Raw genomic sequence first — 72089 nt, 5'->3', positions numbered from 1 at the left:
AATATTTTAATAGTGAAGATATTAAATTAGTTCAAAATATAAAGGAAGAAATTACTCAACTTAAGCTATTAACATTACCATTAAATGATAGTTACAAAATAGTTGAAACAAATGCTTCATCATTAGGATAAGCAGGTATACTATATCAGAAAAGCATAAGGAGTCACCAAAGTCTGACGAACAAGTTTGTAGATATTCATCAGGAAAATTTAGTGATGTACAATCAAAATTACCATCAATAGATTTAGAAATTTTGGGAATAATTAACTCACTTGAGGGATTTTCTTTATTTTTACATAATGAAGTATTTACAATTAGAACAGATTGTCAAAATATAGTTTCTCATTATAATAAGGTACATGCTAATAAACAGGCAGCCCGAACATGGGTTAATTTTATTAATATATTACAGGAAATGGTTTTAAACTAATTTTTGAACATATAAAAGGTAGTGACAATATATTAGCTGATATCTTATCAAAATTAATTCATTGAACAGAAATGGAATATCGTGGACCATCATCCTCAAATAGCACAAGACGACAAGGCAGAAGAGTACCTTTCAATAGCATAATGACGCACCATGGACCTCCATCATTCAATGGATTCCAAAATAGCATAAGCAGACCAGCATCACCACTAGCACCCACTTTCAACTTTAATGGCACTCTTGTTGAAGGAATCAGAAATCCAACTTTGATGTATAGGTTAAGGGTACCAAAACTCTCTGATAGGCAACAAGTTCTTTTAGATAATTTTTGGAATATCCAAATCAAATAGCCAAGTATGAGATTAGGTCATGAAAAACGAATTAGAACCTTAGAACAAGAGTTTGATGGCTTTAATTTTAATTTTCATCAAAAAAGCCAACATCATATCCATCAAAGTCATTTCTAGAGACCATGAGTCATTACTTAGTAAGTTTACCAAAATGAACCAAGAACTTCAATCTCTTATAATGCAGCAAAAGGCAAGTGACACCTTGAAAAAAGAATTGAAAATAGGTTTGGAAACTGATCAGTATAAGAATAAAGAAAAAGAGGTTATTGAACTCATAGAACAAGAGACTAATGAGCCCATAGAAGAGATTAAGATTGAGCTCTTAGGAGAAGAAAGCAGCATCAAAATAATGAGCAGCATCAACATCTAAGTTAGACCTGGCATTCGTGTCGTGTTGCCCGTGTTCATGTCGTTTTCGTGTCATACCCGATATCTTAACGGGTCGTGTCGTGTAACACCCGTTAAAATAAACGGGTAAAATGACCCGACCCGAAATCGACGCGATAATATTAACGGGTAATATGACCCGACCCGTTACCTGTTAAGAAAAATATATTTTAAACTAATAAATAATTAAATAAAAAAACATAATACTTTTTTGCGTGAAAAAAAGGTTGCACGCCCAAACTAATAACCCTAAACCTAAACCGATTTGGGTCACTAGAGAAAGGGATTAGATTTATTATTTAGGGCTGCTGGGCATTTGCATTTGGTCAGTGGGCTGGCAGCCTGGGCCCTGGGCTCTCAAAGTCAGTGGGCTGGCTTTGTTAGTGGCTTTTATTTATTTATTTATTTTTTTTGTTTGAAGTCTTTAATAGTTTTTTAATTAATGTAGAAGTATAAAAAATATAGAAAAAATATATAAACGCTCGTAATAACAAGATTTACAACTTTCGTGAAGAGCTTAACTTTGAAATTCGCCACTATAATCATATAAATCATAGATTAAAATTTAACCGTTGATTGTTGTTTACATTTACGCTTTATTTTTCTCATCAAATTTTGTTTTTTCAGATTTTTTTTTTTTTTGAAAACATGATCTATTAGAGGATGCCAAAAGATGAAGGGTTTGGATCGTTGATATTATGTTCAGAGTTTTATGGTTAGTGAAAATATTGCTTGATGTTTATAAAGTTTCTACAAACTATATGACATCAACTCATATTTCAATTAACCGTAAATATCAAAACATGATATTAAAGATCTAAACCGCTCATCTTCTTACATCCGCCAGATGATCATGTTTTCAAAAAAGAAAATTTAAAAAATGAAATTCAGTAACAAGAATAAGGCGTAAATGACAATCAACGGTTAAATAAAAATTTAAGGTTTATGGATTATAGTGTTGGATTTCGAAGCTGACCCCTTCATGAAAGTTGTAAAGCTTGTCATTATGAGTGATTGTATATTTTTTTTACATTTTTTACACTTCTACAATAATTATTATTAACTTTATTAATTTTTCCCTCAAATAAAAAACATTATTTATGAGGATTTGGGTCACTAGAGAAAGGGATTAGATTTATTATTTAGGGCTGCTGGGCATTTGCATTTGGGCAGTGGGCTGGCAGCCTGGGCCCTGGGCTCTCAAAGTCAGTGGGCTGGCTTTGTTAGTGGCTTTTATTTATTTATTTATTTTTTGTTTGAAGTCTTTAATAGTTTTTTAATTAATGTAGAAGTATAAAAAATATAGAAAAAATATATAAACGCTCGTAATAACAAGCTTTTCAACTTTCGTGAAGAGCTTAACTTTAAAATTCGCCACTATAATCATATAAATCATAGATTAAAATTTAACCGTTGATTGTTGTTTACATTTACGCTTCATTTTTCTCATCAAATTTTGTTTTTTCAGATTTTTTTTTTTTGAAAACATGATCTATTAGAGGATGCCAAAAGATGAACGGTTTGGATCGTTGATATTATGTTCAGAGTTTTATGGTTAGTGAAAATATTGCTTGATGTTTATAAAGTTTCTACAAACTATATGACATCGACTCATATTTCAATTAAACGTAAATATCAAAACATGATATTAAAGATCTAAACCGCTCATCTTCTTACATCCGCCAGATGATCATGTTTTCAAAAAAGAAAATTTTAAAAATGAAATTCAGTAACAAGAATAAGGCGTAAATGACAATCAACGGTTAAATATAAATTTAAGGTTTATGGATTATAGTGTTGGATTTTGAAGCTGACCCCTTCATGAAAGTTGTAAAGCTTGTCATTATGAGTGATTGTATATTTTTTTTACATTTTTTACACTTCTACAATAATTATTATTAACTTTATTAATTTTTCCCTCAAATAAAAAACATTATTTATGAGGATTTGGGTCACTAGAGAAAGGGATTAGATTTATTATTTAGGGCTGCTGGGCATTTGCATTTGGGCAGTGGGCTGGCAGCCCTGGGCTCTCAAAGTCAGTGGGCTGGCTTTGTTAGTGGCTTTTATTTATTTATTTATTTTTTGTTTGAAGTCTTTAATAGTTTTTTAATTAATGTAGAAGTATAAAAAATATAGAAAAAAATATATAAACGCTCGTAATAACAAGTTTTACAACTTTCGTGAAGAGCTTAACTTTGAAATTCGCCACTATAATCATATAAATCATAGATTAAAATTTAACCGTTGATTGTTGTTTACATTTACGCTTCATTTTTCTCATCAAATTTTGTTTTTTTCAGATTTTTTTTTTTTTTTGAAAACATGATCTATTAGAGGATGCCAAAAGATGAACGGTTTGGATCGTTGATATTATGTTCAGAGTTTTATGGTTAGTGAAAATATTGCTTGATGTTTATAAAGTTTCTACAAACTATATGACATCGACTCATATTTCAATTAACCGTAAATATCGAAACATGATATTAAAGATCTAAACCGCTCATCTTCTTACATCCGCCAGATGATCATGTTTTCAAAAAAGAAAATTTAAAAATGAAATTCAGTACAAGAATAAGGCGTAAATGACAATCAACGGTTAAATATAAATTTAAGGTTTATGGATTATAGTGTTGGATTTCGAAGCTGACCCCTTCATGAAAGTTGTAAAGCTTGTCATTATGAGTGATTGTATATTTTTTTTACATTTTTTACACTTCTACAATAATTATTATTAACTTTATTAATTTTTCCCTCAAATAAAAAACATTATTTATGAGGATTTGGAGGATTTTAAAAATCTAAACGATAATGTAAGTGTAACCATTATATACTGGTAGAGGAATAATGATGAATCACAAGTGTTTATATATTCTTTGACATTTTTCATACTTGTATGTATGTCTTCTTAGTTTATTTTAATTTTGGACAACAACATATTAAATAAAATTTATTATCCTAAACTTTTCAAGGGTATTGACTATTGAGGTGGGCCTGGCTCACGTTTTCCTTCTGGTAGCATGGTTTAAGGCTTTAAGCCTTTTAGGGAAGCATATTTGATTTTATAAGTTGGACTCTCTCTCTCTCTCTCTCTCTCCCTAAAATCAAATGTGCATGGTTTTATAAAATCAAATGAAGCAGCATGACTCCTAAGTCCTAACCCCTTGGCCTTTGCTTGACAACCTATGGGTCAGAATTTCCTCCTTCAAGGAAGGAGAGCTCCCATATGATATCCTAGTATTGATAATAAGGAACTCTCATAATAAAAATAAATAATGACAAAATTTTTGTTTTTTTTAACTTATATAGAATAGTAATACAAAACTATATATTTAATATAGAATATATTGTACATATAATATATTAATAGGGCTATTGTATTTTATAATAAATCTTTTAGTAATTAAACTTTAAAATTATCAAAATCATTTTTTTCTTAACGGGTCGAAACAGGTTACCCACGTGTTACCCGCGTGTATACCCGTTAACAACCCGTTATTAACGGGTTCTTAACGGGTCACCCGATAATGACCCGATAAGTTATCATGTTGACCCGAAACCCGTTATTTTCGTGTCGTGTCATCGTGTCGTGTCAGAAACTGCCGGGTCTAATCTAAGTGAGAAAGAAAAGTAAGAAAAATATGAAAGTTTTCTTAGGAATATATCTTTAGACTTAATAATGAATGATATCCTATTAGAAGAAATTTCAAAACAAAATTAAGAATAATGCCACCAGATATGCAAAATGAGATCCTGAGTAAAGCATCACAGTCCATGAAAGAGTAACAATTACAATTATAATGTGCTTTGTATCAGTCCATCTTTGATCCAAAACTAGGGACGGATATTATTACGAAGATGTATCCACCATGTCTTTGTGATAGTACAGAGAGTTGTATTTGTAAATCAAAGGTTAGCATAACTGTAGTCAGGATTAACATGAGAGATTTTAAACCATGATATTTTAGTTATGAGCATCATAAAAAGCATAATGTAATAGAAGTTATCCCGACCTTACTATTAGAGTTTGGCTATCTTAATAAAATCTTTATTAACCATATTTCCCAACTAGAATCATTTCTTGAAAAGCTTATAAAAGTAGTAGAAGATTATCTAGAACCGTGGAAAGAAATTTGCATAAGTTTTATCAGTAGTCCTCCAGATTTCTATGCACATATGCATAAGGAGAAAGCTAGGCATATAGCCATGATTAATGAAGAGTCCCTTAGACTATCCTCTATCTCCCCCACACAGGTGGACTCTTTCATACAAAAATAGTCTAAGATTTCAAGGGATCCAAGTGCTAGCCTATATGAGTTTGAAAATTTTAGGTATGATATGTTACTAGTAGCTGAAGAACAAGAAGAAATGTATATTTGCAGTAGGACAAGAATCAATCATCAGCCCTACTGGAAGTCTCAAAATTTCAAAGGAGAAACAGCAGATATGTATTACAAAGTAAAAGAAGATAGAGACAGAGATGCAGAGCTAGTAGAAGGCGATAAACAGTACTGGAACAATTTGACAGAAAAAGAGTTGCATAACATCGACAATATGATGGAAGCATGAAGAACTGGCAGCAAATTAGCATAAGTTGAATAGCATCATATAAAATAATATATTTCTATACAGAAATGTCAACATCATTGTGGACCCCGTTACAATAATGAAATAATGGCATAAGAGTAAATAAAGAAATGAGCTTGACCTATTATGGACTTTTCATACACAAAATATCATTTTGATTAAGAATGCATAGTGGAAATCCCTTTCCATTAAGACTCCATATTAGGAGTGCTAGTTGCAACAACTTTGCAGCAAATTTTGGTACATAGGCATATGTCCCACTAGCTTATTTACATATTGGTTGATTTTTTTTCGACGCCCGTGGATAAAATCCTCTCCCACTGTATGCATAATATGCATATCATTATCATACGTGAATTTTCTAAGTATGATGTTCATAGTTGAGCTCACATGTATTTCTAAAGTTACGAAGTTGATTAATCCTTGGATCCCAAGATTACTAAAGCTCTAGTAAAGTTTACTTGCTTCCACACACTAACTTGCTCTATAAGGAACAGACATGCTTTTTCCAGCAAACATGGTATTCTTCTATATTTATTTATTTTTTTGGTGAGATGGTGTTCTTCTATATATCTTGCACAAATTAATATACCCATCAAATGGTTAGACACATATCAAGTAAAAAGCACCATGCATTTTCCATCAAGTATGAGATACACCAATGCACAAAAAGTATAGCAGACATTTGAACTGAATCTGTACTGCTTGAGTATGCATATGCATGCATATATTGAAGGTTGCCGGTGAAGCATGAGCTGGAGCCCTTGCATATTTTCTCACAAATTACACAGCAATCTAAAGAAATTAACTAATTAAGCTCTGGATGGAAACAGCGATAATCGGAACTCCTGTTGTAGAAATTGAGTGTATAAAAAGAAAAAGACAAAAAGAAAAAACAGATTGAGAGATCTTAATTAGGTCTATATCTATACTGGTCATCACAATTTTCCAAAATTAGCTAGTGGAGAGAGGCATAGTGGACTAACATATATGCGTAACTTATTTTATTTAAACTAAGTTGTCATAAGGAGTTCCAATAAGCTAGGGCCTTCCACCTAATTTTCCTGCTACACTTTTTTATTTTATACACATGATATTAAGGGAGAGGAGAATCAAACTCGAGACTTCGGTTTCAAAAATGAATACTCTTAACAAACTGAGTACAAGTCTCTTGCTCCTGCCACTCCTTTTTGAAACAAGCACCTCTCCAAAAAATTTAACCAATTTATATGACTAACGTGTATATGCACTTACAATAACCACGCTAGCACAACGAAGAACTATAAAGAAAACAAGTAATAAACACAGAATTAAATCGCATACATTCTGTTTTCTGATCATACCTTTCGTATGGAACACCGTCTTTGTACCTTCAGGTGAACACATTAATTAATTAAGCAAAAGCAGTCGTAGGGCAACTCTCCTTTGGCAGGTCATAACTCATGAAAGAACACAAAAATCCATGCTTCCATGATTCATGACCATTAATATTTCCTGCCATCGGAGAGAAGCCCTACAACTAATTCGCTCATGTTTTCACAATCTATGACTACATATCATATCATCGATCTCTTCACTTGTTAAGGTTAAACCACCGCACTGACTTGTGACGATCGAGCTGAGACTAGTTGCTTTATATACAGCATGTTCTTGTAATTTTCAGGCTCAGGCAAACGAATAAGAAAAAAATCTAGCATATGCGATGGATATCCTCATGTGTGCCTTCTTTCTACGCATTCCCAAGCAGTACTGCGCTTCCTTTTATCTGAAATGTGCTCTAGCTAGATTCTGGTTGCCCCTCTCTCTCTCTCTCTCGCGTCTCTTTCTCTCAATTATTTTCATGTTTTGGAGATGGAAAGATGGAGAGATGGAGAGAGATGAGAGAAAGAAAAAGAAGGGTCATCGAGAGATGCCTTCTTTTTTGTTTGTTAGGAGGCAGCAAAACCTGGTAAGTGAGGTATATCCCATGTCATATTCTTACGGTATACTTGATTTTCTTTTGTAATTTTTTTTTTTTTTTTTTAGGTTTTTCTTTTAAATCTATTGAAAGAAATCATGCCAACCCATGAATGGAAATTTCATAAGTTGGTGCAAGAGAATAATTTCTAATAACTTATATTATCTGATTGATAAAGAATTTTTTTTTAAATGTTATCTACATATAATTTATTTGGTTATTTTTATCATAAGCAATAAGGAGATGAGAGATACAATCATAAGATATATCCTAATTGAGTATAGAAAAATACCACAAAATCACTAATCAAACACGAACTCATTCCCTCAAAAAAAAAAACAAAAAAAAAAGGGTTAACCGGATCATCTAGGTGAGAAGGTTTTGTGATCGGAGTGAGATAGAAGTAGGTGAATTTTGAGAAATTTGTAAAATCAATCATCCTTTTAGAATTAAGAAAACTAGCCTATTTTGTAAGGATATTGAAAACACAATCGGCTGTAACACGAAGCCTAAAGAGGGGGTGAATAAATCCAATTTTCAAAAACAATAGTTTTTTATCACGTTGATTGAGTATGTAGCGGAAGAGGTTGTGATTAGTAAGTGCAATGAGCGAATGCAAATAATAATCAGACAACAGGATTGAAAGTGGATATTGATTACACAAATCTTGTTGTCTGATTATTATTTGCATTTGCTCATTGCACTTATTAATCTAACAAATTAGATAAATCGAACCAACTTAAACTCGCTAGTGCACAAGATCAAAGACAATATAACTAAGGCAAGTACAATGTTGATCCCATAAGAATTGATTGTAATATTAATTTAACCAACTAATTACGCAAAACTTAACTTAAAAATGAATGATTGATTGATTATAAAACTTAATTAAAACTACAACTTATATGAAAATCAGGAAGACTAATAAAAACAAGCAGGGAATGAAAGTTTTAACAAATTAAAATGATGAAAGCCTAAGGTCATGAATCTACCAATAACAATCCTATTTCTTTTCTTCAAGCCGACTACTATCCAATTATCATGCCAATGTTGAAGGTCGTTCTTTCTAAGTTATGAATTAATCTGTGGTTAGGCATCAACTGTGTATCTATATGTGACAACTATATCCTATTGATTAGGCATACAATTAAACACACAAAAACTAATTAAGCATAGAATAATTATGTCAACCAAGTAGGACTATCTTGATATTGGTCATCCTCACTAGTTTTTCTACTCTTCTTAATAATTATTCGGATAAACCTAATTGATTGGTCATCCTCTTAGATTTATCTAAGTATCTAGCAACAAGTTCACAATGATGGCCAGCCACAAGAACATTCGAAACTAGAATAAATTGTGCACAAAGATTAAAAATTAAGCATCGCATTAATCAAATAATAATGAACAAAATACTTCAAAAATAATCATGTCATGGCTTCATCATAAACCTTTAAAAAATAGTTTAGTTACATATAGTCAAAATAAATATTACAAAGAAGTCCTGGAAGAAGATAAAACTCATAAAAGAATGATAAAATGTGCCTCAGCTTATCTCCTTCACTTTGGACTAATTTTGTGCATAATAAGGTGGTGTTTTGAGAGAGCCTAGGGCATTATCTTTATACTAGAAAAACCCTAAAAGGTCTAGTAAAAACTCTTGTAAAACAAAACAAATTCCTAAATAATTAATGACACTAACTAGGAAACAATCTTTCTCAGCATGGGAAACACGTCATCTTACTTGCACGCCAAATTTGGGGTCGTTCCACCTTCTGCAAAATTTGGTAAAAATAGTAGACTTGCAACTCTATCTCTTATCTTTCTAAGAATATATCTCACATCATTTGGAAAAATTGAAAAAGGCTTCAAATCATCATTCTCCCACAATTGCGCAATTTTGATGAGAATGCAACTTCTGCAATGATCTTCAGTCTCTTAGCTTTCTCCTTCAATTGGCCTTATGTCATTCTCCCACAGTTGCGCAGTTTTGACGAAAATGCAACTTAAAAAATTGGTCCATGAAAAATTATGAAAGTTCGACACAACAATCTTTAGTCTCTTAGCATTCTCTTTCAATTGGCCTTACGTTAGAACTCCTTCGAAGAGTCGATTTATTACAAAAAAGGTCCTTAAGTGCGCAGATTGGCTAAGATTTGGAAAAGGAAAGTAATAAGGCTCTTTTAAGATCAACTCCTGCACTTATCATATATCAATCATGTTATGCAGATAAATAAAGTGCAGAAAACTAAATCCCAGTACATAACGATTTAGCAAGATAAAACTTCAGCACATGGAAAAACTCCTCAGGTACATAGCTAGTTAAACAAATCCACTATGAGAAAAGTATCTTTACAAGACTCACCCAATGATCTTATGCTAGCACCATAAAAAGCAACATTAACCATATAATTGAAATGACACTTCAATTCTAAAAACACAAAAAAAAAAAAAAAAAAAAAAAGCATTTGTATGCATCTAAACTACCTAAAAATGCATGTAGATCTCTAAGTCTCACTTATCATGATTAAAGAATTATCTCTAACGACTTCATCACATGTGATTTATGTGTATACATATTTATATAAAGGAAATCAGGTTGCAGATGTTTTAACTTCATTTAAGGTAGATAGTTATGCTTATTACTGACAGTCTATGGTTCCAGATTTTCTAGCCTTTCCACGCTCATGACATTTCATTTCGTCCTTATTATTGTTTGCGTTGATCTTTTTTTCTTTACGGGTCTTGGCATAATTTCCTTTTCATTTACTTTCATCTATTATCAATGAAAATGATGGAGGAATGACAAGTGGGGGCTTTCTGTCTATAATTGTGGTAACGAAAAATCGAACGTCTTCAATCTTGACAAATTTGTACCTGCAAAACAATAAACACATTTGAGCAATGACCAAAGCCACGCACCTACGGAGGGGGATGTTGGCCAATAGTTCTCAAATGCTTAAGTCAGTTTCACATAAAAAAGAGAGAGTTTAAGGCTTGATTGCGTAAGCTGAACAAAAGAGTACGCAACAAACAAGCGAACTACCTAAATAAAAAACTTCATTAACTGCAATTGCCAAGATGGCTACATGAACCGAAGAGGCTACATATTAACTGAATTCTTCACAAGTGAATGCCAAGCATCATATTTATAATAAACTAAACTTTAACCTCTAAACAAAAGCCTAGTTCTAACGAGGTAGGCCCAAATCCTGAACTTATTATTTTCCAACATCCCCCTTTAAACTTATGGCTGTAAAAACACATGAGTTTTCCAACAAGCTGATATGGATCCAGACTTCGTTAGTCGAATAGGCAGGCAGGCTCTGTTACAAGGACAAATAGACAGGTAGGCGAGCTCTGCTACACGGACATACAAACAAATAGGTAGGCTCCACTACTCGGATAGAAAAACAAACAAGCATGCTCCGCTACGTGAACAGGTCGGCAAGCAGGCTCCAACAAGCAGACAAACAGGTAAGCAGGTAGGCAAATGGCAGATGGATATAGATTCAAATGGCGAATGACAGATAGATTCAAGTAGACAGATTTTTTTAGGTGGACAAACCCTTATGCAAACAAATTCCATTCCAATAGACAGATGTTGGGAGTCGGACCTCGTCACTAAACGAACGAGATTCCTATATCCTAACTACAACAACAAAAAACAGACAATTCCAATTTATCAACAAGTCAAAGTCACTCGAGTGGTCACCATTCCAAACACTTGAGTGACATTAATAAAACAAAACAAAAAAAAAACAAAAAAAAAAAAACTTCTATAAAGGCCACCAATACTTATAGGCCTAAAAAATACTTAACCAAATTGTTTCCCTTGCCCTTATGGGCCTAAAACAAAGAAGCAATTTTTTGTTATTTTCTTGTTGTTGTTGCAATCTTATTAGATTAGGAATGTGATTGTGTAAATCCTAACATATCTAGGATATCCCTATAGGGTTCTACCATATCTCTTAGACTATTATCTTATTAGAGTTGTAATCCTATGGGGTAAGGAATTTACCTTCCTACTACTATAAATAAAGACACAATGGGGTGGCATAACACTCACCTCACAACTACACATCTCTCTCTTTGCGCCGCACCCATGATATATGAACCCCCTATATTTATATTTTCATTCCGATATATATATATATATATATATATATATATATATATATATTGTATATGTTCATATATTTGTCAATATGCATATACGTTCATGCAATACGCAATTATGCTCTATGAAATTTGTGAGTCAAATCATCGAAATTTCAATTAGGGTTTTCAAACCCTAGATGTTGAAAAAAACATTGGGATTTTTGCGGCATGAGCCGCAGCTCCTTGCCACGCTGAGCCACGCTAGTTGGGTTGTACGTTGAGCAGCCACCTGGATGACATCGTTTAACGTTTGGACCAAGGCAGTAGCCCTTTGGGCTTGCTGCGTGCAAGATTACCCAGGCCTCTGGCATGAGAAGGTTTTTTTGTTGGGCCTGCAACCCCAGCCCACCTCCAGCACAGCCTGCAGCCGTATGCTAGGCTCTGGACTTATGCCCCTGGCCCAAACCAGCAAGCCTGCTACTTGCTAGGGTTGTCCCCGTATAACCTGGCCCACCTGCAGCAGTCCATGTGCTGCTAGGCATGCCCCTGCGTCTCAGCCCACCTGCAGCAACCCCCTTCGTTGTTGGGCTTGCCATGCGGTGGCCCAAAATCGAAGCCAACTTTTAGCTAGGCTTTGTCGCACACCAACCCGAGCCAGAACAAACCGGGCTTGCTATCCACGCGCCTTTCGGCCCAATTAGAACAACCTCTATTGCTGGACTCGTCCCATAACCACAGCCCAAGGCCTATAGCCCTTCCTCATGCCGCAAGGTCTACCCGTGTACTACAACCAGCCTAACCGAGCTGGGTTACATGTTTTTTCGACCCAATGCTATATTTTGGCATTCCCGCTTCCTAACTATATCCATATAATTTTTGGGATGTATTTGATTAATGCTCATTAAGCTATAATTTTATTGTCGCTTGGCTTGAAGCCAATTAAAGCTAATATGACCCCGAATGTCATTATTTTGCTCCTACAATCAAACCTGGATGGTTACGATCTATTGAATTAATTAAAGTGACCAACAGTCCATTAATCTGACAAGACATCCAAAATTATTAGCATGAAGCGCGTTGTTTGTCAATTAACAATTCAATAAATTATTTCCTCTTTAAACCGTTGACTATCTTTTGTAGTCCCGATGCACTCACACTTGAGTTCCTAATGCAAACTTCAAATGTACTACATTTAATTGTATATTGTATTATATGTTCTTGCAGGTACCTTTTTTACGAATTGGAAGTTCATAACTAAATCGAACCTGTAGTTTCGAATTTAGTGCCTTTGAAACCCGAAGTGTTCATTCAAAACTTACACCATGAAACTCGAAGATTTCATGTTTAAATTAAACCTATACATATCTATAGAACCCGAATGTTCTAAATTGTATGACAAAGGCTTCCCATATAACTAACTTGACACACCCCAGTCGAGACCAGGGCATGTTGGCCGTCACGTGGAAGTGACGTAGCCATGTGCACAGTGCGGAAGCTAATAAAATGGTAATGTAAATAATACGAATAATAAAAACTAGCATACAAAACGTAATAGAAACAAGTGCTAGCGTAAGTGTGACACAAGTTCAGAGCATAAGCCTAAAGCAGTCCAAATAAAAATGATGCGACAACAGTACACCCGCAGGTGACCCTACGATGGTGATCGTTTGTCAGAAATGCCGGGAAGCCCTCTGGGAAACCACCGAACCCGCTACTCAACTAGAACCTGGAGGGGCGCAAAACAAAAGCGTGAGTGGGCAAAAACAAAGCTTTTCGAAAACCATTTAATAAATACGTTCTAACCCCACGCCGTAAAACCTGTATACTTCCCAGAAAAATAGATATACGTATATATGTATATGCCAATCATGCTCAAGACTATGCCATGCCAAAACCTCAAATGAAATGCAAGTGCTCAGGTGTAAATCATATCAATATCATATAATCTGGCAGCCGGAGTCACCTAACGTGACCTGTACGGCTACATCTAGAGCTCAAATCTCAATCTCACTAGCTGGACCTGCACACGAGTCGGAACCACCTAAAGTGGTCTGTACGACAGGCTTGGGTGTAATACATATATACGCTCTAGTGCTACGATCACGTGAAGGCTGGGCGAATAATCGCGGGTCACCTACGAGTCGGAACCACCTAAAGTGGTCTGTACGACAGGATTGTGCACCTAACTTGGATCCAAGCTGAGCGTGTGGTGCGGGAGGTGAACATCACGTGAAGGACTGTGCCCTACTCTGGGCAGGAGCACTAACACCGGGGGTGCAGGTTATGAGCTCTCTATACATCTCAAAACACTACTGAACATAAACGTGAATAATACTTACCTAGCACTTACCTGTGCGTCCACAGCACCATATATGCATATAAATATGTATACGATTAATAATGCAACTAACGATGCACAACCAACAATAAAATAATGCATGGCATATGGCAATTAACAATTCAACTCAATTTTTGGGAAAATATATGTATATAGGTATATACGGAAAACCAAAAGCCCACTCACTGATATGTGGAAGGGTCGTAGCCCCCCTGGCTCGAGTGACCACGCTCGTCCTCGGGATAGGTATCACCTATATGCGAAACAACTACAAAAACGTCAATTTTAAAGCACATAACCAAGCTTTAGAAATAACTTCTCATACAATGCTCAAATGGGGTATATGAATATACCAACGTGATCTACTCAACCTCAGGAACATCCCCATATTTTTAAAATAATTTTTCACTATCGCACACGCCCCCACGCGCCGGCCAAGGCACGGCCACACGCACCGGCCATGCGCAGGCACGTGCCTGGCACGCTGACGGCGCCAGTTGACGCCGTTATGAATATTCCATCAGTTTTAACAGATTCCGTTAACGGCGTCAAGAATATTCCGTCAGACTTGACGGAATATTCCATCATCTTCTCCGGCGAGCCTCCGGCGCTAGAAAATCGGGAAATTTTCAAACTTCGATATCTTCTTCGTTTTTCATCCAAATTTCACAAAATTGGTACCAAAATGAAGCTTAGAACTAGAGGAACACATTCATACTACTTTCAAGGACCAAAAACCACGAAATCTCACCTGCAAAAACACCCCAATTCCGGCCAACCTCGAAACTCGTGATCCCGACGTCCAAAACCTTCAAACGAACCACCCCGAGCCTCCTAGGGACCTCACCAAGCTTCCTACAAGCTTGAAATTCCCTAAAACGTGAGAAATCACGTGTGCATGAACAATACTCGAAATTGGACATTGTGGATTCGACGTGAAAACGAAGGTGTTCTTACCTGAAAATGGTATGGTTGGACTCCTACAAGCCTCACGAGTCTGAATGTGGTCTTGGTTTCCTCGATCTGTGAAGGTTTAATGGGATTTGGGTGTGTGTCCGTACGTATATGGTGAATGGGATGGAAGAAAGGACTCGGGACAGATGCAGGGAAATAGGAGGAAAGGTTGGGGGTGTGTGGGAAGGTGTCTGTGGCTCCAAACGTGCCAACCAAACTCACAACAACAATTGAACGTAAAGAAATCGAACTAGGGGCAATTTCGTCATTTCACGCGTACGTTTTTAAATATTTCTGGGACGGGCTGTCACAACCTACCCACCTTACAAGAATTTCGTCCCGAAATTCAAAACAACCAAATAACAACCCCTAGTGATCAAAGAACAACCGAGGATACAAGTCCCTCATCCGATCTTCTGACTCCCACGTAGCTTCCTCGACTGAATGATTCCGCCACAAAACTTTTACTAAGTTCACCGTCTTGTTCCTCATAACTTTTTCTTTCCAATCTAATATCTTCACTGGCTCCTCATCATAAGTTAAATCTGGATTAATTTCCAAGGGTTGAGGAGGTATCACGTGAGACGGATCAGCAACATAATGTCGAAGCATAGACACGTGGAACACGTTATGCACTCTAGCCAACTCCGGAGGCAACTCTAACCTGTAAGCTACCTCACCAACTCGCTCTGTGACCATGTATGGTGCAATATACCTGGGACTCAACTTACCCTTCTTTCCAAACCGTACAACTCCTCTCCACGGTGAGAGCTTCAGAAATACCCAATCTTCAACTTCATACACTCTGTCTGTAGCATGCCGATCTGCTAAACTCTTCTGCCTGCCCTGGGCTGCCTTCAGGTTAGACTTAATCACCTGAACATTCTGAGTAGTCTCCTCAACAATCTCTGGACCCACTAAAACTCTTTCTCCGACCTCTGACCAACACAACGGTGTGCGACAAGATCTACCATACAATGCCTCAAATGGCGCCATGCCGATACTCGGATGAAAGCTGTTGTTGTAGGCAAATTCCATTAAATCTAACCACTGGTGCCAAGCATCACCAAACTGTAGCACCGAAGCTCGCAACATATCCTCCAAGGTCTGAATAGTTCTCTCTGACTGTCCGTCCGTCTGAGGATGATACGTTGTACTATAAAGTAGTCTCGTACCCAAAGCTTCCTGAAAAGCCATGGTATTTCACAATCTTCGAGATAAACAACTCCGCTAAACGGCCCAAATAATACTTCTCCCTCACAGGAATAAAATGTGCTGACTTAGTAAGCCGATCAACGATCACCCAAATGTCATCAAAACCATTATGTGTACGCGGAAGCTTGTACACGAAATCCATGGTGATATTTTCCTATTTCCACTCTGGAACGGGAAGCGGCTGCAACAACCCAAATGGCTTCTTCCTTTCCGCCTTAACTTGCTGACAAACAGCACACCTACTCACATACTCAGCTATCTCCCTCTTCATACCCCGCCAAAAATAAAATGGTCGAATGGTATGATACATTTTAAACGCTCCTGGATGCATGGCGTAAGCCGAGATATGTGCTTCATCGAGAATTTCCTTCTTCAAATCCAAATTATTAGGCACAAACATTCTACCCTCCTGCATTAACATGCCATCCGATTCACGAACTCTGAGGTCTCTCCTCCTTCCTCGATCTCGAGCTTAGATTAGTTCTTGAGTCTCCCGATCAGCTACTTGAGCTTCAAGCACACGATCAACCAAAATTGGCCTAACTTGAAAATTAGCAAGTAAAGCCACATCTCGATCTTCTGCTTCCAACCTCACTCCTGTAGAACGTAAATCTGCTAGAAGAGGAATACGACTCGCATACAACGCATTAATGCGGCCCTGAGACTTCCTACTAAGTGCATCAGTAACTACATTTGCACGATCAGGATGATAATCTATCGTGCAATCATAATCACTGAGCAACTCCAACCACCTTCGTTGACGAAGATTAAGATCTTTATGCGTAAAAAGATATTGAAGAATTTTGTGATCTGTAAAGATCCTACATTTCTCTCCGTAAAGATAATGTCTCCATATCTTCAACGCAAAAATGATAGCTGCCAACTCCAAATCATGCGTAGGGTAATTCAACTCATGAGGTTTCAACTGTCATGAAGCATAAGCAATTACCCTACCATGCTGCATCAACACACATCCCAGACCATTCAAGGAAGCATCACTACAAACCTCGAAATCACCACTATCGTCCGGGAGTGTCAACACAGATGCATGAGTGAGACAATACTTCAACTGCTGGAAACTCTGCTCACTTATCATCCCACTCAAATTTAACGTATTTCCTCGTTAATCTCGTCAGTGGTAAAGCAATCACAGAGAAATCCTTAACAAATCGCCGATAATACCCTGCTAAACCAAAGAAACTCCTCACCTCTGTGACGGTTCGCGGTTGTTCCCAATTATCCACTGCTGCAACCTTCTGAGGGTCCACCAAGATACCCTGAGCCGAAATGATGTGCCCCAAAAACGCAACTTGGTCTAACCAAAACTGGCACTTGCTAAACTTAGCATACAATTGGTGTTCCCTCAACCTTTTCAACACCAAAGTAAGATGTCGAACATGCTCCGCCTTCGATTTAGAATACACCAGAATGTCGTCGATGAAGACAATAACAAACCTATCCAAATATGGCTGGAACACCCGATTCATTAAATCCATAAAAGCAGCTGGTGCATTCGTCAACCCAAATGGCATAACCAGAAACTCGTAATGACCATAACGAGTCCTGAATGCCGTCTTAGGAACGTCATCCCTACTAATCTTCAGCTGATAATACCCAGACCTCAAGTCAATCTTGGAGAATACACAAGCACCTCGAAGCTGATCAAACAAGTCATCAATACGTGGCAACGGATAACGGTTTTTAATCGTCACCCGATTCAATTGCCTGTAATCAATACACAGCCTCAAAGTACCGTCTTTCTTTCTCACAAACAATACTGAAGCACCCCAAGGTGAAGTACTAGGCTGAATGAAACCCTTATCCACTAATTCCTGCAACTGAACTTTCAATTCCCTTAACTCAGCGGGAGCCATACGATAAGGAGTCAAGGAAATAGGATTGGTACCTGGAAGCAACTCAATAGTGAACTCCATGTCTCGGTCTGGTGGTAAATCAGGTAAATCCTCGGGGAAAACATCAGGAAAGTGCCTGACTACTCTCACATCCTCAACTCTACTAGGAGCGGCCTCATCCAACACCACATGAGCTAGGTACCCCTGGCAACCTTTAGACAACAACTTTTTCGCTCGCAAAGCTGAAATAACACCATGTCTCACCCCACTCTGCTCACCCACAAAAGTAACCACAGGTAGTCCAGGATGATGAAACGTAACTATTTTCCCGTAACAATCAATATTGGCACGATTGAAATGCAACCAATCTGTGCCCAAAATCACATCAAAGTCAACGATATCTAACGGGATAAGATCAGCTGGCATAACCACATCCTCAACTATCACTAGACATCCTGGGTACACACGATCTACTATACATCTCTCTCCTCTAGGCATAGCGAACTCTAAATCATACCCTAGAGGTGTGGGGCGAGGTTGCGTCACTTGAGCAAATGTATGAGAAATCACAGAATGTGTAGCACCACAATTAATTAATACTCTAGCAAAATAACCAAGGATATTTAACGTACCCATGATCAAATCCAGATTGTTCTGAGCATCATGCAGAGAAATATTATGAATACGCCCCTGGGTCTGCGATCGTCCACCTCGACCTCTGCTCGCCTGGCCACCACGACTCTGTGTGCCACGCCCCTGACTGGGCTGACCAGACTGCCTCGAAGACCCAGCACTACTCGTAGCAATCTCTCCCTGCTGGAACTGTCCTCCCTGAAACCACTGAGAACCACCTACTGATGCTGGAGGATACGGCATATAGCCACTAGAATACGGAAGATAACCACCCTGAGAATATGGGTCCTGGGGATACTGATACTATCCCGGGGCATAAGGAACAGCATCACCCTGATAATGGTAGGCACCACCTCGACCTGCCTGTCCATAACTACTCGGACCCTGAATCTGCTGAATCGGCGCAGGTGGCGGCAAGAAGACCTGCTGCGGTTTCTGCTGCTGACTCTGGGGACAATTTGCAGCCCGATGTCCCATCTGCCAACACGTGAAGCAACCACTGCTACCACGCCTGCTCTCACCAAAATGCTGGTTATTACACCTACGGCAAACTAGGGCCCTGCCTCGACCACCATCACCCTGTCTCTGCCCTCTGACACCACCAGCAAACCTACCACCACGTCCCTGACCAGTGGCACTAAAACCACCACTAGAAGAGCTAGAACTAGTGCCACCCCTCTTAAAGTTCTGCGTCCTACGAGGTCCGAGCGACGCTTGACCTTTACCCTTATCATCTTTCTTCTGATTACCATCATTCTCTTCCTCCTCACTCTCGCTCGGCATGTTCTCTGAATCCTCAATCCTCAACAATATCTCGTAGAAATCCTGGTAGGTATCACAGTGGGTAGTGGTCGCCATCGAACGCCACTTCTTCTTAGTACCTAGGCGGAAACGACGAAGCATCTCCGGCGGATTACCTGCAACATCTGAATGGTAGCGAGACAGATCAGTGAACCTCCGATAGTACTCATTCGCCGTCATCTTCCCCTGTTTCAGCTCAATGAACTCCTGCTTCTTACGATCAATGTACTCAGGAGGCACAAACCTTCTCCTGAACAACTCTTGGAAAACATCCCAATTAGTCCTCTCAGATGGAGTCAAACGACGAGATTCCTGCTCCCACCAAGCTGCAGACTCCTTACCCAGAAACCATGATGTCGTCTCAACCGACCTCTCAACAGGAAGGTTCCCCTGATTGTGCAACACACGAAAAGTCTTCTCAATATGCTCCAACCATCTCTCTGCACCCTCATGACCCTCACAACCTTCAAACTTATCCAATTTCAAATTGTACATAGTCTCCAAAGGAGTCCTCTGGGGAGGGCGCATCACTGACTGAATGGCTGTAGCAATAACTTCTCCCAGCTGAGCAACATTGGGGAAACTAGGCTCAGTGGAGCGACGTGGTTACCGACGAGGCGGCATAATTCTGAAAGAAGACACCAAAACCATTAAAATACTCACAAAAACACAAGACTGCCAAACCTAGGCTCTGATACCAAACTGACACACCCCGATCGAGACCAAGGCGTGCTGGTCGTCACGTGGAAGTAACGTAGCCATGTGCACAGTGCGGAAGCTAATAAAATGGTAATGTAAATAATACGAATAATAAAAACTAGCATACAAAACGTAATAGAAACAAGTGCTAGAGTAGGTGTGACACAAGTTCAGAGCATAAGCCTAAAGCAGTCCAAATAAAAATGATGCGACAACAGTACACCCGCAGGTGACCCTACGATGGTGATCGTTTGTCAGAAATGCCGGGAAGCCCTCTGGGAAACCACCGAACCCGCTACTCAACTAGAACCTGGAGGGGCGCAAAACAAAAGCGTAAGTGGGCAAAAACAAAGCTTTTCGAAAACCATTTAATAAATACGTTCTAACCCCTCGCCGTAAAACCTGTATACTTCCCAGAAAAATAGATATACGTATATATGTATATGCCAATCATGCTCAAGACTATGCCATGCCAAAACCTCAAATGAAATGCAAGTGCTTAGGTGTAAATCATATCAATATCATATAATCTGGCAGCCGGAGTCACCTAACGTGACCTGTACGGCTGCATCTAGAGCTCAAATCTCAATCTCACTAGCTGGACCTGCACACGAGTCGGAACCACCTAAAGTGGTTTGTACGACAGGCCTGGGTGTAATACATATATACGCTCTAGTGCTACGATCACGTGAAGGCTGGGCGAATAATCGTGGGTCACCTACGAGTCGGAACCACCTAAAGTGGTCTGTACGACAGGATTGTGCACCTAACTTGGATCCAAGCTGAGCGTGTGGTGCGGGAGGTGAACATCACGTGAAGGACTGTGCCCTACTCTGGGCGGGAGCACTAACACCGGGGGTGCAGGTTATGAGCTCTCTATACATCTCAAAACACTACTGAACATAAACGTGAATAATACTTACCTGGCACTTACCTGTGCGTCCACAGCACCATATATGCATATAAATATGTATACGATTAATAATGCAACTAACGATGCACAACCAACAATAAAATAATGCATGGCATATGGCAATTAACAATTCAACTCAATTTCTGGGAAAATATATGTATATAGGTATATACGGAAAACCAAAAGCCCACTCACTGATATGTGGAAGGGTCGTAGCCCCTCTGCCTCGAGTGACCACGCTCGTCCTCGGGATAGGTATCACCTATATGCGAAACAACTACAAAAACGTCAATTTTAAAGCACATAACAAAGCTTTAGAAATAACTTCTCATACAATGCTCAAATGGGGTATATGAATATACCAACGTGATCTACTCAACCTCAGGAACATCCCCATATTTTTAAAATAATTTTTCACCGTCGCACGCGCCCCCACGCGCCGGCCACGCGCAGGCACGTGCCTAGCACGCTGACGGCGCCAGTTGACGCCTTTAGGAATATTTCATCAGTTTTAACATATTCCGTTAACGGCGTCAGGAATATTCCGTCAGACTTGACGGAATATTCCGTCATCTTCTCCGGCAAGCCTCCGGCGCCGGAAAATCGGGAAATTTTCAAACTTCGATATCTTCTTCGTTTTTCATCCAAATTTCACAAAATTGGTACCAAAATGAAGCTTAGAACTAGAGGAACACATTCATACTACTTTCAAGGACCAAAAACCACGAAATCTCACCTGCAAAAACACCCAAATTCCGGCCAACCTCGAAACTCGTGATCCCGACGTCCAAAACCTTCAAACGAACCACCCCGAGCCTCCTAGGGACCTCACCAAGCTTCCTACAAGCTTGAAATTCCCTAAAACGTGAGAAATCACGTGTGCATGAACAGTACTCGAAATCGGACATTGTTGATTCGACGTGAAAACGAAGGTGTTCTTACCTGAAAATGGTATGGTTGGACTCCTACAAGCCTCACGAGTCTGAATGTGGGCTTGGTTTCCTCGATCTGTGAAGGTTTAATGGGATTTGGGTGTGTGTCCGTATGTATATGGTGAATGGGATGGGTGAAGGGACTCGGGACAGATGTAGGGAAACAGGAGGAAAGGTTGGGGGTGTGTGGGAAGGTGTGTGTGGCTCCAAATGTGCCAACCAAACTCACAACAACAATTAAACGTAAAGAAATCGAACTAGGGGCAATTTCGTCATTTCACGCATACGTTTTTAAATATTTCTGGGACAGGCTGTCACATAACTATAATTATTTTTGGTACCGTCTATCTTGGGGACATGTCGAACTTGATCAAGCTCAATTTCACCGCTTTGGAAGTATCTGGAAGAAACTACCTAAAGTAGGTCCAAGACGTGAAACTTCATCTCACCGCTAAAAGTCTACGAGCCATCATCGAAGAGGCTACGGACGTCCAGGTTATATCGTTCAGCACATTGAAAGTTGAACATATTCTATGATTGGATAGTTACAAGTATATTTTAGAGTTCGGCACTTTGACGCCCGAACCACATTTACTATCAAGACACTTATCTACTTTGAGTATTTGTGTCCATACAATATGGTACCAATTCGGCACACTTATACTTGCACAAATATAATTGAAGCAGCCAAGCCCTGTGCGGGGAATTCGTGAACTTCGAAGTAACCAACAACTTTATCATTAGGCTCTAGAACCCAGAAGCCGAGACAAGTTCCTTCCTCGACCATAATCGCAAGATACAAAAGTCAACAGTGCGTTCAACACCAACACCATCACATTCATTCACTCATCAATTGAGCTCAGTCGTCGAGTTGACACGCCCCACATTCAACCAAATGATGTAGTTAGCTCATTTACCATTCGGCCTGCGTGCCACATAGGCTAAGTAGTTTTTAGGGTTGACAGAATCAAACTCGATAATGCATGCTCATGTCTTGTTATTCCGTCGTGCATACATAACTTTGGAAGGTCTAGTGAGAGCTGTGGATTGCTACCCCTTACTAACGTTTTTAGAATTTTCCCCTTGCCCACCGTTATGGACCCTGTGGTTTCATTATTCAAAACTCTCCTCAAAGGGAGGACTAGGGATGGGCAATAGTTATAACGGGCGAGTAACTGCAATTATTTACCCATAACTGTTTATATTCATACTCGTATAACCGTTTATCCGTTGGATAATTGCCTAAACGGTTATACCCATATTCATAATCGCTTATAAACAGTTAACCATATCCATAATCGCATACCTATTTAACCATAATTGTTTACCCGTTTACCCATTTACCCATTACCCCTTTTTTTTTTTCTTTTTTTTTTTACCATTTATCCCTCTTTTCACCTGTCTTCATATTTTTTTAACAACTTAAAAATTAAAAAAGAAAAATTTCTTATAATTTTTTTTTATAAATAATTAAACACTGTTATAGGTACGATAAACATTGAAATAGTTAAGCTACACAGGTACAACATCGCACTTAAATACCCAATTCATGATAGGTCATGGCTTTGGTGTTTGATAAATTATATTCACTATAGTAAGCCAATCAAGTTCAGAAGAGTTAACAATATACCAATTCCTCATCACAGGTGGCATAAACAGGGAAAGGTACTGTTTTACCCTGACAAGTTAGAAACATACAATCCCAATGAACTGACCAATCCATGGACAATGATTATGCCAATTTTTTAACAAATAATGAAATATGCACCAACTTAGGTTTTTTGTTTTTATTTCATTTTATTTTATATATATAAGAAAATAAATGTATACCCATTATGACTGCAATTAATATATATAACAATCCATTTAAATTTCACGGATAAAAGTTATATCCATAACCGTTTATTTATCTAAACCATTACTCATAATTGTAACCATGAATTTAAATAAACGGGTAACCGTAGTTACCCATAACCGCGAGTATTTGCCCATCCCTGGAGGATTAACTATATTAGGTTGGTAGATTATCTACAACGACATTTTATTTAGAATTTCTATCACAAAATAGCAGTGATTCATTGGAAAAGAATTGAGGACTTGAATTGGGAAGTGAGGGGCGTTCCTCTGATACAATAGATTTAGAGATAAATCAATAGAGAGAGTTGTATGTGTAGCAGGTGGCAATAATGGAAGTAACGCAAATCAGGAGGGACGGAAGCAAGGTGATGTTCAAGAGCCTACTTTCTCCCAAGTATCCGGCCAGAGTTATGGTGGCATCTGCAACTACTCGAGCGAGCGTCCCAGCCTCTGTTGAAAGTAATCCACCATTGTATGTTCCACGGGAAAGCCTCGATGACATAACCCTCGAGAGAAGTGACAAGTTGACACCTGCATAAATGGCGGTTGAAGATAACGTTTGAGAGAGAGAGAGAGAGAGAGAGAGAGAGAGAGAGGCAGAAATTGTTCGTGCGTCTCCCGCTACATAACAAACTGACATATACTTCAATTCCTAAGAGCTCGCTGAGTAACATCTCTGTTTTCTGTAAGGGATTGAATAAAAATATCTCACCTTCAAGTACTTCAGCCGAAACAAACATGATGAGCCCTGAGCTGACGTATTGTATCACAGAGTACGGATTGAACATATGGAAGCTCATAACTATGCCTATGCAAACCACTATTTCAGATACTAATAAAATTAGCCTGCAATTACGACAGCAAGAACGAATCCAGCAGTTAGCAAGGAAAATATAAATATTGAAATTTCACCGGCCCCTATACAAAGCACTCTATCTAATGAGAGCTGTTAAAAATTACCTGTCTTCAAACATGTTGCTAATGTAGCTCCCAACAAGAATATTTACTGGAAGAACGGTTAATCCAAGACACGCCAGAAAAATTGCGACTTCGCTAGTATTCCAGCTAAAGTAGTACGTCGTAACAACACTAGATTCTGAAAGTAAAATCTCCATAGCATACTTGAGCATGAAATATATCAACAATTGAACCTGATGAAACCATAAAGAAGTTGAACGGGTTTAAATCCAAATGGAAAGTAATGGCGGTCAATTTACTAATGCAATTAAGTCCAAATGGAAAGTAATGGCAGTCAATTTACTAATGCAATGCAGGAGTGGAAACAAAGCATTTAAAAGATTTAGCACGAAAGAAAAGGAAAAACAATTTTAACATGGACATCAAAGGCACAATGAATGGAATAAATGAGATGTGAAAACATATATGTAATTCAAAATCAGTGAAATACCTTTACAGAGGGTGTAAGTAGTCGATATGCAGATTGAATTGAAGTGGCTGGTCGACGAGATTCCTCTGGAGCTTCTTCACTTTCATCAATATCTTGGTCACCATCTTCATCTTCTCTCCTGTCTTCAGCACTAATGAGCAAAGGTTGATTAAGACCTTTCTCGAGTGCATCGCTTACTGCTGTTCCTGTCAATTGCAGGATAAATAACTGTTAGCTCCTAGAACTGCAACTACATACTTTGCATTGGACATATGCAAAAAACGGCTCCAACCCTCACAATCAGAATCATGGCTAAGTTGACTAGGCACCGATTTAAATCACACTTAATTTACGGTAGAATTATTATCAATGTCTCATTAACCACCATTGATTTGTATACTGAAATAAACAAACTTGAGTTCAATGCCCACTTATCAAGTGAGATCTATACCCATTAATGGTTAATGATCCGCTCATAGGCAGACATTATGCATGTCTGCTTCAATGCCAAAGACCACGTTGATACCAAGCTTAACCAACATGTCACATTCATTTTTTTTCTTTGGTCTCGACATGTCAAGCTTGTTGAAATCAGGAATGTCAAAGAGGTAGTTTGGTTTTAATTTGAGCACATGACTGACAACTGATGATGCGTTTAAGGATGTAATTACACAGCAATAAATTGAGAATTATGGGGTCAAATTAGATCAAATATATTGCGTCATTAGAAGCTTAAGATTTATAAGGACACAAAACAGAATATGTTTAAAAGATAAACTAACTACTGATATGAGTCAACATACCGCTATTGGATCCTTCTTGTACAGAACTCACTTCATCTTCACGAGCAGGTTCTCTAAATGAGATCCACAGCCATATTAAGTATAGAAGCCAGGCTATAGCCATAACCCAACCAGGCAAAGTGTCTTGATTGAATGTAAGCTTGTAAATCTTGAAATTAGTTTGAAGTAAGCCAGCAAGAGCAGGACCACATGCCATTCCAAGGGCACTAGCACTAACAAAAGCTGCTGACGCCTGCATGCGGATTTTCAGAGGTACACAATCACTAATATAACGCCTGTTAACAGCTCTTGCAGAACCCAACCTGAAACAAAATAGCACAAATTTATCAATTGATTTGATGAAAGATGTCAATATTCCTCCAAGTTTCCAAGAAGCCAGAGGAGAAAAGTTAAAGAACCAAAGCCTGTGTGTCAAGAGCAGACCTACAGTACTCAAATGTTGTAAAGCACAGTATAGTACAATTGTCATTTGTTACTGAGGCAGCTAGTGTTCATTTCTACATTTGGAAACCAGTAGAGTTGCAAGTATATAGCTCTGTAGGTTTTAATCAAAGCCAAGAAATTCCAAAACTCCCTAAACCACTACTTCCAACAAAATATTATTGCCATATCCAAAAGAAGAATCAGAGGAACAAGTAGAAGAATTATTTACCCACAGAAAAGACGACCAATCAACAGTACCCATATCGAATTAAGATCATAAGCCAGAGCATACAGGGTGTTTCCCACAAAAAGAACAATACTGCTAAATACAAGAGGCTTGAAGTATGAACGATTTGACCATGCACTAAAATACACTGAAGAAAACACCTGCGCAACAGCCATTGCTCCAATCACAACACCACAAACTGTCGCTGCAGCACCAAGGCTTATGGAGTAGTCATCTGCTGTAGGAACAATAATATATGTATTGACCATGTAAAGGAATGTGTTCACTAAGTTCAAGACAAGTGACATAAAGTGGTATCTCTGATCATCAACTTGTTCCTCCATGGGAGCAGGCAGCATATCTTCTTGCAGAATAAGTGCATGTTGTCCCAAAAAGTTCAGAAAGTTTGTTGAATTGGTTAACCTGTCCACAGCTGCTTTTACTGAATCAATAACAGGATCCTACACATGAACCATAGTAAGCATTATTATATACAACCAACATTTTTGAATGCTTCCAGCTTGAAGAGTAACATCACAGTTTATGGAAGAAAATACAGAAACAACGAAAATTAAGGCATCAAATTACGAAAGAAACCTGGAGGGGAAGAGCAGGCTGATCATATATTGATAAGTAGCTTCCTTGTCGGTCCTGAAGTTCATGAAGATTGCGAGATACAGCTCCTACAACAGCCCCTATGCCCTGGAAGATTATTTGTCCAAGATAGGTCATTTACATTGAAATTATGAGTTTGCAGTTTCTAATAATATGCCAAGTTATATAACGGCTACTTTATGTTTTCTGTCATGTTTGCCCCAATATTTTAGAACAGCACCTAATAATATACAACAATGGAAATGTTCTAAATGTTTGAAAGGACAATGGGTGGAAAGGCCTCTGATCAAACATATTACCACATGCTTAAATACTTGCTGGAGCTGTGAGTAAGGATGATTCGCACGAGTTTTGACATAGTAGTCGGTGAATCTATATCCAAAGCGTTTATCGAACTTCTTCAATATCTTACGCAGACCAATGGCATTCACCTCAACAAAAAAGAGAAGCTTCAGAAGATCACGGCCCACTTGTCTATAAGCTTCTCGTAGTTCAGATATTTTGGATATATCAGGTTGCTGCTGAAGAGCATCATGTTGTTCTCCAAGTTTGGCTATCCTGCTTGCAAGTAGTCCTTGTTGTTCCAACAGGAAAAGGACAATAGTCTCAATCTGATATTGAAATAAATAAAAAAAGAAGAAGGGAAATACATGCGTTATCCACCTCTCATGAGTCATGAATAACAGCAAAAGTCAGATAAACCAGAATAAAGACTCAAAAGAACCATTATATGCTACGATCTTCCTGGTGATACATACTACATACACTTATGTAGGTATATATATGTACACACACACCAAATGAAGGGGCATCGGTATATGTGAAAGCATATAGAATATGCAGGTGGACGATACACACGAATATTACCATACAAAAGAAAAGTGACACAGACATTTAATATAAGTGGGAATTTGTGTTCTTGAGTGCATAAATATATAGGTTGAAAGGTATATACGTACAAGCCACAGCAACTTTATCTCAATTCACTTATGATATGCCTCCAGGAGGCTAAAAATAGATTTTCCCACACCTTCCCCAAAGAGAATACTAAAGGGAAAAGTGAAAGGAACTAAACATATTTATCTTTAATAAATGAATTAATCAGACTTTCCTATAAACTGCCCAAAAGTTAACAGTTCCTTGACACCTTAGAAAATGCATCTATGCCAAGGTTCACAACTTTCTCATAAAAATTCTCTTATGGTATTCGTGAACGAGCATGGATGACCTGCATACCTGATTATCCAGCATCCTTGAAAAGTCCTTTAGGACATGCCTCCGGTCTATTGCTCCAACTTTAATTTGTTGAGAATAGTGTTTTACTTTTTTCTTCATAAGTTTATAATTGATGTAATACCTGAATGAAAACAAGGTGTGAGCATGCAAACGCAATAAAAATATTGAAGTAGATTAGTAGAACTAAGGAAATTTTATCAACAACATTGACATGATATGTATAGTTACCAACTGCACAGATGCATGTTTAATATCACTCCCCTTCTAATACTTTACTGATATGCATAGATTGCAGGCATATGATGCATCAACAATAATTTAACACCACCACATAATTTCCCGATAAGATTCAGGGTTAATACACAACATGTTTGTCATCAAAGAATGTCATCTTCAGACCCGTTCTTTTATTCTATTACCCTTCTACAAGAGAAGGGTTCAAAATCTCAGTCACAATGTACCGACTATTGATGATGCATAGTTGAAAAAGTGAGATCAATCAAACATACCCCTGCCATTCTTGAACTTGTCTTTCCTTCAGCTTTTTCCCAAAGGCAACCATTTCTCACTACAAAATAAAAGACACTTGCATTAGCAAAAGAAGAAGATGAAGTGAAAACTACCACCAAGTAGATTCCATTGTGCAAGAAACAAGAAATGCAAAACCGCTTGTTATTGTCCGCCAGAGAAGCTGCTGATACAGCCAGCATTCTTTCAGAGCCTGAGTAATGTTGATTGAGATTGCACATTTTCAGGCCAATCGATTCTATACATAATTTAAAAACAAGATTCACCACTATTTTATTGTACATTTTCAGTTCATATCAACATTTACACACACACAGATGAGTCAAGAAAAGGTATTTTTACGTGGAACTAAACGTGCAACATTTGCCACATGATTTCACCTCTTTCAACCACAAATCACTGAAACCAATAGTCGGCGTACGCCCTTGAACAACGTAGTTAGAGGATTTTAAGAAAATTGCATTGATTCCACGTTTCGTCATCCTAATGCTCACTGAATTATCATAAACCGCCCAATTTGACCAAGTCCACACTCCACACAAACAAAGGCTGTCAACTTGCAGTACACAAAGACAAGCTTATACGTCTATCACATACTAAAATCATCATATCACAATTAATTAATAAATTTAAAACATAATTAATTCTCACAAACATTTATGATTAATATGTAATCATTTATAACAATACTCCTAACAGAAAAGAAACAATAAGTTGATGAGGAAGAACACAAAGAAAAAGTATTCCACCAATCAACCGAAGCAAAAGATAAAAGGAAAATTAATGAAAAATAGCTTGAAAATTTTGAGTTTTAACGATAAAAACAAAATAAAGGGTATCAGGATTGACATTTTAGTGTAAAAATGTGGTTTTTCGTTAAAAATAACAGTAGCACGAATTTTTCGTTAAACTCGAAAGATAAAAAGTTCAAAAAGCTTCCAATAATCCTCTGTTCGGTTGATCAGAAAAAATAAACTCGGAAAAGAAGATTCAAGCTCAACTCCAACAATCTCAGGCTCCGAATAAAATTCGAGGGAATCTACATCATCAAGCAACGTGCAACACATGATTTCGAAACTCATTTTCTCGGCAACACAAATCGATCAGTGAAAAAATCCACAGAGATTCACGGCTGCATATACATATAAACATATATACGCATCCGCGCATTCAAGCAAAACAAATGGCGAGAAAATTGAGTTACCTTGGCGAATTCGGAACGCTGGAGCTTGATGAAGAAACTTATTAGATGGCCATCAAAGAACACCGCCCTCGAGCACAGCAATTCTATCACTGCATGCTTTCTTCACGCACAAATCGAGGAAAACGTTTCAAATCAGAAACGTATATGCGCGAATAACGAAGGCCGAAGAAGATGGTGAAAGCTCGGAACAAGAAGCTCAGAGACAGAGGGAGGAGAGAGAGAGAGAGAGAGAGAGAGTCGTTTGTATGGTGTACACAGAAAGATCGGATTTTGATGACACTTGGGGAACGGAATGGCAATTTATTGAGTAAGCGATATATTTTACATTATTGAGAGAGAGAGAGAGAAAATAAGTGAAGAAAAATATTATTAAAGTGTAGTACTGAATAGCGAAGTATCGAATTTATCATGTACAAAATTCAAACTTAATATTTCTCATTTACAAATAAAAAAAAATATCATCAAACTGTAACATTAAATTGCAGGGACGGAATGGGAATTGAGAGAAGAGAAATGTATAGTGGCAAATGGGGAAGAAGGAAAGTGATTTAAGTGGCTGCACAGTGAATGGGTGTACTTTTTGGAATATGGATCCCTAAAAACTAAGTTTAAGGATTAAATGATCTGGACCGTTAAAATTTGATCAAACAGATACAATTATTATAACTTTTAGAGAGACCTGTTGTTTATAACCGTTTGATCAAATTTCAACAGTCCGGATCATTTGATCCTTAAACTCAGTTTTTGGGAATCCGAAGAGGATCCCGGTTCTACTTTTTGTATACCTTTTTGGGGTGAAGAAATTTAGAAGATGGACAAATCATTTGCTAGTAACTTTTTTCTATTTTATTCCAATTATTGGAGAGAGAGTCATTCGGATTCGTTTTATAGTTTTAAATTAGAAAGTTTTAACGAAAAATTTACGGTACTGTTTACTTTAACGAAAAACACATGTACTCCTTTGTGTTTCGGTCACAATACAAAATTTCTCCCAACAAAAACCCCTAATTATTAATTTTCTTTAAGGGGTCCGAAGGTCATGCAAACAGAAAAGACATCTAAGAAAACATAATACAAATAACACGGTAGGCTATAATAACAGTAAACTTGTAATACGCAAATCCGTGTGCATGATTTAAGACCGTGTAATTGCAAATTGGAATTAGCATTTAGCAACGCGAATCACGTGAAAAAGTTGCTAAAAGACAAAATTTGCGGCCCTAATGGCCTGCTTATTCATCTGCTCTGCAATGCTAAATCTATTGTCCTGATCAAGCAGTGTGAACCATTAGATTTTCATCCAACAGTTATAATTAATATAATTTTAAAGAGATCCCCGCTCAGAAGAGGATCCAAATCCAAATCCATATAATAAATTAAGAAATAGAAAGTGACGTAATGTGGCCTACTCCTACACCTCATAAAAACAGTATATGTCTTACCAAATAAATGACAAATAAAATAAGGAAATTAAAAAAGACGTACGACGACGGAATATCGCTCTATTTCTATATTGTGAACTGTCATGGTCACCGCATGAGAATGTTTGACTTCTATTTACGTATTATTTCTTGGATTAGTGTATTAAAATTCCACAATTACAATATGTGTCAAGTTATTTGTAAATATGATTTAGTATCTAAAACTCCTCAATATTTTAGTATCGTTTCTAATTGGTCTCAATATTTTTAAATATTTCAAACAAGTACGCAACATATTGAAAATGTCACATTCATTAAGCCCCAGTTAAATTTCTGTTAAATTAATTAGGCTTTACTTTGTTTCCAAAATCAATAGAATATCATGGAAGCTTGGCCTCCAACAACTATCGATCACTACTACCTCCATCAGGCCATCGCCTCCAAAGTAAACGCACAACACTAACTCCACCCTAAAACTTAAGTTGCCAACATCAAGAAGAAGGTCATGGAGGTTGCTGAAATGATATGGACTGCTATGATATTGCTAGCATCATCTTTACCACCCACAAAGAAGAACTGGAACCTTTACAAGCCGAACATTGGCAAATGAAAAAATCACATGAGCAGATACAAGCTCCTTGAAACCTATTTGAATCCTTAACCCTTTTCTTTGCTAGGAGATTGTACTCTTCATGTAATTTCAATTTGGGTCCATATTCTATTCAATTCAATACCGTTTAATCATTGGATTCCGTGTAGGTTGAGTTTGGAAGTGGTGTAGGCTTGATATTTCCCGATCTTCATTTTTTTCTTTTTTTTTTCCATTTTATTTGTGAATTGTGTATTCATTTTCATCTTCATGTCTTTTGTGAAGTTATTTTTATAATTATTATAGTGTCCAAGTAAGCTAAAGATTGGGATTGATTGCTGCCACATGTATATTTAACGGAAAAATTAACTGGGGCTTAACTGATGTGACATTGCCACATCCTGACCCGGGCCCCCACCACATCCAGGGCTCGACTCCACCGTAACACGATATTGTCCACTTCGGGCCCCTACCACACCCTCACGGTTTTGTTTCTTGGAACTCACATGAGAACTTCCCAGTGGGTCACCCATACTTGGATTGCTGTCGTGTGAACTCACTTAACTTCGGAGTTCCTATGGAACTCGAAACTAGTGAGCACCCAATGGGCCTCGTGCTAGGTAGAGATGGAAATATACATATAAGGCTTATAGGATCCACTCCCCTAGGCTATGTGGGATGTTATAATCCACCCTCCTTAGGGGCCCGACATCCTCGTCGGCACACTTCCGGCCAGGGATTGGCTCTGATACCAAATTGTCACATCCCCGCCTGGTCCCCCACCACATCCTAGGCTTGACTCCATCGTAGCACGATATTGTCTACTTTGGGTGTCACATCCCGGCCCGAGGTGGATCACTTCCCGGGCCCGCTCCACCACCGTAGCATAATATTGACCGCTTTGGGCTTACCATTCCCTCACGGTTTTGTTTTTGGGAACTCACAAGCAACTTCCCAGTGGGTCACCCATCATGGGATTGCTCTAGCCTCCTTCTCGCTTAACTTCGGAGTTCTTACGGAACCCGAAGCCAGTGAGCTCCAAAAAGGCCTCGTGCTAGGTAAGGATGGGAATATACATATAAGGATCACTCCCCTAGGCAATGTGGGATGTCACAATCCACCCCCCTTAGGGGCCCGACGTCCTCGTTGGCACACACGCGGCCAGGGTTAGACTCTGATACCAAATTGTCACATCCCGGCCCTGGGCAGAACCACTTCCCTGGCCCGACTCTACCACAGCAGCACGATATTGTCTGCTTTGGGCTTACCATTCCCTCACGGTTTTGTTTTTGGGAACTCACGAGCAACTTCCCAGTGGGTCACCCATCATGGGATTGCTCTAGCCTCCTTCTTGCTTAACTTCGGAGTTCCTACGGAACCCGAAGCCAGTGAGCTCCCAAAAGGCCTTGTGCTAGGTAAGGATGGGAATATACATATAAGGATCACTCCCCTAGGCGATGTGGGATGTCACATTGGGCCCCTACCACACCTTCATGGTTTTGTTTCTGGGAACTCACACGAGAACTTCCCAGTGGGTCACCCATCCTAGGATTGCTCTCGCGCGAACTCGCTTAACTTCGGAGTTCTTACAGAACCCGAAGCCAGTGAGCACCCAAAAGGCCTCGTGCTAGGTAGAGATGAGAATATACATATAAGCCTTACAGGATTCACTCCCTTGGGCGATGTGGGATGTTACATATTCAATAGATTGAGTACTTATTTGAAACATTTAAAAGATTGAGACCCATTTGGAATGACATTAAAAGGTTGGGTTTTAGGTATTTAATTAATCCTTATGAGTATTGCCATGAATTAGCTTTTTAGAGGTTTACTAGTATTTCTCTAACTAAATCGACAAATGTGTATGTCCAGAATGTAGAGATTTCGTTGAGAATTTTTGTTGCCTTTTGAAAGAAGGTTCAAGTTTGAATCTCCTCATCTTTAATGTATAGTTTTAATTATAACTCATTTTCTCGCATGCATTCCTTCCATTTAGGCCACTCAGAGAAAAATGAAAGCAAATTAGGGGCTGACTATTGGCTGAGAGGAGAATGGAACAATCAGCAAGGGTGAAAAGAGAGGAGGCAAGTGATTAATGTAAGGGAACTTTAACGAAAAGCTCCCGGTATTGTTCATTTTAACAAAAAAAATCATATTTTTGCACTAAAAAGTCAATCCTGATACTATTCACTTTACTCTTTATTTTGTCATTATCGTTAAAACTCAAAGTTTTCAAGCCATTTTCATTAGTTTTCCTTTAATGTAAAGGTAATGTCATTAGCATTACCATCACTTTCATTAGTTTTCCTTTAATGTAAAGGTAATGTAAAGGTAATTTTTTTTTTTAGATTTTACGTACACAAGCGATTGAAAGAGAAGAATTGAACTTTAGATGCAAAGGATAAATCCTTTTAACTAACTAAGTTACAAATTATAAAATTAAATTGGCAAAGGTCGTTAGAAGAATCTTTTTTTTTACATGACAATACTTTGCCTATATGGATGAAGATTGGCAACTGCAAGGGAGCACATCAATATTGACTTAACTTATGTATTTACAAAATACAACCGATAATTATATGAAACTACTATTGGCACTGTTTATTTGTTGTGCTTTCTTTAAATATGGAAAGTTTGAAGGGCACAATTAGATTTTTTTAGTACTAATACAATTCTGTTAAAATAAGCATAGTAATGTGGAATAATATTTTATCACCAAACTATTTGTCAAGAAGAGCTTGAGAAGTGAAAAGGGAGGTATGTTCAATGTTCATACCCTTGTGGAATTACATATTTTTAGAGACCCAACCTTTGTAGGGACGGGAAAACAATAACTCATAAACCATTTACAATAAGAAATAGAAAATTATTAAAGAAATAAAATAAAATAAAATTACATTCTTAATTTAATTTGGACTCAGGCAACCAACAATCTAATAGAATGATAATAAATAATGCTGCAATGTCAAGAACGTATGCAAGTACAACTAGGTAGGGCAATTGCTGTCCACTCCGCTCCAACAAATGTATGTACCTAAGTTTATAATTATAGTAGCGATGCTATTCATATCATGTTTTTGTACCTGTTAACTCTAAAAACTACTAAGTCTATGTGGCGCGCAGGCCGAATAATTAATAAGCTAACTACGTCCTTCGGTTGATGCGGGGTATGCCAACTCGAACTGAGCTTGGCCAGGGAGTAAAATGTGCTGATGTTGCGTTGAGCACGCTGCTGACTTCTTGATCTCGCGATTGCAGCCAAGCAAGGAACACGTCTCGGCCTTTAGGTTTTCGAGCCTGAAGACAAGGCTGCTAGTCTTGCGAAGTTCACGGATCATCGGTGCCAGGTTCAATCACGGTGATTATATTCATAAGAGTATAAGGACGCCGAACCGGCACCAAACTATACGGACACAAGTACTCAAAAGAGATGTATGTCTTGATGGTGAATGTCGTGAGGAAATCATTCTATGGATTGATACAATTCAGGCAGATGTGGTATAACCATACAGTGCCAAGGTAATTTTTCAGATGAGTAGTGGGCCCATACAACTACTTGGTTCCTGCAGGAGGAAGTCGAGGCTTGGTAGGCCTATGAGAGTTGATAAGAAGAATTGGAATGTCTTTAAGGCTCATTTCGAGATCAAGTATTTGCTTCTAGAGTATCGAGCCTAAAAATAAGCTAATTCAAAAACTTAAGGAAGGGCAACATGGCGATGATAGAATACCACAAGAGGTTTACCAACCTTGCCAGGCTACTGCCCTGCTATCGCCAACGACCCATCTAAGATGTTACTCCAATTCAAGAAGGGGTTATGAAAACAACTTTGAACCTTAGCATCGGGCACTTCCTACATTACCTACCATGAATTTTATGAGGCTTTGCTTCGAATCGAGGAATCTGAGAATGGCCTGAGCAACACAATTGATTAGGCAGGTGGAAACTCCCAGAAGAAGAATAACCGTGGTCAATCTTTCTTTTTTTTCGGCCCTTGCTAGAACAAATCATTCAAGAGGATCGACTATAGTTCTGGATCATCTAGTGGGGGGTCTAACTCCAGCTCATCTCTCCCCAGAGATAGATCCAGACAGAGTCCCTGATTCCGTCCATAAGGGAGCTCTAAGAACTCCGGTCTTCAGAATTGTTTTCGTTGCAACACCGGTCACTATGGTAAGTGTAAGCAAAGAAGCAATGCATGTTACACTTGTGAGCAATAAGAACTCAAAGCCAACCAATGTCCACAGAGGTAGTAGAAACAACTCCCAAGAGTTTTTCCTTACCATCCAACCCAGTTTTTGGGTCAAAGGCCTTAGCGAAAACCCGCGTATGGTGGAGCCATCAATTAACTAGGGGAAGTAACCTATTATCCACCACTAGTCAACCAGTATCCAGCTCATATGGTTCCCTACATCTGGAATGTGATGCAATATCTAGAGAATATGCCACAATACCATGATGTTAGACAACAGTTGTACAATGAATTTTAGTATCAGGACTTTGGAAAGGTGTCTAGTAGCAGTGTAGCAAACAAACAGAACAACCAGGGATGAGGAAATCAAGGTTGAGGCAATAAGGGAGTAGGCCGCAAAAGAGCATAGTAGATTCATGGTTGTGTCAACAACATCACCTATCAAGATGCAAAGAACAACCTCGACTTAATCATGGGTACTTTCAAATTTCTTGGCCACTTTGGTAGAATGCTTATTGATCTACGTGCTACTCACTCGGTGATATCCCATATGTTTGCTCAACTAACTCAACGCCAAGGTACTCCTATTGGGTACGATATGTGCATCGCTATACCGTGTGGCAATTTATGCTTTGTTCAAATGAGTGTAAAAGATGCCATGTCATCATTGCAAATCAAATCGTGCCAGCTAACTTCATTCATTTGGAGCTCGTTGACTTTGATGTGATTCTAGGAATGGATTGGCTAAGTTAAAATTATGCCATGGTACTGTCGAAATAAAGTAGTCATGTTTCAACGACCGGGTTTGCCAGTTCGTTGGTGAACATCAGAAGATGAATAATAGACTTATCTCTACCATGAAGGCGAAAAGAATGTTAAAGAAAGGTTGTGAAGGATACTTGGCGAACATGGTGGTAGAGGAAAATAACTATGTACGACTCGATGATGTTGACATGGTCAACCAGTTTCCCGATGTTTTTCCCAGAAGATCTACCTTAGTTGTTGCTTGATTCAAAGATAGAATTCAACATCGATCTAATTCTAGGTACAAATCCAATTTCCCTAGCACCTTACAGAATGGCTTTTGCAGAACTAAGATAACTTAAGGCTCAGTTACAAGAACTTGTAAATAAGGGTTTCATCTGTCCTAGTACTTCTTCCTCATGAGGGGCTTCAGTCTTATTTGTTAAGAAGAAAGATGGGACGTTGAGACTTTGCATCGATTACAAGCAACTCAACCGCGTAATGATTAAAAACCGTTATCTTTTTCCTCGAATCAATGACCTCTTCGATAAACTAATTGGTGCTCGATTATTTTCCAAAATCGATCTTAGATCTGGCTATTATCCATTAAAGATCGAAAGTGATGATGTTCACAAGACAACAATCTAAACTCGATATAGTCATTATGAATTCCTTGTGATGCCATTTAGGTTGACGAATGCCCCATTAGCTTTCTTGGACCTGATGAACTAGATATTTTGCCTATACCTTGATAGATTTGTCATAGTAGTCATTGACGACATCCTCATCTATTCTAAAAGCGAGGATGACATTTAAACATCTATGCTTAGTCTTAAAGAAACTCTGAGACAATTAGTTGTACGCCAAGTTCAGCAAGTGTCACTTTTGGTTGAATCATGTATCTTTCCTTGGGCACATAATTTCAGCTGATGGTATTCTTGTTGATCCTTGATCCCCAGAAAGTTACAACAGTTGAGAACTAGGAATGTCCGCAAAATGTCACTAAAATACAAAGTTTTCTTGGTCTTGCTGGTTATTATCGACGCTTTGTGAAAGATTTCTCCACCATAGCTCTACCTCTCACAAAGTTGACTAGGAAAGGCATTAAATTCGAATGGAATGATAACTGTGAAAACAGTTTCCAGCGGATGAAGTACTGCCTTACTCATGCCCCTGTCCTTGCTCTTCCCGACGATAGTAGTAAATTCGAAATCTATAGTGTCACTAAATGGTTTAGGTTGTGTGTTGATGCAGTATGGTAAAGTCATTCTTATACCTTTCATCAGCTGAAACCACATGAGATGAACTATTCCACACATGATATGGAGCTAGCTGTCATTGTCTTTGCTTTAAAAATCTGACGACACTACCTTTGTGGGGAAACGTGCCACTAACCACAAGAGCCTCAAATACATCTTCACTCAGAATGAACTGAACCTCCAATAACAGCAATGGATAGAATTAATAAATGACTATGATTGCACCATTGAGTACCACCCCGGTCATGCGAACTTAGTAGCTGATGCCTTTAGTAGAAAATCTCATGGGAAAGTAAACACATTTTGAGATATTCACCTTCCAATTCTGACAAAACTTAGGAGCACACGTGCAACCCTAGACACTAAACATCAAGCAACATTACTTGCTCATTTCCAAGTGTGACCAGTTCTTGGGGATCGAGTTTGAGCTGCACAGTTTAGTGATACAGAGTGTTTGGAGCTAATACAAGCCGTTACCAATGGAAAAATAGGAGATTTAAGACTTCGACAATCAGACGGAATGCTAATGCAAGGTGATTATAGGGTGTTCATGGTTAACGCTTATTATGATAATTTGTTCGCTTGGCCCGAAGCCAATTAAAGTTTAAATGACCTGAATGTCATTATTTTGTTCCTACGATCAAACTTGGACGGTTACGATCTATTGAATTCATTAAAGTGACCAGCAATCCACTAATTTGACAAGACATAAAATGTTATTGGCTTGAAACCCACTTTTTGGTAATTAACGATTCAATAAATTATTTCTCTTCTTTGAACCATTGACTATAGTTTGTAGTCCCTAAGCACTCACACTTGAGTTCCTAAAGCAACCCAAATCCACTACACTTAGTTGTATATTGTATTATGTGTTCTTACATGTACCTCCTTTTATGAACTGGAAATTCATAACTAAACTCAAACCTGTAGTTTTGAATTTAGTGTCCTTGAAACCCAAAGTTTTCATAAAACAATACACCCATGGAAACTCAAAGTTTTTCATGTAAACTATGTCTTAGAACCCAAATGTTCTAACTTTGATGCTTATGGATGTTTTATTTCTCATAGCAGTATTCATAATCTTGTTCCCTCCACTTAGTGGATTGTCAAATCGTCACAAGTTCCATTTCCTAATTTGGATGTTTCTAACAAAAACCACTTTATGTAAGTACAAGACGTGAATCTCAAGTAGACTATCAAGAAGTTGAATAAGCATCCGCCATGATCTTCATTCAAAGACTTATGCCTGAAGCATTACAAATGGAACTACCAACCGAACGAGGATTCCATGGCTCTTTGGCTCACTCCCACGAATCGTATAATCATGAAAGATATTGCCTGAAACACATCATGATTATGTCCATGAATGAGTACAATTTTGAAGTTTATAAATTTGGTTGAATTTTGACTGGAGAATAATTTTCTCGTCCTTCCATGTTTCTAACTTGCTCCTGAAACACAATGTAGAAAGCGGAAGTTCACCAAATTCTCATATTTGATTACTACCACAAATATGAGAGAGCTGTATAGACTCAGTTTTGGCTGGAGTCTACCGAAAGGTGATACCCAGTTTTGGTTGGGGCCCACCGAAATGCATAGCCAAATCTGGTTTGTCTCTCTCACAATCCAATTTCGAGTTTATTTTTACAACATATGGTAGAATCAGGGCTTGCCAAGGTGTGGCATCACGCCTGAAGCCTGACCCTTGACACCTAAGACCTAAAACGCAAGAATAGGGGATAGTATTCCTAAACCTCAACCCTATAGAATCTACTTCCATTTTGATGGAATAGATCATTGGTTATGCACCCATTTGTGCCCCTACGAATGTTGTTGAGGAGTACCATTCTCATAGTCAATATGTGAGACTAATTTTGCTCCACCAAACATGGTTGGAAGAGCAGAATTTTGACATGAATGACCTTGTTGGCCGATTCCCCTTATTAACTTTGGTTTCCTTTGTGAACATTTTTCTATATTCTTGGATTCATGTTAGGTGTTTGTTTTGGTTAGGAATAATGTTATCGATATTGTCCTCAAATATGAGTTAACTGAATCATGTTTCATGTATACATATGCCCAAATTCAATTAAACACGTGATTAGGTACGAATATGGGAGAGTTAGTTGTCTGGATGAATGCAACACTATGCACACTAACCTTATACCTAAATCACACCTCTAACAATGACTTCAAGTCTATCCAACCTGATTAAGAGCGATGGCACACTCCTCGTTGTATGAAAGGTACTGCATTACCATTTAAGAAACCTTATATTCTCCCTATTTTGAAAGAACGTTATTGAGTTTTAAGGATATTCAAGAGAACAATGATCATGAATGAAACCACTAAAGCAAATAGAGTGATATATCTTTGCACCACCTCAAAAAATGAGCTTACAGCTTCATTTTAGGCCAATGGGATACCTCCTAACTAGGACAAGCCACATGTGACCGGCCTAGAGCCGGGTGATTCAAGCAGTTTACTTGTTTTGGCATGACCATTTGGGATACATCTTCTTATTCGAGTAAGAATCTTGTGCTTACAGGCACACTTTGCCAAATTTTCTCATTGGGGAAATTGATGAATCAACAAACTGGTCACATGTTTTGTCCACACACATTACTGCTAAACCTCCTGGTCAATTTTAAGGGTTCACCATCTTGATTATCCCATAAAGTTTGGAAGATTGGATGATGCCAAAGAGTTTATATCTAAGGTTTTTGATAAAGTATTGCATGGTTTTATAATTAGACATTGAATTCCCATGTTCACCCCAACACAGCCTTGTAAAGCGATCATAAAGCGCAATTTAAATGATCATTCGGACCTTGGTGAACGCACCAAGCTTTCGATTTCCACCTAGGGCTATGCAATCTTGAATGCAACTATGTTGGCACGCCTTGAGGCCCATTACCACCCGACCTATTCGACATTATAGTTGGTTACTGGTATGAACCTGACATTTCGTGCTTACGCTTTTAGGTGTACATTCCATGTGCCAAGTTGCACCGCCGTAATGTACCAATATGGGTCTTCAAAGAAAGGATGTGAATCTTTGTTGATTGTCATTCTCCTTTACACTAGCTCTCTTAAAGCCCTCGCAAGCGATCTCTTAAAGCCCTCGCAAGCAATCTCTTTACCGCTCATTTGTGGATTGTCACTTCAATAACGGGAAAGATAAGAACGTCAACGTTCATGTAGAACGACTCAAATTTGCGTAGGCATTGCCTACTATGTCTCATCTCGATCCTTGTACCGTACAAATGTGATGTATTCTAGCTTTCAGAATGTTGCTTCAAACGCATTCCTCTGATCTAGCTAAAGTGACGAGATTATACACCAGCTGCAAATATGCATGCAAGGATAGACATACTTAATGGATGTCGAGTCTTAAATTTACATTTTAATTAGTTAAATTTACGAAAATACCCTTAACGATAGAAGCTTTGACTTCTGTTGACTTCCACTCATTGACATGTAGGAATTTTTCTTTTAATTTATTCACGTAGCATTCGTCGATACGAACGTGTGGGCACAAACGAAATCACATTCGGAGCTAAAATGAAGTTTCTATGAATTTTAGGGTTTAGGATGAAAGATCGTGCATGTGCAAGTCAAGAGACGCACAAGTTGGACAACCGAGTTTGCAAACAGATGGAAGTGGGTAGAGGTTCTTGTTAGTGTTTAGGAGAGTTTTGAGCTAGATTTCTTTGTGTATTTGTAATCAAATCAATCAGTAATTGAAATGAATTTGAAGGTACGTAGTATGATGAAGATGAGATTCAAACAAAAAATGGAGTTCATAGCTCCATGCACCTTCATTGGATTCGATCCACGAAACTCGGCGACAAACTAAGCATTATAGCCATTGCAATCCCACCATTGCACCGTGACAATGATCACGTGCATTACACATGCTTTCATTAAACTCTTAACAAATACGACACGTGTCAAGTTATACACCATTAAGATGTTATAATCTTGACCGTTCATTATAAATCTATAAACTGCAACTATAAACAAAACTCTTGGGCTAATTCGAACTTCTTCAACCCAGCAGCATCAGAGATGAATTGATCCAGCTGCCATGCTCATGCTCCAATAATTCTTTCTCTACGCCATTATTCGATAGGAATCATAACCTTAGCTTAGATAATGACTCACCCACAGCTGGTGAAGTGGAACTGTGGCAATCACCTGCATTCACATGAAAATCATCTTTCTCAGGTTTCCTAGTTTACAATGTTAGTTTTTGCCCTGCATCAGGAGGTTTTTCTTTTAGCAGCTGCTATGAATCAAGTCTAGCTGAGTTTTCTTCACCAGTTCCATCGATGCCTAGCTTTGTGCTCTTCAGTTCAAGTTCTTCAGTAGAGCAAAGAAATATATCGTTAAGATTAAAAACCAACATGGCGACATTAGATGCAGCATGTGGAGGTATACATTTCTTATTTCCTGGCTCCTTTTTTTATTCGAAGCTGACTACAAATTAGTTACATTGTTGCTAAATGACTAATAAGCTATTTATCTGTGCTTAAAATCCTTAACCGGGTTCTTTCTCCCTGGAAACGCAGAGTCAAGTGTGGAGAAACTAGTCGTGCTTACAGATTGCTCATCTGATAAGCGTGACTTCGATGGTGGGGAAGTAGAGCGTACAAACTTGTCTTCTAGGGCTGCTGGAATTCACAGCAAGGGGAACAACACAATTGGACTTGGCGAGCTTGATCAGCTTAATCTCGTTGTGATCAATCTGAATTCTTAAAAGTTATTCCTCGATTATATCCAGTTAGCAACTAGCTATTTGTCTAATGTTTTTTCTTTTATAAGGTTGAAATACGTCTTAAGTTAACTTAGTCCTCTCCAAAGATAACAATAACAAGATTCAAAGTCCGAGTTGTGGAAAACAACCCTTTTTTTTTTTTTTTTTTTTTGAACAAACCACATTATCTACGCTAAGGGGAATGAGAAGGCTTAGTCTCACAATGGGTTAGCAATAATGTGGTTGAAATTTGCCTTTAGTAAGAATCGAACCTAAGACCTCTCACTTACAAAAGTGAATAATACTATTAGACTATATTACTAAATGACAGAAAACAACATTTTACATTAAGCACAAAAATAAAAGTAGAAATGAAAAAGCAGACAAAACAAAAATGCGTTTGCCGGGAGTCGAACCCGGGTCTATTGCTTGGAAGGCAATTATCCTAACCGTTGGACTACAAACGCTATACAGTATAGTGAGTGCCAAAATTATATCACCATGTTCGTCGCCTAATTTTGACAAAGAAAACACCAAAGAAGAGCATATTCCTGAAATTTTTTGTTTGTTTTTCATTCCTCAGTTCTCTGAAGAACCAAACAGTCTTATCATCGATTAACAGTATCGGACATTCGATAACCACCCTGTTTTCGATATGTTGGTGGTGGTGGTTAAAACCTAGTTCCGCCACTTGCTGCGGTGGTGGTTGTGGTGCGTATCCAATGAGAGTTTCAAGAAGCATTTATCTCCAGTTGATATACATATCAGAATCCCTCGCTTTCTCCCCTCCAGTTAGCAAGTTATAAACTTGCAGAACGACAGCAAAATCATTGCACTTGGACATAGTTACATAAGTAAAAACCAGTAACGTGCATAACAAGTAAAAGGCGAACATCGCAACCGGAAAAAAAATGAAGTACAAGGGGACCAATCAACCATGAAAACCGGTGAAAAATTGCTGCATACATGATCCAACAATTGCCAGGTAAATGGGATAAAAGGGGCTAAATTGCAACTTCGATAGGTAAATGGTGGTACAAAGATTTGGTAGCTTCCTAAACACACTAACTTTATTGAGTCTCATCAAAACTGACCCTGCTCGATTCGGAGCCTCAAAAAAGAGGCAGCTAACAAACCCGCCCTCGCAAAATTTGAAAAAAAATTAAATTCTTTCTAGCAGTACACGATTACATTATTGTAGCTCAATGTACCGGAACTCGTTTTCAGGATGCAGGAGCATATTCTTGGATTGCTGTGGCCAGTTTGTTTCTATCTTCCTCTGTTTTCAACCTAATTAAGAAAGTACGCGCCACGACACTATCATTTTCATCACCTTCGCCCTACAAAATCCAAGAGAAATTGCACTTATTATTGGATGATATGAATTACAAGTTAACATTTATGCTTCACGGGGTACCTTGCATCATCCGAAACTATGTATAAGGCAATTAAGCCCCGCTACTGCTTGAAACTTTGAAGACCCGACAATATGTTTTGTTCTTAACAATTTACTTTACACACCAACCCAAAAAAAACCCAGTGACACAAAAAACTATTTCAAATTTCCCTACAGAACATACGTGCATGCGTATTTCTCTACAATCTACGAGGATTAAAAGTTTAAAACTAATTAATGGATCAAGAAATAAACCCAGAATCCCAGAGAAAAACAATCAAGAGTTTTCTTTGGCAGCCAAACAGCTTATAATAGCCTTTCTGAGGGTCAGATATTTAATCGATAGTTGTATAAACCTGGCTTCTTTTTTCCTTCGTAAAGTTAAATCGACCAAAAATTACGAATTGGATATCCAAATATCAGCATTGTCTTACCGCAGTATGGAATATTGCAACAAGGGAATTCTTCTGTACATTCGTCTTAATGCCAGAATATAACAAGGCATTAAGCTGCACTCTTCCCACCTGCCATCAGAAAAGAGAATAAGTTAAACTTCGGCTGAAGACGTACACTTCTAAATGCAATGACTTCAACTCATCAGGAAGCCATTAAAAAAAAGCAACAGATCTGACTCAAACAACGAAAAGGGACCGGCTGAAAACATATACTTCTAAATGCAATGACTTCAACTCATCAAGAAGCCATTAAAAAGAAACAACAGGCCTGACTTAAACAACGAAAAGGGACAACAGAAACTAAAAAATATTATGACTTTAAAAGGACGAAATTGCAATAAAGCAACAGAAATGAAGATTTTCTTCTTCTCTCAAACAAAGGCAAATCTAAGAATTACACCCTTTTGCCAACATACCACACTTCTTAAAAGCACACAATCAAACTAAAAAGACTAAAGTTTATGTGTCTAGAAGAAAACATACATCATTTCGAACAATGACTGTTGGTTTTGATTCTTTTGTACCCTTGCTGACACCCTCTTTGCATTTAATAGATAGCTGCCCTGTGCCTTTATCTTTCCATGCATCTTTATCTGCTGGATCACTTGACTGGAATAAATGGAGAGGGTGTTGAAAAAGTCAATCAGAATGTGCAAGTTAGAAATGGTGCTTGGCACATGCAATCTCAGGTTACCAAAACATTAAACAAAACACACCCGTCAAAGGCATCATGCAAATGTAAATAAACAAAATTGCATCGCAGAAATTTCCTATCTAAAAACGGAAGGATCTCAGACCAAAAATACAGCAGTTAATTTGAGCATGACAAACAGATAACACGCATTATTATTTTAATAACTTGACATGAGAACATACTAAAATTCCTAAAACAGTACCAAATGGCACTAATGAAATGTTCTTCAGTGGGTATGTAATTTGATTAATCATCATGATCACCCGATAAGAGCACCATAGTTGTTGACCTAGGCAAGCCTTTTATGTATGAAATACGGACTAAATGTCTAAAGCTGAGGCTGCCCCTCCTTATTTATTTTTATTCTTTTTTTTTGGTTTTGTGAAACATACCAATACAATACCGCACAATAAAATACTAGCATCAGTAACTGCAGTACAGGAGTTAATAAAATGCATGAATGCGCATGTTAAGTCTACTGATATGTATTGTTTAAAACCTCTATTTTGTACATATGGATATATCTATTACATCAACATCTTCATATAACTCAAACATGGAAAATCCAATATAAGTAATTAAGTATCAATAGACTGATACCAGCACGCATTTTTATAAACTTTGAATGAAAAAAGGGATTAAATACAACATTTGGAAATCAATGAAAGTAAAGAGGGTTTCAAATTTTGGTAGAGTGAACAAATTCAGAATTCTATTTATGAACAAATTCAGAATGCTATTTATGAATGTTATCTTAATGAATAGAGAAGATTACAAAGTTTCATACTCACATACCTTCACATAAAGTTTGCACTTGACTTCATGGACTACAACAACACCCTTCTCTTCAGACTTTTCCACAGATGGGCTTCCAGGTTGCTCCAATCCATTTTCTGGACCAGAACATGAACATTCAGTACTTAAAAAGAATCGAAGACCATATCGAGATAATTTCTACAACTATATCGAGATAATTTCTAAAACTATCAGCACAGGTAACCATCACCATTAAATTTTAACAGCTATAAATATGGTGAACGGGATGTAGTTCAATGCAAACCCTATATGTCCACAAACTTGGACCATGAACCTGACACAAAGGCACAAATATAATCATGTCCTGCCACATAGACCCACTAGTGGAACACTAAAAGGAATGCAAACTGGAGAGACAATAAATTCAAATTTAATGATCATGAAGTCATAGACGCATGAGCTTCTTTCCCTTAAATTCTGAAAACCAAGGAAAGCTTCTTCATACAGTCAGGAAAATCCAACATAACAGAAGCATTTGAATATGATATCTAATTACCCAAGTTGCAACAAAAAAAAAAAATTATTTAGTCAACTCCTAACTTTGCAAGTCAAGGAAGTGCCTTTATTTGTTGGTAGTCTTTAAAACAAAAACAAAACAAAAAGATAAATCAATTGTCCCAGGTTTCCCAAGTGAGGTGTCCTGAATGTGTCAACTTCATCTCCGGACTACTCTTTTTTGAATTGGATGTCTACGAAACACGTTAGTATTGGAGGACTCAACATGTAGGATACAGGCATTTACTTAAGGGATTCCATGCTTGACATCACAGGTGCACCAATTGAAAACATACTTAGTTCCTTTTATGTTGCAGCAATAGGCTTTAGGTTTCAAATTAATTGACAAATTAACAACTCGATCAAATGCCTAACCCTTAATAAAAAGGAACAAAAGGTGGTATTTAGCAATGAAAAAGTCTTCTAACAAATTAAAACCAAACATCGGAAGCTTACAAGCTTCACTCAGAGAAATGTTTCTAGATAACAAATGAGAACTCATTCATCAAGACAATAACTATAGTTGGATGCTTAAAGCATATGAAATAAAAATATGACATGGAATCAAACATATATGAAGAGGTAAATTGAGGGGGGAAATTAACAGAAAATAATAGTAAAGGTAAAAGAGCAAAAACTTATTGTCTCACCATCATCTGCTTCATCTTGCTTTGGGGGAGCTGAACTTTGAAATCCTGGTACAAAATTACCAAAAAGAAAATAAGGATGTCAAATACATCAAACTCACAGAAGTAACACTCCTCTACTAGAAATAGTATGGCTGGTAGATATTCAACGGTGCCATTTTTCCTTAACATTCTAAATAAGATTCTATATGTTCATGATACTAGCGATAAATCAATGACAGGCAGTAAGTAAGTAATAAGTTAATTGTGAAAATATATCAAGCTACTTGCAACCATTTCCAACAGTAGATTAAACATTCTGCACTTTTTAGGAATCTACAAACTTTATCATAAAATACTCCGGAAAGCACCGTACAATATCAGTGTTTTCTCCTGGTCAGCATACCCTTAATTACTTGTACCATGTTCTTTCTGTCCATAAAAATAATTCAACATAATTTAGGAATGAAACATTTTTGCTCTACTGTGTAATCTGAATTTATAATCGGATCTACTATGAAACACATCAAGAATCAAGACCATTTATACCATAAATGAAACATGTCGTTAATATGATACCCACCAAACATGGAAGGGGGCTGATTGTTGAAGGGCAACCCAGGGCTTTGACTGTTGGATAATAATCCAAAACTGGGAGTGCTGGAGAATGCCGCAGAACTCTGAGTATTGGAAGACAACCCCAAGCTTTGACTGTTGGAGAAAAGTCCAAAACTGGGAGTGTTGGGGAAAGCCACAGAACTTTGACTACTAGAAAATACTCCGGAGCTTTGATTATTCGAAAATATTGCCGAGCTTTGAATATTGGCAAATATTCCGAAACTTTCAGTTTTCTTTTGATCTGATCCAGTGCTCTGACTTGTGGAATACATTCCAGAACTTAGAGTACTGGGAAATAGTCCGGAGCTCTGACTAGTCAATAAGACTGGCGAGCTCTGGCTGCCAAATATTTCTGAAGAGCTTTGACTGTTAGAAAATTCTCCTGCAGAACTTTGGATTGTAGGTGTTACTCCTGTGGAGCTGTGGTTGTTGGAGAAGGCACCTGCAGAGCTTTGGCCGTTGGAGAATACTCCAGAACTCCATGAAGTTGCAAAGCTAACAGTTGTACCAATTGGTGAAAAAAAGGGTTTTGTCTGATTAAATTTTGTATTACTATTCGCGGACTCGGGAGCCATTTTCTTTTCAGCAGTAATATAAGATCCTGCTGCCGCCAAATTTTCTCCTTTTGCAGCATTTACTTTAAGCCAGTTAACGACATCACTGAATTTCTCCTGAAATGAGGGTGTGAATACAGAAACTAAATTTAATAAACATTTACTATATGGTAGAAACAATTTAAAGAGAAAAAGAGAAAGGAGGGAGGGTGGGGATGGGGGAGATAGAGAAACTAATAATGCGAAGGAAGAAAGAGTATGCAGGTGAAAACTGTTGCCATCCCCACCCTACCATGCCAAATGGAAATAATTAGGAAGGAAATAGAGGTCTTGAACAAGCAATTATTGAATGAACTAATCCAAATGGCTTCTATGAAAGAATTTTATTCAACATCTCGTCTAATTGCTAAGAATGTAGAATTACCCAGACTGTACACATATCCTTTCAAACAGATATAAAGTTGAAGAGAATTACCATAATGTTTGAAGCATGAGCTAGATAATCACGGACACCATCTTCCCAAAGTTCATCAGGATGATTCTTTAGTTGTGTTTGTACCCAACTGTACAAAAACATATTCATAGAGAAAACATTATCAATTCTAAAAGGTCCAAATTCCAATAAACATAAGACAACTAAGGGCCATGATTCTGAGTAGCAGGAATAATTTTGAGAACAAATAGGAAATTTAAATAATGTAGAAACTTCAATATCATATAAATCATATCAAGTCATACTGATATAATGAAATGCGTACGTAATATTTAATAAAGAAGAATAGTGTCAATAAAAAGAAACCAATTTAGTTGGAAACCTGATAAGAAACTTGGGCATAGCCACATTTAGCCACATACACATGATGAAAGCATATATAGTTGTTGCAAGAGAAATAAGATGGACCTTGCAAATTGGGTGTTCAGAGCTCTCACATGCTGCCGAGATGATGCAGCCCGCTGTGCATCCAATGGAGGTGTATCTGTTGACTGCTCTTGAGAAGGCTCTGCCCTATTGGAGTCATACGAGGATCCCGCCATAATCCTTTTGTTCCGGAACTGCATATTGGTGAAAGAGAAAATATAAAAAAAATTAACACAGCAACTGACATTCCAAAATCTCTAACCCCCACACTCCACACCCCACCAATATAAGAAATAGTATTCCCTTGAAAAACTTAAATGTGGAAATTTAAAACCACCAATAGCCCCTTCGATGTTTTGCATAAGACCCATAATTAGAGGCAGACATCCGAAACCGTAAAACCAAAACCGTTCCATACCTTTCATTATTAAAAACTTATGTTTCATTTTGAAACCAAACCGAAGCTCAATAATCAGGATGGATGCGGCATCAACTAATACCGTGCCGAACCGATGGAAATTAAATATAATATTAATATATATATATATATATATATATATTAAATTGATGTGTCCCGTCCCCTTTTAATTGGTTGGTTGTTTGGCAAGTTCATTCCTTCGAACCCCATGTAGAAGCTGCTAACCTACTGCCAAGTTCTCCCAAATAATCCCAAAAACCAGATTATTGCTACCGATGTACTTTATAATGGACATCATTGCAAGTTCATTCCTTCAATCCCCATGCAGAAGCTGCTAACCTACTGCCGAGTTCTCCCAAATAATCCCAAAAATGACTTCATCCAGATGATTGCTACCGATGTACTTTAAAAAGGACATCATTTCAAACCCTTGCAACTAGATATGCTTGCAATTAAGTTCAATTAGCTAAGACAATGAACTTAAATGGACTAACAATTGCCTCTTGGTGGCTGCCTGCAACAACCTTCTGGATTTGTGCACCGAGTTCAGACGGCGTCATTTGCTCAACTCCTCTACACTTTTCATGCCATGCTTCTTAAATTTGAGAATTATTTAATATGGTACCAAAGTGATACCAGATCATACAGAAACTAATTGGTTCGGTATGGTCTGGTACCATTTCCTCAAAACCCCCATACCGAACCATCCCATACCAGTGGACATTTCCGGTCTCACCTACATACTGTCACTATCGAAAGGCTAACTTTAACATTACTCCAAGTCAAAGCTAATAAGCCTAACATCTTCCTTGACATCAATAAAACCTGCTCCTTCTTACTTCTACCATAACTTCGCCGTCTACCCTTCTCCTTAAGAAGAGAACGGCCGCCTAATTTCCTTTTTAAAGTCTGCATATCTTCCACACCCTTTGCTCAGTTTTACTTTATTATTCCTACCTTATTACTTCGTGTACCCACAAAATCCTTGGTCAGCCCACAAATTGACAAAAGTTGATTTTTTTTTAACAAATAATCCCACAATTCCAATCTGTAAAACTAATAAAAACCCAATAACCCTTTTGGATTATGTACTCCTTAATAATATAATGCAAAGTTGCAACCTCTATAAGCTAATTCCCCCTTAAACAGCTCGACTAATCAGCTTAAAATTCAAAACCTTTGGGATTTATTCACACAAAACAATTAAAAAAAATCCGCAGGGCCTCCAATACACTTCAATCCCAAAAACAAAAGCTAGAAACTAGGGTTCCCCCAAAAAAAAAAAATCAACAAAAATTGCATAAAAACAACAAAAATGTGAAATTTTAAAAAGGGGAAGTGGTACTTACAGGCGAGTCAGAGTTGGAGTCCGATACAGAAAAACGTTTCAGACCTTTCGTCATCATGATTCGGGCTTTCCGGGTTCAAAAGCAGAATAGGGTTCTTCAAAATTTCTCTGCTTTTTCCTTCAGACTGGCAACGTTGCCAGCAAAACGGTAAAAAAGAAAAACCCTTTTTTTACAATTAAACAAAAAATAAATAAAAGGAAGGGTGATTAGAGCCTTTGAATCACGTGGGGAACCAACTTTTAATTTGGACCGTCGCATTGGTTTCCCACTACAGTATTATTTCACGTGGGTTTTTGTATTGATTGGAATTTGAGAGACCACTTGGCTACCGTCCATTTTGTAGTTTTTATCTTTCGGTAAATTACAGATTGCCTCTTTAGTTTGAGTGTAATTTCAATCCTCTACAATATTTTTAAAATATTTTAATCTTATATACATAAAGTCATGTTTAGTTGCAGTATCAGACATTCATTAATCAATTTGTTAAATTGACTACTAAATGATGGTATGACAAATGTACACTCAACAAATTTGCTAATCTGGATTACCCACCAATTTAGGAGTGTCAATTTATTCCAGGAACACTAATGAATCCTTTTCTCGGAATTGAATCCTATCTAGATCCTCTTTGTGAGGATCTTAGGTATCAGTTCATCATATTAGTCATCCTGCGATCAGTAATTATTTTTAATATTTTAATTTAAAATTGAAAACAAACAATACTTAACGACTGACTGCATAATGTACGATAAAAGACTAAGATGAATTAATTCCTAGGATCCACGTAATAACGATTAGGAGAGGATCCTCGCCCCTGTTTCTCCCCATCGTTTCCGTTCCACCAAAAAGAGGCAACAACCCGGTTTAAATCTTCACAGAAGTGTTTAGGGAGATGAAAACAACTCGGTGTAAATCTGCATAGACTAAGCCACGGTTTTGATCAAAATTTATTTGCCCGCAGTACTCAAAAGCTTGCTCTTCCAGCTATGAAGTATTTTCCACATTCTGTCTTTAATAAACCCGAATCATCAAGAGTGATTTCTCCCAACAATGGTTGACAATACCTAAATATTTCTCATGGCGTTCAATGGCCTACACCCCAAGCAGATGAGCCAATTTCGAGCGCATCGGTGGTTTGATATTTCGGCTAAAGCATACTTCATTTTTATGAAGGTTAACTTTTTTACCAGAGACGTTTTCATGGTCTTCTTTAGCACGGCTGAAGAGACTATCATCCGCAAAAGAGAAGACTATTATCCACGAAAAGAAGACTATCATCTTCTCTAGCACGGCTGAAGAAATTTGGAGGCAATCGACTTCTTTAGCACGGCTGAAAAGAAGACAATCATCCGCGAAAAGAAGATGATTCACAGATGGAGCTCCAGGACAAATTGAAATGCCAGTGAGTAGGCCCTCACGCTCGTTTATGACAATCAAGGCCGAGAGACCTTCGGCACATAGAAGAAAGAGGTATGGTGAAAGAGGGTCTCCCTATCGGAGGCCACGGGAAGAATGTAAATAGCCACGAGGACTCGCATTGACAATAAAAGTGTCTAAGACAGTGGTGACACAAATCTAATCTGATCAATTCACTTGGAGCAGAAACCCAACTTAATAAGGACACTCCGAAGATACGTCCATTCAATATGGTCATATGCCTTGCTAATATCAAGCTTTAGCGATAAGAATTTGTTTTTTCCCGCCGCCTCTCTGCTAAAAAGTTGGAAATTTCAGAAGCCAAGATGACATTGTCTAAGATGTGTCTACCAGGAATAATCGCGCTCTGAGTTGGCGAAATAATTATAGGAAGAATACTCTTGAGCCTATTAGCCAAGACCTTGGACATAATTTTAGAAGAGAACATTGTAGAGGCTAATTGGTCTCAATATGCGCATATCTTTCTGCATTTTCTGTTTCGGGATGAGGGAAACCGAAGTATAGTTGATTTGTTTGAGCAATTTCCCAGAGGAGAGAAAGGATTGAACATCCATGGTGACATCATGACCACAATATGCCAGAAACGTTGGAAGAAAGGTGTTATACCGTCCGGTCTAGGAGTCGTGGAAGGTTTCATTTGGAAAACAACTGCTTTGATTTCCTCCGCAGAAAAGGACCTGTCTAGTTCCTTATTCATCGTAGCCGTCACTCTATTCTCCCAAGAGCGCTGCAGGAGGTCAAAGAGCAAAACAACTCACTAAAATAGTTAAGTATTGTATCCTCTATTCTCTTATCATCCTCAACCTAGTCATCGTTAGCATTGGTGATCCCTTTTGTAACGAACAATGCTTGGAATTGTTTCATAAAATATTTCGAGGCTGATTCATAAAGCTTCACACTTAAAATTAAAATCATTCATATTATAAATTATTAACTAAGGATCATCCTTATAAAAAATCAAATAATAAAGATTATTTAGTCAATTAATTGTAGCAAATAGATAGACAGTTCGTAATAATTTTACCTATTTTGACCCTATATGCAATTGGATAACTAAACGTTCTCATCTTTTCTTAATTTTTTACAGTTATAATTTATACATAGTGATTATAATATAACAACTCTGGTCATAAGTACAAAGTTTTGTAAATTGGATCATAATGCGTTTCAGAGATCAGCAGGGTTTATTTGTGGCTGCAGCAAGGTCCGAGGTCCAGGCTCCCAATGTAGCCACGGCCAAAGGTTTAGCTATTTTTGAGAGGGTGTGAGTTGGCTGCGACTCTGGGCCATCGTTGGGTAATCATCGAGTCTGATTCGAATGAGATGATTTCATCTTTATCAACTTCGTTGGATAATGGCATATGAGAGGCCTTTCCTACCTTAACGGTTGTTAAACGTGTAGTGGAGTCCTTACAAGACTGTCGCTGGTCTTGGGTTCCAAGGTCAGCCAATATAGAGGCAGATACTTTGGCATCACGAAGAAGTATGGAGATGTGCAATATTACTTGGGTCTGCAGACCACCATCTTTGCTGGTTCATGTCCTCAATAAGGATGGTTTACCTTGTCCCCCTTGATGTCTAGTGGCAGTCGTTGGGGTGACACTTGAACCTGGTTTTAGTGTCTTTCTCCTTATTCCTTTCACTGCTTTGTTTTGCCACTTTGTTCCTTGTTGGTCTCGGTGTAGACTTTTCTTGTATATATTTGGCATCTTTGCCCTGGTATTACATTTCCAGTTTCCATAAAAAAAAAAAATAAATAAAATAAAAAAAAATAAAAAAACATAAACAACTCCAGCTCAATTTGTTTGTAATGCATTTTGGCATAATCGAATGCATGAATTTGATGAAGAAATTCAAGTAAGGCGCAATGATAGGAGCATATTTATGCGAGTTAGTTAGCTTGTTTTCTTGCATTTACATAGTTAGTTTCTATTTATTATAGTGATTTAAGTCATTTTCGTGTGCTTGTAGGTTTAAATGGCAAAAGAGTCAAGAAAGTGCATTTTGGTGAATTTTAGAGCAATTTTGGGCTGGAATGGATAGCTTGGATATGGAGCAAGGTGGATGGACGAATTTGAAGTCAAAAGAGGCTAGGAACATGCTACAAATATGGAGAAACAAATTCAAGACAAAGAAGATAAGGAAAGAGCAAGAAACATGGAACCTTATCCAAACTACCTTATCTTATCCAATCTTATCTTATCTTATCTTATCCTATCCTAATCTTTTGCTACCTTAATTCCAGCTACAAGGGGGAGTTGTTTTCAGACTTGGACACATAAAAATATGTTTCTAGAAGACCTATCTCTTTCTAGAAGCCTAAATCTGCCGCACCCCCTATCCCTATTCTCTTTGGTTTCTGATTTCTAGATGGCCTTTTCCTTGTGGATTTGGAGTGTTTAATTCTTCTCCAAAACAATGACTCTATGCTGTGTGTTTTAGCCCTATAAATACTACATTCTGCCGCACCTATCATTCACCACATCCTATACATTTACACCATAATTCACACCACACACGAGCTATAAACTCAGAAAATCCCCATTGTGCTGCAACTGTGTAAGGAAGGAGAAGAAGAAGCTACCTAGAGCCGTGCTTGCCATTTAAGACGTTAGATTGTTGGAGCGTTTCTAGGTGTATTCTATCTTAGTTTTCAATGTTTAAATTTAATTGTCTTTGTTTAATTGTGAACATGAGGAACTAATTTCTTTTTAGCTAAAGGTGGATTCAAAGCCATGAATATATATGTGATATGAGTTGATTTCCTCCAGTTATTGTTTCATAAAACATGAATGCGATTTACTTATCTGTTTGATTGATAACTTATTCTTGTATGTTGATTAATGAGGCCTACTTAGTTTGCATGCATGAATTTGATGCTAAAATATAAGGGAATTTCACCTATTAGTTATGAACTTATATTTACAAGTAGTGGAGGTTGCTAGTCACAATCGTGTTAAGTAAATCCATGGCAAGAGTATCATGCAGTTCATAGTTACGAATGTCATGTCAATGCTTATGATTTTCATAGAACTTAACGATCTTTGATTGTATCTCTATTATGTTTTTCATATAGGGAATTGTTGAGGAATAATTGGGTTGCCGATGCATTGTCCATCCAATTCAATGAAATTAGGAAAATCTGAGAGTTAATTTCTGCAGTTCATGGTTAATTTGGGGCATTGTCATTCATGGTTTATAGGAAAAATAACTGGAAATCGATTTATATGCATATGTGCCATGTGTGGAGATGAACCCTCTAGCTAGCCATTCACCCATATTTCACCCAATTTCGTCCAAGTTGTTTAAGAGTCTTTAATCTACTTGTCTTTACTTTAACTTCGTCAAAAACCCAATCCCCTTTACTTTATTATGTCAAACTAGTTAGAATATGTCCAAACATGTGTTTTTAAGCGTTTTGAGTCAAGTTAAAAGTAATTTTCGTCCAAATCACCTTTAGTGTCTAGTTTGAGTCTATTTGATTATCTTGTGTTGTTTTGAGTATTTTTACTGTGTTTCGAGTTCTTTGAGTCTAGTTAAATATTTTTAAGCTTAGTTTTGTGTTTTTGAGTTAGTTTTAAGTAGATTAGCAATCCCTCCTAATCCCCAGCCTAAAACAATCCCTACTTATCCATACAACAATTGTCAACAAGAAGGTTTAATTTGAATGCTATTATATATCACATCACGCAACAAACAAAACAGAGCAGCAGCCATGGTGTGTCAGCCAACTGAGAAACAACCTCAATGGGGTGGCTCTATTGCTGGTCGTTCTTACAAACCACGAAATAGAGCGATGTCGCATGCCAATCTGATGAACAACTACTTCAACCCCAACTCGGTGTACACATAAGAGGATTTCAAACGTCTCTTCTAGATGAAGCGTCATGTCTTCGAGCGTTTACTTCATGATGTCTAGCAGGTCAATCCATACTTTCAACAGAAGCGGGACAGAGCAGGCCGCCCTGGTTTCTCACCTTATCAAAAGGTTATTGTTGCACTCCGAATGATGGCTTATGGCTCCCCAGCTGATTCGATGGATGAAACCCATGGTATGTCTAAGTTTACATGCCTTGATACTCCTGAACAATTCTGTGAAACAATTGTTCAGGTTTACAAAGACGAGTACCTCCGTGAGCCAAATTAAGAAGATCTGAATCATCTCCTTCGCAAAGCTGAAGACCGTGGGTTTTCAAGCATGATAGGGTCATTACACTGCATGCATTGGGATTGGAAGAACTATCCCACCGGATGGTAAGGAGGCTTTAGCGGAAGGTCGAGAAAGCTAACTGTTGTGTTAGAGGCGGTTGCCTCATATGACATATGGATCTGGCATGCTTTCTTTGGAGTCCCTAGATCCCAAAATGACATTACAGTTCTTGAGCGTTCATCCCTCTTCAATAACTTGACGGAAGGTAAAGTACCTCAACTTGACTACTACATCAACCGTTAATACAATATGGGGTATTACTTGGCAGATGGCATCTACCCAAAGTGGGCGACACTTGTTCAAGCAATTCCAAACCCTAGGAATGATGCAGAAAAGTTGTTTACCTTACACCAAGAGGCGTACCGGAAAGATGTTGAGAGAGCTTTCGGTATTCTACAAGCACGGTGGAAGATCATTAGCGAACCGACAAGAGGGTGGAGTCGAGAAAATTTGGACTCCATCATGATTTCTTGCATCATCTTACACAATATGATAATGGAGGATGAGCGAGATGGGTATATTGATGGAGAGTCCGATGACAACCAAAAAGATCTAAATAGGTCAAGAAGGGCTCATGCAAAAATATATGGATGGGCCTAATTTGCCTTTCAATCCAAGAACTGGTAGTATCTCTATAAATATGTACATGAGGCGCTATAAAATGATACGTTCTCGTACCACAAACAAGTACCTACAACAGGATCTTGTTGCACATCTTTAGGCCAAAAGAAGCATGGAGTAGGCGTTTAAGTTTTATGTTGTTAAATGTTTTTTTAAAAAGTTGTTTAAGTTTCATGTTGTTAAATGTTTTTTTTTTATGTTGTATAATTTGTATGTTGGTTAATGTTATTTAATGTTGTTTAATATTGTTTAATGTTATTTATTTAATGTTGTATAATGGCTTAGGAAGTTATAGGAAAAAAATATAATTTAAAAAAAAAATATGAAACAAATTTTGTAAAATAGAAATTATAGGAAAAAAATATAATTTAAAAAAAATATATGAAACAAATTTTGTCAAATAGAAATTATAGGAAAAAAATATAATTTAAAAAAAATATATGAAACAAATTTTGTGAAATAGAAGTTATAGGATAAAATTAGAATTTAAAATAAAATAAAACAAATTTTGTGAAATAGAAGTTATAGGAAAAAATGGAATTTAAAAAAAATATGAAACAAATTTTGTAAAATAAAAGTTATGGGAAAAAAATAGAATTTAAAAAAAATGAAAAATAGAAGTTATAGGAAAAATTTTGTAAATAAAAAAAAAATAATAAAACTGTTAAAAAAAAAAAAATCAAATGCAATGGTTAGCTGACGTCAACCAGCCGTTGCATTTGAATTTTTTTCTAAAGCATTCCCTGTCGGTTGTAACCGACAAGAAAGCTGATTTTTCTGGCCAGCCTCGGGCTGGCTGGCTGGCTGCATGCAGCCAACCCTCCAGCCCTCCAGCCCTCTCCGATTCTGTGGGGCCCTTTCAGATTCCATAACCCTCTGGCCTAGCCCTCGGTTGGAGACGATTTTCAAGTTAGTTTCGGCCTTCTGGCCCTCTGAATCATTCGGTTGGAGATGACCTTAGTAAGAGGTTTTCAATAGAAAACATTTGCTCATTCAAAGGCTATTTTTATCACGTTCAAAATATGAGAGCTTAGTTTTAAAAATTGTTATTAATATTCTAAAAATATTATTATGTATTTTATTGCTGTAAAAACACAAGTGATAAATTGCATATAAAAAATGCATTTGACCTTTTGCAAGTGTTAATAACAAATTCGTTAAATTAAAATCTTGAACTACATGGACTAAAAATTTAAAAGTGTGATTTTGTTGTTAGATCTATCAATTAACCAAATGAAACAGACCACTCATCAGCCAAGTGATAAAAATAGTTGTCAGAACCATTTTACGCATGCGAGGCATAAATAATAATAAAAACGCATTTGGTTGACGTACCTTATCGTTTTGAGGGGAGCAGGTGGTGGTTGTGGGGGTGGTTGGCCGTGCCATGGTAGCGGAATCCTCACCCACTTCCCCGCCAATTCTCTCGCTGACTTTATCTTTCCCTAAACTCGTCGTTTTGACAAGCACGACGGCGTTTCGCCCTGAACTCTGGGTGCTTAAACTAAACTCGCTCTCTCCCCAACTGTTACTGTCACTTTTACTTCCACTGCTTCTGGTACTTGCTGAAATTCTGGAGACTGTGATTGCGGTTTTGGCTGCGGTGGTGTTGGTTTGGTCGGACGGCAGAGGTTGGTCCTCGAGAAATTCAGGGAACAATCTCCACTGTCCTATATCATTCTCTTTTTTCTCTTCCTTTGTTTCTCCGCAGCCGCCGCGAAAGGCTTCTCGGAAGAAGCAAGACCACGCCTTTTCGTAGAGTCGGCGAGGATGGGAGGCTCTTGAAAGCGTTAATGACGACGTAGCAAGCGGCGGCGGCTCTGGAGCGGCTTCGGCGGAGGACTGGATTTGGAGGAGTAATCTTACTGGGGTGCTCGTGAGTGGGCGGTTTGGATAATGATGAGCTCTTCAGGTCAATGTCGAGGAGGAAGCGGACGGTGGTTGTGCAGCACTGGCGGCGGGGGAAGGATTTGAAGCCGTTGGATGAGCAGAAGCTAAGATCGTCCATCAGAAAGTCCTTCCGCAGCACGGCCTCTGCTGGGTCGCAATGGGTTTTCTAAAATCCATTCCGATATTTGAAAAGTTACGAAAAGAAGAGCAAATGGGTAGTTTTTGAATTGAGAAAAAAAAGCAGAGGGCTATTTTTCTGAAAGCTAGTGGCACGAGAAGAAAAAAGCTCATCTATCATGGTGAAGGCCCATGATAAATTGCAATTCACCTCAGATATTGTACCCGTTAGTATTCTAGATGTAATAAAAAGTTTCAATTTCTACCACGGACAATACCCGTTGTCAAATGCAATATAACCACGGATTGTACCCGTTGTAGATTGAGATCTAACACCACGTGCTATGGCCGGTGTCGATTACTAATTGATCACAGCTAATGTCCGTTATAAATTATTTTCCAAAATAAAAAAAAATAAAAAATAAAAAACAATTTAACAAATATATACATATATATATATATATATATTTTAGTACAAAATAACCAACAAAATTGCATATTTACTACAATATAGTAACTACCTAAAATATACTTGATAATATTATAACATAATTTAAAAATACTTGAGTTTCCAAATGAATACATAAAAAATGGAAGTCATAAAGTACTATCCATGTAGTGCCTAGTAATTGTATTAGATATAGCATCCTCCAAGACACATAATTCACTTGTATGGCGGTACAAAGATATATTCTCCACTTTGACAACAGTTACCCAAAATTTTCAACAATCAGGACCAAGCACCATGTGATGAGCTTTCGCCTCAGGGTTTGTTAATTCTATTTCTCTAGTTGAAGACATCGAGACAAGTTAAACAAAATCAATTTCATACCTGAGGAGATGATTTGGAAACCTGGTAACTAGAATTGGGAACTTGTTTTACACCATTCTTAGTTCTTTGGAGATCTATACAGCCTCCCTGAGATCTATAAAGCCCCAAAATCTGACCCACAGGCCGTGTATTTTGTAACTGCCTCATCGGGGACCTAATAAAAACAGTAACGAAATAAGAAAGAGGGTCAAACAAGTGTTGATAACAAATTTCAATAAGTTCGCAAAATGAATGATAGAGAGTTCATTAGAGATTATGCATTGAAGGAATACATTTGATATTCATGCACTTTTGCACAGAGAAATCAACTGGCGTTACTTCACAACAAAACACTACCCCTCGTGTAAGTACACTACTCATGCCTATTTGATCAATATGAAATATAGGCCCGAGTCTAAAAGTTCAGGCACAAAAGTCAATCTCTGTAGTTTACCACCCTACTCAAAATGAACACATATATAACTGAAACACGAAATGATTAATCCAACCCACCTTCAGTAATTTTCACATAGAACCAAAGCATCACATACATCTCAAAACAAGTATCAATGTTTATACATCTTAGTAATTTCCAACATGTACAGTTGTAGCAATCACTGTATCCAAAAGGGTGTTGGCAGTGTAACTATTTGACTGCAATCTAATACGCCTTGGCTCAATATCCATAGAGCTCTTTGACCAAAAGGCGAAGGTAGATGAGTCGGTTTTCTGCATGAGAAGAAAAATAAACATACAAATTACTTTTACCTCAATACATAAATTAAAAGTTCCTTAACGAACTTGATGCTAAAGTAAAATGAACTTATGTCATATCTTGTAATGGTGTTGAGGGGATATGAGAGAAAACATCGTTCGAAAACATGTCTGGAGATTGTGAAATGGGTTAAATACACAATATGAGAAAGATGCATATTTGAATCATGCCATGCTCAACAAAGTCAATATAGAGTTGAACCGTTGGGGGGTTTTAGTAAACAGGTTGATAGCGTCTTTCTATGTTTCATTATTCTTACATGTGTGGAACAAAATTGTTGATTTTCTAGTTCTAAGTTTCAATGTATTTCATATATTCAAATGTACAAGTGACAGGGTATATATGAGAGAAGAGAAGAGGAAGAGGACCGGATAGTTAGCTGCAACAAGCAGCTAACTAGAAGGAAGAAAAGAAGGATGTCTATCACAGCCAACAAAATCTAACCTACAACACCCAATCAGTCACCTTCGTTAGATTAAGGAAAAGAGCTTTATCTACTTTACACTAATCAGTCACTTCCCTTAAATTAAGGAAAAGCTGATTTACAACAATATGGCCTTAAGCTTACCCTAGAGATACACCTATGGTAGCTGACCCTAGAAGCTAACCCTAAACCCATCAGAACACACTTCATTTCTTCAAGAAAAATGTTACTAGAGAAATCCTTCTTCTTAACAGAAATCCCAGGAAGAAAGGCAAAAGCCAAGGGGAGAAATTAATACCAGCATCCACAGAATCTAATGTACATTGCCTATGAAACCTGCTGAACCACCCAATCTTGCGACTCTAATAGCGACATTAGCAGGAGCACCACCAGGAGCTTTCTTAAAAACAGGTGCTTTAGCAAGTAAAACTCGACCAACGGTGGGCATAAAGTCAATTAGCTTTTCCCCAAAGCAAACAACCAGAGACTTATCATCTTGTGACCCTCCTTTTTTATAGGAGGATGCATCTTTAGAATCTTCATGCAAAACCAATTTTTTGTCCAGAGCTGCAGTCACATCATTTAAGCAGTATTAGTCAAATTGCAAAGAAGTTCAACAAGCTATGTCTACGCCTCAATGTTGCATATGCAATAGTCCGCCATGGACATACATTTAACGTTAATTAATATGAAAATTTTCTCATCGTTTATGCAATTAAGTACGCTAAAAAACACACAATTGCTCCAACTGGGACTATGTTAGAATCAATTCCCCTTATTTTATCCAATTTTGGTACTAAAACTAAAACTACAGATTAACTGATTCAGAAACTCGAAAATGCATGTTTAGTAAACAAAAATTGTTCATCTTTACAAAGCATCTATTACCCAACTAATCCTTTATTGTTTTAATCGTGATTTTTCAAACAGACAATAAATCAACTACCAAACACGCGTGCAATGTAAATCGTAACACACAGTGAATCTATACAAAGCAAGAAACAATATTTCGAATATAATAAGATTCCGAATCACATACTAGAAAGCATATACAGCCATAACAGGAATTTTTCACTTGAAAGAAGTTAATTGTTAAGAGAGATTCACAAGTGGGTAAACTTTGTAACAAAGATTTGATCAAACACGTAAAGAAAAAGATTGATTGCTGCTATAGATAGATAAAAAATATAGAAACCCAATACAAAGAAATGCCCGAGAATTCAGAAATCATCAATATTTTTTGCAAATCAATGATCTTTCACCTAAAAAATGTAACTCGAAGAACCCAGATGTGAAACCGCCCAATATAATACTAATGGATTGAAATCCCAAAATTTAATCAGGATGTACACATATGATCAGAAGCATCGTATACAATCAAAACTTGGAAGGAAGATTTAACGAACTTGGGGCGAGATTATTAGCCATTGCGGGAATAGAATTATCACCTCCATAAGCATAAACACCATCGCTATACCCGCATCGGGACCTGCATCAAACCGCTTCCTATATGCATCCGAACCCAAATCGGATCGGCTTTGGTTGTATCCCCCATACCAATCATCTAAATAGGAGCCGTCGGAGCCACCGCCATGATCGAATTTCAGATAATTCTCGTATAGATTTTCATATCCATAACACATACATGAGCATATTGGAACAAGCTTTGGGATTTTTACCTTACAGAATAAGCCGCAGACTTGGGTGCGCAGTCAACGGAAGGGAGGACGAGTTCGCGAGGAACTCGTCGGGTTTGCAATTAGAGATGGTTTTGTATCTGATTCCGAAATGGTGGAATTGGGCTCGGGTATGCAAAGGTGAAGGCGTTTGGAAATTTCCGAAGAGGAAAGGCAGAAAAGCTGCGAGAGAAAAATGAAAATGAGGAGGCTAACGCGCTCTCTTTGAAAATAGGGAGTTAGAGATTTTGGGCACTATGCCAAAATTTGGGGTGGCATTTGAATCCAAGATTTGAGTATTTTAATGATATAAATATTTGAAATTTACTGGGGGGTTGAATATTCTTTTTATGCAATGTTTTTTTAGCCAAAATGGTTCTTGAGATTTGCATAATACATCACTTTGGTCCCTGAGATTTCAAATCAATAGAAGTGGTCCCTGAGATTGTCCACCATCCATCATTTTGGTCATTCCGTTAAAAATTCCGTTAAGTGTCCCAGAGCTCTTGGTCGAAAGTTTGGGCAATTTTCAAAGCTTCATAACTCAATCATTTCTTAAACAAATTTGATCCATAATATATCAAATGAAGATAGGAAAGTGTAGAATAAGATTATACCTATTTGGAAGCCTAATGGTTGTCGAAGATGGTCGGAAAATAGCCTCAAAGTTGACTGGTCCGAGGGAAAACTGGAAAATTCGCCGGAACTTGGTAAACTTTAAATGTTCATAACTTCTTCAATACTCAACGAAATCAAGCGATTCAAAAACAAAAATCATACTTCTCGATAGCACGAAGAGAATGGTACCTTTTGTAATGGCTAACTTGCCATATTTTGGCTGAAAAACGGCTCGAAAATGGTTGTCTTTATCTCAAGTTAGCCACTTTCGAGCCATTTTTCGGCCAAACCACGACGAGTTAGCCATAAAAAAGGTACCATTCTCTTCTTCTCATCGAGAATTATGATTTTAGTTTTTGAATCACTTGATTTTGTTGAGTATTGAAGAAGTTATGAAGGTTTAAAGTTTACCCAGTTTCTGGCGAGTTTTTCAGTTTTCCTTCGGACCAGTCAACTTTGAGGCTATTTTCCGGCTGTCTCCGGCAACCATTGGGCTTCCAAATAGGTAAAATCTTATTCTTCACCTCCCTATCTTCATTTTGATATATTATGGGTCGAATTTGGTTAAGAAACGATTGAGTTACAAAGCTTTGAAAATTGCCTAAACTTCCGGTCAAGAGCTCTAGGACATTTAACAGAGTTTTTAACAGAAGAACCAAAATGATGGATGGTGGACAATCTCATGGACCATTTCTATTAATTTGAAATCTCAGGGACTAAAGTGATATGTTATGCAAATCTTAAGGACCATTTTAGCTAAAAAGCCTTTATGCAAATAAGGGAGGGATTGAAATCATTGAATAGTTTATGGGAATTTAGATGTGGAAATTTAATGTTGTTTCTGTTTTAGGTTTTGGGGTTTGGACTGGTGTATGAGACCATAAGTTGACTTGGCAACGAATTTGATTTGTTTATGGGAGAAATGCTAATGAGAAGCAGAATTATTGTCGACTCATATTTTTTACATAATATTTTATAATATTATTATAAAAGGTAACGTTAAATTGTAAAATGTTTGAAAAAATTCATTGAGAGAATCTAGTTTTATAAGAGTCTTCTTAGTTTTTCTCTTGTTCATTGTATTCTGTCTTGGTTTTTTTTTTTTTTTTTTTTTTTTGGGGACAAACTGTCTTCGTTTTTTATACCAGAAAATTTGTCCATCCCTTCACACGGTTTGCCACGTTGCCATGCATCTTTCACCCTTTCTCCTTTGTTTTTGTTTTTATTTTGTCCTCGTTTCCGATCGGTTTTCATGGGTGTCACGTGTCAGTGCATCTAGGGTTACAAAAATCACAAAATGTTGGCTACCATCAGAATCACAAAGTTAAAGTTCGCAAACATGAGATTAAGGTTAATGGAAGTGCACTTATTAAATATAATCTTATTTAGTATTATAGTTTTGTAAAAAATTATTTTTAAATAAATAGTGTTAGGTCATACTCATATACTTTCTATAACTTAAGAGACTAAACATAGCCACTCTAATAATTTATTATTTTTAAGTTTATATTTTAAAATTATTAGTTAATTTAATTAAATTACTGTTAGATGTTTTTGAATCTAACTAAATTTGAATCAATTATTGGAAATGAGGGGTCGGCCTTCAAAAAAGCACTAAGAGGGGCCTACATTTAGCCAGCTTAGTGCCCTTTTGGCCAAATAATGGTTTGGTCAGCTTCATACAATTATAGACCAGTCATCAGTTGAAGATGAGTTTTTGGACAACTCAGACAATTTTTTTGGCTTTTAGTCCTTTAGCCCTCTCCATTAAAGATTGTGATAACTCGTCCCTAATTTTACGATTTTATTAATTTTTTTTTTAAAAGAATGAATTGACGAAAATGCCTTACTGGTGAGATTGTTGATTTTCGTTGACCGTTATTTATTGACGCGTGCAAGTTACTATTTTACGGTACTCTCGAAGTTCTCGACGGGACGATTGCGTAAACGTAATCTGAATCGAAACCGGAGTTACGATAGGGTATTATGGAACTTCAAATCCGAAAAGTACTTTTGTAAAGATTACTATTTATTATTTTATATATTTCTCCTAATTATTATATTATTATTTTAAGATTATTTTGTGAGAAATGAGGAAAAAAGAAGAAGAAAAAAAAATCGGAAAGGAGGAGAAACAAAGGAAAGAAGAGTTCCGGGAGAGAAAGGAAGAAGGTTGTGGCGAATCGGGAAAGGAGAGGGGAAGAAGGCTGACCAATGGGAAGAGAATGAAAGGAGGGGAAAGGAGAGGGCGAAACGGGCCGACCCGGCTCCTTCCCTTCTAACCCATGATAGAACCAGGTTTCTGGGCATGAAACCCGTGGTTTTTCTGACCAAATCTGACGAATTCAGGTGATGGCATCACTTGAAAAAGACTCAGGGATGCCCCACAATCGAAGCCCACCTAAGTATCGACGAGTTTTGGTGTTATTTCTCGAAGGAAACTCGAGGAACGAACGTGTTCTTCCCAGAGTCCACGACGACAAATCCCACAATTTCTTAATGTTATCATATCAATTACCACCACCATTAGACTTCCCTTGAGGCCTGGAACAAAGCCCAAAAAACTATAGGGGCGGCAAAGCACCGGAGGTGACGAATCAAAGCCACCCATTTCTAGGGTTTCTAGCAAGTTCGAAGGAAATTAGAGCTTTTCCTGACGAAATTGGACTTGGCCACAGGCGGCCTCGATATTCATGCTAGGGAGTTGTAGCGCGGACTTCAGGTGAATGGGTATTTTCTTTTATATAGTATATACATATTTGTTAGTTTCCATTTATACATCGAAAGAGAATTAACTACGTATGCCTAGCTTAGACTAATGCTTATAAGAATTAGCGAAATAACGGAAAATTACGAAGTGATCATAGATCCTACGGGATGCATATGTATGCATATGTTTATTGATGCCATGATTATATCTACGGCTATGAATGATATTATGTTGATTAGAACTATCGAACCACTATGACATGATTGTATTTATGTAGTCTGCTCATCATTGCTACACCTTGGTTGTCAGATCTCGGCCCGGGCCCCCACCACATCCTAGGCTCGACTCCACCGTAGCATGATATTGTCCGCTTTAGGCCCCGACCACGCCCTCATGGTTTTGTTTTTGGAAACTCACACGAGAACTTCCCGGTGGGTCACCCATCTTAGGAATGCACTCGCGCAAACTCGTTTAACTTCGGAGTTCCTATGAAACCCGAAGCCAGTGAGCTCCCAAAAGGCCTCGTGCTAGGTAGAGATGGGAATATACATATAAGGCTTACAGGATCCACTCCCCTGGGCGATGTGGGATCTTACAATCCACCATCCTTAGGGGCCCGACGTCCTCGTCGGCACATTTCTGGCCAGGGATTGGCTCTGATACCAAATTGTCACATCCCGGCCTAGGCCCCCACCATATCCTGAGCTCGACTCCACCATAGCACGATATTTTCCTCTTTGGGCCCCTACCACGGCCTCACGGTTTTGTTTCTGGGAACTCACACGAGAGCTTCCCAGAGAGTCACCCATCCTGGGAATGCACTCGCGCGAACTCGCTTAACTTCTGAGTTCCCACAAAATCCGAAGCCAGTGAGCTCCCAAAAGGCCTCATGCTAGTTAGAGATAGAAATATACATATAAGGCGTACAGGATCCGCTCCTCTAGACGATATGGGATCTTACATTGGTGTTAGTTCTCGCCCAGGGCCAGGGCCAATCTTTCACGTGTATGTTCACCTCCGCACCGCACGCTCGCCTTGGATCCAAGTAGGTTCCAGTTCTATCGTATAGGTTGCATTAGGCAACTCCAACTCGTAGGTGACTGCGAATAGCGCCAGTCTTTACATAATTGTAGCACTAAAGCGTATATTATGATTACACCCAATCCTGTCGTACATGTCACATTAGGCGACTTCGACTCATGTGCTAGCATAGATTGATGAGCATCAGTTCAGTCGTACAAGTTGCATCAGGCGACTCTGACTTGTTCTAGCATAGATCGACGAGCATCTGATTTTATTATGCTACTGTTGAGATTTTGTGATTATAGATGTCATGCTTTTGCCGTAATGAATTCTTGAGATTTTGTAGGCTATGGTAAGTATTTTTTATACTATACGTAGTAAGTATATTTTGGAAACTATACTTGTTTTACGGCGAGGGGTTACAATGTTTTCAAAAAGGTTTTCATATAACTTTATTTTCAGGCCCACTTATCCTTGTTTTTAACCCTTCCAGGTTTTAGCAGCTAAGCTTTCATATCGACGAGGATTCTTGGCAAATCTTGGTGTGGATGATTACCTTCGATGGTATAATTCCCACCCTATCTTACTGTACTATACTTAAGCTCTGACATCACGTGTGACGTGGGTTCATTCCCGCTCACAGCGCATTCTTATACTTAGGCACTTTTAGGTTTAAATTTACTCACATTTTTCCACATCACTACACTTTATAGCTTCGTCACCTTCCAGGTGTTGGCTAGCACAGCTCGATTCAGAGTCCTAGTGAACATTTCGGGTCGGGGTGTGTCAAAAATGGCCTAACACTTAAGCTTAAATTTCAACATAATCTATTCATATAATACACACACACACATACACACACATACTTTCAAGTAGAATATCATCCTTTTGCAAACTTGAAGAGACTCAAATTCAAGGAAAAGCATGTCATCATATTTGGTGGAGCTCACCTATTAATGTGGATCAATAAACTGAATGGGTTTCCAATTCCAAGCAACATCTTTAAGTTCATGAGTCCCATGAATTTTCTCCTTATGCAATTGATCTGGGTCTCGATTAACGACGAACAGCTCCTATGGAAACTTTTATCCCACTCACCTTATGGACAATTGTCAAATGTGCTATTAGATTCAAATGAGCTTTGATTTTTAAAAGAAGATTGACTTGCAATCCCATTTAGTATCATATAATCATATTTGTTACCGTGGTTGTTGTTGGGAACAAATCACATGACTTTGTTGTCGCAACGAAATTCAAGGTGGATGACCTGCAATGAAAAATAAATAAGGGGGGAGGATGATAACCCGCAGCACCCCGCAGCACTCACCGCCCTCTCTTCTGACGTCTGTCATCGTAATTCCTCTAGGATTTTCTTTCTACGATTTATGGGTTCGTAATCCATCATCGTCCTTCTCGGCTAGTCCCTCTAGTAATTTAACAGGGTGAGTGTAGTCAAATTAGGATTTGATAGGATTTTTATAGACTTTAGAATCCAGGTATACTCAATTGGAAACTTAAAAAAAAAATGATTATGATAACACCATTGCCTAGCCCTTTTGCTCCAACAACTTTCACACCATGGTTCCCCAAGCAAGCATTTGATACATTATTCCGACTAAACAGCATGGCTTCAGATGATGCTGAAATATAAGTGACCTCTGAGATTATGCCACTCTCTGTAACAACAAGGTCATTCACTCACCTATGTAACTAAGGACTAAGGAGTAAGGAACACCTTAGTAGTTAGAGGAGAAACACTAGAGTCAGTGTCACTAGTCTGCGAATGACTTTTCTTTAGCACCAAACAGGCAGATACACAAGTCAAATGGTTGCTTGATGAGAAAAAAAAAATAAATATATATATGTATTATTTGTATTTGTATTTCTTTGTGTTTTTAGTGTCATATAGTTAAGAATATCGCTTTGTCGGAGAATAAAGAAAGAAAAATTATTGATTGTCATATTTATATTGGTTTGATGATGTTTGCAAATCCTAAGAAATTCATGAAAAAAAATCCATACAAGTCTATGGTAAAAATCCATACAAATCTACTAAAATCTATATAGAATTGTAGAATTGATGCGAGATTTATACGCACACAAATTAAACCCTCTTTTTGTCAAATTGTAGTAAGTATGTAAGTAGGGATCGTTCTTAACCGGGGATTAGGAGGGATTGCAAATCACTTGGAAACTGACTCGAAAACGTAAAATCACAATATAAAATACTATACTAGACTCAAAGAATGCAAAACTAAATAAACGTAAAATAAAGTTTAAAACACTAAACTAAACTCAAAGAATGCAAAACTAAACAAACGTAAAATACTAAAACAAATCAAATGACTAAGACTTAACAAAATATGGGGGGGGGGATTGAGTTTTTGACGAAATTAACGAAAATGCACAAATTGTAATTAAAGGCAGAATGTAAATATGAATGTGATGAAAATATGTATGGAATGCTAGCTAGAAGGTTCTTCTCCACACATGTTACACTTGCATACAAGATTGATTTTCAGTTGGTCTTTCGATAAATTATGATTCTCAACGCCCCAGATTAACCGTGAATTGCACTAATTAACCCTCAGATTTTCCTAACGTTATTGAATTGGATGATTGCATACGACAACCCAAAACATTCCCCACAAGTCCCCTACATGATTGCATAATAGAGATACAAGCAAGAATCATTAAGTTCTTTGAAAACCATAAGCATTGACGAGGCCTTCGTTACTATGAACAGCATGAAACTAGTGCCAAGAATTCATTTAACGCGATTGTTTATAAGCAACCTCCACTACTTGTGAATATAAGTTCATAATTATTAGGTGAAACTCACTTATATTCTAGCGCCATATTCATGCATGAAAATTAAGCGTGCACTCTCAATAAACATACATAAATAAGTTATCAATCAAACAGTTAAACAAATTGAATCCACAACTTATGAAATTCCAACCAAATGTAATCAATTCATATTGCAAGCATAAACATATATTTCGAATCACCCCCTAGCTAAAGGGGGTTTAGTTCCTCATACGTACAATACAAAGAGAATTGAAATTAAACATTGAAATCAAAGAAACACCTAAACATTCCAACAACTCAAACTTGAATTGTATGAACGTTTAGGCCCTCTTCTCTTCCTCTTTGTTGCTGCACAAGGTCTAAGGTGAGTTTTGGAGTGGTGTGAAGTGTTTTGGATTTCTGGAATGGTGGAGGAAGGCACGGCACAAAGGGATTGTTTTTGTGCCGTGTGTTGTGTGATTGAATGGATGGAATGGTGGAGTGAATGGATGAATTTCTGTGGTGAATGGGAATGATTTGTATGAATGCATGCATGGTTTTATAGGGAGAGAAAGGATGAGAGAGCATGTTAATGGCAGCTAGGATGAATGATTAAAGGGGCTGCCAGGTTGGAAATGATTAAAGAGTGAGGGGATGCATGTGAAAAACAGCTAGGAAAAGTTGGTGGAATGCTGGAATTGCAAGGGAAGCCACGGCAAAGGCTTGTTTGGGTGATTATGGGTGCATGTGGCTGAAATATAGAATGAGAATGCATGTGGTTGCAAGCTAGGGTGAATGATTGAAGTGGGAATGGAAGAATGTGGCTGCAATGATGAAGTGTGATGGCTGAAATTGCAAGGGAGGTGCACGACATAGAATGTGTTTTGTGGAAATGCAAGGTAGGGTGAATGATGATGAATGCATGTGGATTAAAGAAGAATATGGAAGTGAATAAATCATAATAGGGCTGCAAGGTTAAAGGGCTAGGGTTTAAGTACATAGAATGGGCCTAAAATAGGGTGGTTTGCATGGCAAGGGAAGGGAAATATGGTTAAGCCCATGGCAAGGTTGTGTAATTGGGTTAGGGCCATTGTTTTGTGTCCTCAAGTGCATACAAGGCCTTCAATTTCATCCAACACTTTGGCTCCAAGCATAAGCTATCCATCCTTAGCCCAATAGTGCTCCAAAAGGCCCCTAAATGCACTTATTTGCTCCTTAAGCCCTTAGAACCTGAAAACACACAAAAGAAGCATAAAGGACTAAAATAACTAAAGAAACATAACGTAAATGTACGAGAACAAGCCATTTAAGTCGCA

General features: G+C 37.9%; 2 protein-coding genes, 1 non-coding gene and 1 pseudogene across 8 annotated transcripts; all 4 read right to left on the bottom strand.

Moving 5' to 3' along the window:
* Positions 1–24174: 24174 nt before the first annotated feature.
* Positions 24175–30807, bottom strand: LOC137711104 (SPX domain-containing membrane protein At4g22990). Of its 5 annotated transcripts, none has more exons than XM_088695810.1 (12): positions 30430–30745; positions 29606–29774; positions 29207–29265; positions 28698–28818; positions 27761–28072; positions 27444–27548; positions 26850–27307; positions 26198–26499; positions 25416–25594; positions 24968–25158; positions 24720–24853; positions 24175–24538 (listed from the first exon to the last, which is right to left on the bottom strand). In XM_088695810.1, the coding sequence occupies exons 3-12, from the start codon at positions 29257–29259 to the stop codon at positions 24300–24302; spliced, it is 2094 nt and encodes a 697-aa protein (XP_088551936.1). In that variant the 5' UTR covers positions 29260–29265; positions 29606–29774; positions 30430–30745; the 3' UTR covers positions 24175–24299. The 5 variants fall into 5 exon arrangements, with proteins under 5 accessions (XP_088551936.1, XP_068306410.2, XP_088551935.1 ...); XM_068450309.2 differs by having other exon boundaries at positions 25416–25600; positions 30430–30718; XM_088695809.1 differs by having other exon boundaries at positions 29606–29781; positions 30430–30694.
* Positions 30808–43786: 12979 nt separating this feature from the next.
* Positions 43787–43858, bottom strand: TRNAG-UCC (transfer RNA glycine (anticodon UCC)). The gene has a single exon. It is a non-coding gene; the product is annotated as a tRNA-Gly (tRNA).
* Positions 43859–44303: 445 nt separating this feature from the next.
* LOC137710929 (uncharacterized) lies at positions 44304–51938 on the bottom strand. Its single transcript, XM_068450095.2, has 9 exons — positions 51672–51938; positions 49947–50098; positions 49521–49608; positions 48457–49162; positions 47898–47942; positions 46732–46829; positions 45726–45851; positions 45222–45311; positions 44304–44731 (listed from the first exon to the last, which is right to left on the bottom strand). Exons 1-9 carry the CDS (start codon positions 51726–51728, stop codon positions 44615–44617), a joined length of 1479 nt encoding a protein of 492 aa, XP_068306196.2. The 5' UTR covers positions 51729–51938; the 3' UTR covers positions 44304–44614.
* A 1612-nt stretch (positions 51939–53550) lies between these two features.
* On the bottom strand, positions 53551–63530 carry LOC148696304 (uncharacterized; annotated as a pseudogene). Its single transcript, XR_015963617.1, has 4 exons — positions 63405–63530; positions 60779–60932; positions 59275–59995; positions 53551–53835 (listed from the first exon to the last, which is right to left on the bottom strand). The product of XR_015963617.1 is annotated as an uncharacterized LOC148696304 (transcript).
* Positions 63531–72089: the final 8559 nt, after the last annotated feature.

The sequence above is a fragment of the Pyrus communis genome, chromosome 6 (genome assembly GCF_041283825.1).
Source record: "Pyrus communis isolate YQ-2024b chromosome 6, ASM4128382v1, whole genome shotgun sequence".
Lineage (NCBI taxonomy): Eukaryota > Viridiplantae > Streptophyta > Magnoliopsida > Rosales > Rosaceae > Pyrus > Pyrus communis.
The sequence above is the reverse complement of the archived record's forward strand: the minus strand, read 5'-3'. Positions and strand labels throughout refer to the sequence as shown.

Excerpts from the sequence above, each read along its gene's own strand:
- LOC137711104 (XM_068450307.2), bottom strand. The coding sequence starts at position 29,259 with ATGGTTGCCTTTGGGAAAAAGCTGAAGGAAAGACAAGTTCAAGAATGG. Across the intron at positions 25,159-25,415 it reads TACTTACACCCTCTGTAAAG|GTTCAATTGTTGATATATTT; the intron begins GTATTTCACTGA and ends TGGTTTCATCAG. Across the intron at positions 24,854-24,967 it reads AGCAACATGTTTGAAGACAG|GCTAATTTTATTAGTATCTG; the intron begins GTAATTTTTAAC and ends TCGTAATTGCAG.
- LOC137710929 (XM_068450095.2), bottom strand. The coding sequence starts at position 51,728 with ATGATGACGAAAGGTCTGAAACGTTTTTCTGTATCGGACTCCAACTCT. Across the intron at positions 50,099-51,671 it reads ACTCCAACTCTGACTCGCCT|TTCCGGAACAAAAGGATTAT; the intron begins GTAAGTACCACT and ends ACCAATATGCAG. Across the intron at positions 44,732-45,221 it reads TTGCAATATTCCATACTGCG|GGCGAAGGTGATGAAAATGA; the intron begins GTAAGACAATGC and ends TGGATTTTGTAG.